General features: G+C 36.9%; 1 protein-coding gene, 1 non-coding gene and 1 pseudogene across 3 annotated transcripts; 1 reads left to right on the forward strand and 2 right to left on the reverse strand.

Annotated features, from left to right (window-relative positions):
• Nucleotides 1-14,864: 14,864 nt before the first annotated feature.
• On the forward strand, nucleotides 14,865-18,444 carry LOC107832288 (GDSL esterase/lipase At4g10955-like; annotated as a pseudogene).
• Nucleotides 18,445-18,751: 307 nt separating this feature from the next.
• On the reverse strand, nucleotides 18,752-18,824 carry TRNAR-ACG (transfer RNA arginine (anticodon ACG)). The gene has a single exon. It is a non-coding gene; the product is annotated as a tRNA-Arg (tRNA).
• A 5,272-nt stretch (nucleotides 18,825-24,096) lies between these two features.
• Nucleotides 24,097-45,402, reverse strand: LOC107832287 (callose synthase 7). 2 transcript variants are annotated; one of them, XM_016660101.2, is made up of 42 exons: nucleotides 44,798-45,402; nucleotides 43,161-43,261; nucleotides 42,485-42,597; nucleotides 42,309-42,396; nucleotides 42,107-42,217; nucleotides 41,861-41,983; nucleotides 40,520-40,618; nucleotides 40,287-40,378; nucleotides 39,765-39,888; nucleotides 39,081-39,215; nucleotides 38,927-39,003; nucleotides 38,763-38,850; nucleotides 37,266-37,388; nucleotides 36,078-36,195; nucleotides 35,589-35,920; nucleotides 35,463-35,515; nucleotides 35,191-35,251; nucleotides 34,335-34,416; nucleotides 34,206-34,255; nucleotides 34,045-34,131; nucleotides 33,831-33,935; nucleotides 33,623-33,717; nucleotides 33,432-33,513; nucleotides 33,185-33,348; nucleotides 32,917-33,040; nucleotides 32,673-32,776; nucleotides 32,456-32,549; nucleotides 32,198-32,349; nucleotides 30,262-30,371; nucleotides 30,048-30,167; nucleotides 29,875-29,943; nucleotides 29,587-29,776; nucleotides 29,402-29,513; nucleotides 29,124-29,243; nucleotides 28,937-29,052; nucleotides 28,775-28,858; nucleotides 28,364-28,476; nucleotides 28,064-28,293; nucleotides 26,045-26,842; nucleotides 25,902-25,952; nucleotides 25,168-25,353; nucleotides 24,097-24,576 (listed from the first exon to the last, which is right to left on the reverse strand). In XM_016660101.2, exons 1-42 carry the CDS (start codon nucleotides 45,012-45,014, stop codon nucleotides 24,343-24,345), a joined length of 5,727 nt encoding a protein of 1,908 aa, XP_016515587.1. In that variant the 5' UTR covers nucleotides 45,015-45,402; the 3' UTR covers nucleotides 24,097-24,342. The 2 variants fall into 2 exon arrangements, with proteins under 2 accessions (XP_016515587.1, XP_016515588.1); XM_016660102.2 differs by lacking the exon at nucleotides 44,798-45,402 and adding an exon at nucleotides 43,465-43,742.
• Between the last annotated feature and the right edge of the window lie 26,687 nt (nucleotides 45,403-72,089).

Consider the following 72,089-nt stretch of genomic DNA (forward strand, 5'->3'; position numbering starts at 1 on the left):
ATATTTTTTTTGGAATTTTATTTTGAATTTTCTTGGCAAGACAAATACTCTTTGCAACAAATAAAGATATATATATATCTTTTGGAAATAAAAAAAAACTTTTTGGATTTATATATATATATATATATATATATATATATATATATTTGCAACAAATAATAAAACCACTTTCAACGCGACTCTTTTTATTTTATTATTTTTATTTTTATTTTCATAAACCAATAAATAAATAAAAAAACAATTTTAAAAACAAGACTCTTTTTCATTTTCATTTTTATGGCAAGACAAACTATTTTTTTTTCTATTTTTTTTTATTTTTTTGAAAAACAAGACAGAACAACGCTTTTTTTTTCTATTTTTCCTTGGTTTTAATAAAACAAACTAATAAAACATTTTTTTTTCATTTTCTCAAAATTTCGGCAGAGTTTTGACAGTATTGGGGCATTGGTTTTTTTTTCAAAAATAAACAGTCAATTCCCTAACCGCTATTTCTTTTTTTTCAATTTTTAAAATATTATTCATGATATTCAAAAGTCAGTCAACACACAAATCCGGATCAAATAAATGCGCAAGTAGCAGCAAGTAAGATGCATCAGGATGGTCATTTTTTTTGGTACACCTGTCCTAGACAGACCCAACCCCTGTGTTGAGTCTCCAAAGTCAAATGCACGTGATGCAAACAATCGCTCCTACTAGGGATCCGGCATGAAGCTGAGTTATTCTAAGTGAAAAAACCTGAGGCATATTGATCTAGCCCTGGCTTACCCAAACGGACAGTTTGAGCCGAAGCGAGGCAACGTACCGGGAGCACGAAAGTCTACCCGGCCTAGTTACTTGTCCCAACTTCGTCTTATTTGGTATGACTTTAACAGAAAGGTGGGCCACGCGCACGTGTGCACCATAAATTTAGAAGACTCAGAAAGAAGGGGGTTTCGTAGCAGTTGTATATATTCATAATTCAAATAATATTAAAGCGGTAAAAGTGTCATTTAGCACATTGGGCATATATCATGTAAAAAAATCAGATAATAAATAAAGCCAACTATAACAATTATTTTAAGCTCGAATTCTCGAACCCTGAACCAGTGGTTCTGGGTTTAAATCCCCAGCAGAGTCGCCAGAGCTGTCGCACCTCCTTTTTCCGCGCCCGCGGGGCGCGTGGGGAGTTTTCTCCAATTAAAGGACAGTCGAAACGGGATTTGTTTGTTTGTTTTAGAGTCGCCACCTGAGAATTTTAAGGCGTCCCAAGTCACCGGTTTTAATCCCTGAATCGAGGAAAATATGACTCTGTCTATTTAACAGTCTGCGCACCAGAAATCCGGATAAGGAATGCTGTTAACCCGGGAGAAGGTGTTAGGCATTTCTCGAGTTCCGTGGTTCTAGCACGGTCGCTCAACTATTATATTCGGCTTGATTATTTTGATTTGTAAAATACATTTTTTATTGCATGATTTTATTGTTACCGCTTCTATTTAAATTGTTTATAATTAAAGACTCTTCTTCGAATCGAATCACGCGTACGTGTATTTGTTTTATATATTAATATTTTTTAACGTGAAAATCGTGTCACGCGTACGTATACACAATATAATAATTATTGTTTATTTATTTATTTTTCGAAATTTTTTATTATATATAAAAAAAACTTAAGTTCGAAATTGTGCTAAAATAAAATTATGAACGTTCGTCGCTCTTGTATAATTAAATATTGAACCGCACATCTCGAGTTATATGAAATTAATATTGATATTCTCCGAAGAGCCCCCTTTTTATTAAATGTTCTTTCGAAGTTGCGCGAACGCATAATCCGAATTGCTTTTAGAAATATAATCAGGTTACGCGAACGCATCCCTAATCACGCAAAAGATTCTTAATAGCAGTATAGATTTTCCATAAATGTTTATTGCATCTATCTATTTTTAAATGTAAGAATCGTGGAGAATTACCGATTGGGATGCCACCAAATTTCTTGACAAAGAATTCAAAATTTATTAGGCGTTGCTACAAGTCTTATTTTACGCGTATGAATTATATACCTCAAAACTATTCAAATTTTAAAGAATTAATGATATGAAAAAGAAACAAACAACATGTAACTAAAAATACTACCATTTTTATCGTGGATACAACATTAACATATCCAAAAATTGAATCGCATATAAAACTGGAAAAAGAATTAATTTGATAAACAAATTAATAGTTTCTGCAGAACTTTTATTGTTACATTTAATGCGAATTCTATTTCTACATATCCTTGACATAAAATGTTGCAATTCGTGCTTGTTAATCCCATATCCTTCTCATATACTTGTTTTTAGTCTTAAGTTATAATTGTTTGGTTAATTTGTTTACAAAGATTGAGTTTGAGAAAAATAAACCAATTCTTATTCTCTGCCTATGCGACTATTTGCAAACTTAACTCTATATTTTGTAAAAAAAAATCATTGACATTATTTCATATATTAAAAGAAATGAGTTGATCGCGTTCCTAAAATAACTAAGCCATTAGTTATTAAGAAAGAGAACTAATCTACTAATTGATTTAATACTATATTAACCAACTAAAACAAAACTGAAATTTAAACTAATAAAATCTAAATGAGTAGAAGACATCCTTATGATTCCAAACTTCATTTACTTGCCATGTTGAAGCTTTTCATGACATGAATTTTTAGATATATACCTGATATTGGAAGCAAAAGAAAATGATGATGAGAATCAGCAGCAATAATAACAGTACAATAGCAACAACTGCTCAGCAACAGTAACAACCCAGTAACAGACCGGTGGAGTAGTAATCCCAAAAAACAAAAGCTTTAAGCTTTAAATGTAACAACAACCATTAATACTAATTTCAAACAAAGAAAGAAAGCAATATATTTTTTAGCTTTTATTTTTATTTTGAAAGCTTAAATATTTTTCGGAATTTTTCTCTCTTCTATTCTCTGTCCGTTTTTTTTCTCTCTATCTGTATTCTTGTTCTCCCCCCATTTGTCTTCAAGACTTCCCATATATATAATCTCATCCCATAAATCTTTTAATCAATTAAATCAATACTTTTTCTCTACCCAACCCATTATCTTTCCACTCATCCCCATTACATTAAATAAACATATCACACCACCCCATTATATTTTGTCCCCCATGCTTTATTTAAAATAATGCAAGATTCCCCTTTAATTTAAATCTTGTCCCCCCTTTATATTAAATAATCATATCACAACCCACCCCATTTCATTTTGTCCCCCATGCTTCAAATAAACAATTTCAAAATGTACAATTCCTAAACTACCCCTTCCGACCTTACTGAAATTACCAAACTACCCCTGAACGTACTACAAATTTACCAAACTACCCATCAGCTATAACACATCAATTAATCAAACTTAACCAAAATATAGACAATATGATCAATTTCTAACAATGTTCAAACAACAATATGAACATGGATGAACATCATAACAACAATATCACATGAACACGATTTTAACAACATTTCAACAACAAATCACATGAACACGAATTGAACAACAAAGAACAACTAAAACTTGATTAAACAATATTTTAGCAACAAACAATCCTATTTTCGGATTCAACAACAACAACAAACAAAGTATGAAGATTTCTAAATTCAATCATATTGAACTTAAAATCAACTCTAACAACATTACAACAAACAATTCTTATATTAAACTTTAAACAAGATTATGAGAACAATTCAAGCAATAATCATAAATGGTAAACAAGAAATCAAACTATACAAAATTCGGATTCAAGATCATCCAAACAAAGTATGAACATGAATGAATCTATTTTAAGACAACAAACATGACGGATTAAACGATTAAAACAATATATTCCTTTAATACAACTAAATTCTTTAAACAAATAACAAGATCGACGAAGAAACAATTATGAACTTAAACTTGAACTTAACAATATTAACAATTTCTAACTATACATAAACACATGAAACAAATTGAAGAAATAGTTGATTAAATTTCAATTTGAATCTAACAAACATCAAACTAACAAATATTCACTTAAACAATAATACAAAACATGACATGAATATGAAAACAACTAATTAAACTTCCATTTTAAAATCTGAAAATTAATTTAACAAATAACACATGAACATAAACTAAAAATTAATTCAAACGATAAACAAAACAAACAAGAATCAAATACTTATCGGCTTTTACTTCGAAAAATATAAAAACGAAATAGACTCAAAACCAAACTAACCGGTTTAAAACAACTATGAAGCACGAAGAAGATGAAGGAACAGCAGAAATGGCAATGTGCGCAGCAATCTAGTTGTGTCCATGGCAATGAAAGAACCGAAACATGGCCATGGAAGTCGTTGAAATAGTAGACAAGGCAGTAACGGACGGGCTGGCAGCGTTGTGGCAACGGAGGAGCTTTTTCAACGTACTTTGGTGAAGCAGTAGCAGTTGATCGATGCCGAACAGCAACAGCAGCGGAGGCCATGGCAGCAGCAGTCGCGAGGCAGCTGGAAGGAGGGAGGGAAACCGCAGCGATGGGGTTCCTCCTTCGTTGGTCGAGGGTTTTTTCCGGCGTGACTGGGGTTACCTCGGGTGGAAGACGAGGCTGGTTATTCGACGAAGAGGATGAAAAGGACTGTGAGGAAGCATCCATGAACGAGCTTGATCTTGGGGTCATTCATGCCGCGATGAAGAAAGCTTGGGGTCGTTCATGGTGCGATGGTGGAGTTGTTGGTGTTCAAAAGAAGAAGAAGCAGCCATGGGACTGCTCGTTCATGGTGCGATGAAGAAGATGAGGACGAGGCTGCCATGGGAGCTTGAGGGGGAAGCCATGGATGAGCTTTGGAGAAATTTGGAGAAGAAGAAGATAGGGGAGGGGGTGGCGGATTGTTTAGAATTTTTTTTTTAGGGTTTTTTGTCTTCTTGTTTTGTTTTGTTTTTGTAAAATGTAAGACAAAAGGGTTTGGGTCTTTTGGGTTATGGACTGGGTCGACCCAGTTCGAAATGGACTGGGTCGTAGGGAAGATTGGGCCATTTTTTGGGCCTATGGCTTGAAATCGAAGAAGAGACCCAATTCCGACTTTCTTTATATTTTCGCTCTTTTTTCTTCTTTTATTTTTTCTAAAACTAAATTATAAAAATACTTAAACTATTATTAAGAACTAAATTAAGTTATAAAAGCGCAGATTAACTCCCAATAACAATTAACGCACAAATAAGTATTAATTAAGCATAAAATTGTATATTTGGACATTAAATGCTAAAAATGCAAACGATGCCTATTTTTGTAATTTTTAATTTTTGTAAAACAAATTTAATTACTAACAATTGTAGAATTGAATCCTATATGCAAAATGCGACATATTTTTGTATTTTTTATTAATTTAGCAAATAAACATGCACAGATAAATACAAATAATTATTCAAAAATATCACAAAAACAACCAAAATTGCACATCAAGAAAAATCATTATTGCATTTTTTGGGAGTATTTCTCATATTGGGCAAAAATCACGTGCTTACAAGGTCTTCTAGCCGGCCTTCCAGATGACGTTTCCCCTTTGTACCAAGCCTGATACCCGGGCGAAACTTCCCTTTTTGCCCGATTCAATACACAAGTGTTTGCTTCTAAGTATTGACATTGGCTCCAAACTTGGCGAACCCTTGCTTCAGGAAACTAGCCATCGGGACTGATCTCAATCACCTGGGTGCTTAGATCGTCGTCTTTCGGCACTATTTGACACCTCCCAAGCTGCCTTAAAACCCGATGCGGCGCATATGGTTGAATGCTCTTAAGTCCCATTAAGAGAAAATGGGGTCTGGCTGCTGGCATGTATATGACTTCGTCGATCGGTAACCATCCCAGCGTCCACTGTATTTGACTGGCGTTGAGGGCACGGAAATATGAGGTCCATGACGAGACTCCTTCAGGTAGGTAGGCCTCATTAACTCTTGTATAGAACTCCTCTATGCAGGTCTTTTCAGCGGATCCATGGCTCAGAAACTGGGCTCGGTGACATAGGTGTTCAGTCATCCACATTTGCAACAACAAGTTGCAACCTTCGAAAAAGTTTCCTCCGGCCTTGCAGGACGTGAGAGCCCGGAACATATCAGATACAATCATGGGCGCCAGCGTGCTATCTTTCTGTGTGAGCAAAGTACTGACGACCACCGCTATCTTTATGTCGATGTTCCCGTCTTTTCTTGGGAACACTAAGAGCCCTAAGAAAGTTATCATGAAAGCAACCCGTCTATGTTCATCCCACTTTCGACGGTTACTTTTGCTGCACAACTGGTTTTCTAGCTTGTCGAATCCTCCTATGTGACCATATCTTTGGTATATGAAACTCATAGTGCAAAAACCTTTTGCCAAGTCAGGGTTATGAATTGTTCTGACTATCTTTAATGAGTCCAGAAACCGGTGTACTGCCACAGCTCTTGGAGTAACCAAGTATTTATGCCTCAATGGAGCCTCAGCACTGCCGATATACCCTGCTATTTCTTGTAAAGTTGGGGTAAGTTCAAAGTCCGAGAAGTGGAAGACATTGTGCGCAGGGTCCCAGTGAGGGACTAGTGGCCTTATGATATCTCCCCGTGGCCTGATATCCAACAAACTCGTGAGGTCTTTCAGATATTTCTTGATTTCGTCATGCCCTTCTTTGCCTAAATCATTCCACCAAAGCCGCAATTGGAGGGGAATTTTATTCATGATTGAAAAGGGTTCATTTGGAGTCGTGCTCATTCTGCACATTTATTGATAAGATTTTAACAAACGAAACTTATTTTGATAAAAACAACAAAAAAACATATGCTCACTTTCCTCAAAAGGATTTCTGAACACGACCTCTCAGCACTTCATGAACGAAGATTTTTAAGGTTGTGTGATAATAAAAAAAACAACAAGAGGTGGCCGTTTGTACAAAGGTAGCCTTCCGGAGTTCCTTTTGGGAACATTTGGCTATTTTTGATATAAACGGCGTCACCCGACCCTATGACAGAAAAATATACTTTGGCGTTTTTGCTACTTTATCAATTTTCAAAAAATGGGAGGTTGGACCCGACGGGGGTTGCCTACGTATCTCACACCCTATGAGAATCAAACCGGCGTAGTTCGCCAATACAAACTAAACTTTCTACGCCTTTTTTTTTCTTTTTCCCTAAAAAAAACTACAACAGATTCATTTTTCTCAGATTTCGGCAGAGTTTGGATACTATTCGGACACTGGTTTTATTTTCCAAAAGTAGTTATCTCCCTACACTGCTATTTTTCCCCTCTTTATTCTCAGAAATTCTTGATTCCAAAAATCGGTCAGCATGCAAGTCTAAAACAGACAAATGCGTACAACATGCAGGATGCAGCAGGATGGTCCTTTTTCCCATTTCAGGTTGCTAGTCCTAGACGAACTCAACCCCTGTGTTGAGTCCCCTAAGTCAAATACAACATGATGTAAATAAGCGTTCCTACTAGGGATCCGGCATGAAGTTACGTTATTCTATGTTCAATACCTGGGTCTTTGTTCTAGACAGTGTACCCGAGCGGACAACTCGAGCTGAGGAAGGAGCTCCTTTCCGGGAACCAAAAGGCCAGCCGGCTTAGAAACTTTCCGAGCCTCTTTTATTTTAAGGTATGACACTAACAAAATAGGGAGTCTCAACCAGTAAGCACATCCCCGGAGGTAAGAAGAGAAAGGTTTCGGCACAGTTTATATACAGTTCAAATAATATCAAAGCGGTAAGAGCAACATTTTGCACATTTTAGGCTAAAACATATAATAAAATCAGATAATAAATAAAGCCAAATAATAACAATTATTCTAAGCTCAAATTCTTAACCCTGAACCAGTGGTTCTGGGTTATACGGGATCCCCAGCAGAGTCGCCAGAGCTGTCACACCTCCTTTTTACATACCAGAGAGGTACAAGGGAGTTTTTTCCAATTAAAGGACAATCGAAACGGGATTTGTTTATTTATTTCAGAGTCGCCACTTGGGAGGTTTTAAGGTGTCCCAAGTCACCAATTTTAATCCTGAATCGAGGAAAAGAATGACTCTATATTACAGTCTGCGTACCAAAATCCGGATAAGGAATTCTGTTAACCCGGGAGAAGGTGTTAGGCATTCCCGAGTTCCGTGGTTCTAGCACGGTCGCTCAACTGTTATATTCGGCTTGATTAATCTGATTTTATACAAATATGAACTGATGTGCAAATTTTAACTTTTTACTGCTTTCATAATTATTATTATTTTTTATAAGACTTGCAAAGTTGTGAAAACATATCTCGAACCACGTTACATCAATGCACCCGTGGTTATTGACATATCTCGACTCGGTTGAGATTTGGAATTAGGTCACATAAATGTGCACCCGAGTTAAGGAAAATAAATTATTAAAGGCGTGCCTAAAGCAACTAGAGTATTGTTATTTTGGGGAAGGCCGTAAAATTCGCTAAACGGTCTGTCCCGAATTCTAAGTATTTTAACATATATACATTTAGAGGGCCCCGCAGCTTGTGCATTTTTTGTTCGTCGAAGCTCATCTCTTTCATTATTTAAAGGAATTTGCAACGTCATAGAAATGCATCTCAGACCACGTCACAATCAATGTACCCGTGATTAGAGACACATTTCGATTTCGTTGAGATTTGGATTTGGGTCACATAAATGTGCACCCGAGTTTATGGAGATAACATTATTAAATAGGCGCCTAAAGTGACTAGCATATCATTATTTTGGGAAGGCCGTGGAATTTTGCTAAACAGTCCATCCCGAAGTCTAAGCAATTTTGAAACAAATATTTACTGAGGGCCCCGCGATTTTGTATTTTTCGGCGAGGCTCATCTCATTTTTACTTTTAAGGATAAACCTACAACAACTACATTTTTTCTATTAAGTTTGTCTCTAAAAACAAAAGAAAATACCTCAATTAATTACATGCTGAAAAGGTGTAACTTATCAGTTATTAGTTTACGGCTGACATAAATGAGAAATTGCAACAGAGTTTGTACAAAGAGGGATTGCTTTCGTTCTATATTCTATTATTTAACAAAACTGAAACATCAGATTGACGCACAATAATATTGAAACAGATTATTTTTAGATGAAGAAATTAGACGTATGCAACCTTATTTATTGACGGGCATGCACATGAGGTTCAGTTAATGATTCCTTACATACTTGACACTAAAAAAGAATGAAACAACTGAAACCGAACCTATCTAACTTAGTGTGATATTGCCATATGTTTGACTACACGATTTTTCCTTTTTGCTATAACCCAGATTGCCTAGTACGCCTTCGAAATATACATTATCTACTGATGAGTTAAGGTGAAGCAAATGTGATTACTACATTCATTTCAACAGACCCTATGTGAAACCATTGTTGGCCGAGTATCATTACTATCCAGCTAGCTTCTTTCTGACTAACATACAACGATAGATTACCAGACCAAACTCCTTATGGACTGAAAACTGTTTTATTACATAGTTTGAAAACCAAACTTTACATGTTAAACACACAAATATTCTAAACTACAAACAGCAGAATAATGGTAACTATGCTAATGTTTGGACTGCAATACTTCTTATGCTCTTATTCAGCTCCAAACTCATCATTACATCAGTGAATTTAGAGTGTGTACCTGGATGTTTGGACAATAAGAAGGAGAAGAAGAAAAGTATCAGCAGCAGGCAACCAAATAGCAATAACAACCAGCAACAATGTCACCAATAATCCACAAACAAACAACAGCAGTTTCAACAACGAGGAAACCCACAGGTGGTCGAGCACCAAGCAAACAATCCCAGAAACAGAGTAGTAAAACAGCCGAGAAAAACCAGAATATTCAATGCAATAGCAACAGCAGTTCAATAGTCACAAAAGCTCGGCAAATAACCAACAACAACCTCAAATGGCACTAAGACCAGAACCAGCTAACAGCATATAGAAGTCCAGAATAGTAGTAATCCCGCAAAGCAAATCAGAATATCCTAATGGAGTGGTAGCAGTCCAATTAGAGTAACTGACTTGGCCAAGACAGCCTGACCAACTTAATTTCTTATGCAGTTTCAGACACTGTTTAGTTACAGTATTCTGAAATTTCTTTCTGTTTTTCCTCTGAAGACTAAAAAATGTCCAGCCCCTTCTTAGCTAAAAATAGCTCTATTTATAATCTGAAAGAGAACCCCTAAGGTCTGCCTAGAATTTCACAGCCCCCAGGTCTGCCCATACCCTTCACTTCCCATGCCTAAACATCTTCTTGATGCAAGTTATTTGGTTCCCCATGCTTGGCCTATTGCTCTAATCAAGAGTCATGGGTTTTAAGTATTCATTTTAAACTCCCATGCTCCTATGTTTTATCCCCACTAATACTAGATTAATAGTATTTCTGATTAAACAATTGATAGCCCATTAATCCTGAACATTTAATCAGTTTTTCCCCAACCAAAGTTACCTAACAGACCCTTGATCATTGCTGTTTTGCCCCACCCTTTCATTCTATTGAATATGCCAGTTATGACCCTTTTAGAACTAGTTCGAACCCCCCCCCCCCCCACACACACACAGCTAACAAACAAACCTATAATCAGCCCAATACAACCATTCAACAAAATCAGCCAGTAAGAGTTAGGTCGTTTGTTTTTTTTAATACTGCGAAACAAACGACAACATGTGTCGAGTCGACTTTGCGAGTTATAGCGTATACTAATTAGTCGCTAATCAACTAAACTAAAAAAACAGGACAATTGAGTGATTCAGGCATTTTCCGGACAACAAAGGAACTTACGAACCTTAATTATTTGACGATGTCACTCAAATCGACTATACGAACTATTATACGTAACAATTAATCGACCAACCACATAGACTAAACAGGGCACCAATTTATTTCAAGACTCGGGGCATTTATCATAGAGTTTATGAAACTTAACTAGTCGACAACATCAATCGAAGCGAATAGACATCTTATAACACTCAATTAACACTTAAGAAAAGAAATCGACCAAACAAAAGGGTCTTTGAAGATGGGGGGGGGGGAATTGACAGAAAAATAATCAAAAATTCAGAACAAATCTACGAACATGCACAACACAAAAGGAAAGAAAAGAAGATTACACCGGAAACTTACCTCAACACGAACCAGGTTTGGTTTTTAGGGTTCTTGAACTCAGATTTGGTGTTCGAAGAGTTCTGCTTATATTTGACCGGAACCAAAGCTGATTAGGGTATGAGGGATGTCAGGGGAGTGAATAGGGTGAATTTGGGACTCATCCGGTGACTTAGGGTTTCGGCTCGAACCTTCGAATGATTATTCGAGACGTTCCAGGAAGATTCGAGCCAAACCATTACCAGATCGGGGTTGAGGGTGGTCTTGTGTCTTAAGGGTGTTAGTCTGGTGGTCATTGGCGTTGTTGCCGCCGGGTTCAGGTGAAAGGGAAGCTATGGCGGTTGCTAGGGTTTGGGGGTATTTTGAGGTTCCGTTCTGAGAGACGGAGGAACAGGGTGGGGGCTTGGATAGGGGGCATGGGGTGCGATGGAAGGTTTATATACGGAAGGGGAAAATAGATCAGGGCCGTCAGATCAAGTGAAATCGAGGGTTAAGATCCCTTCACATAAAGGGAACGGTGTCGTTCCATCTGAAGGAGGTCGGGCTGGTCTGGGGTTAAAATGGGTCGGGTTTGGAAACGGGTCGCGGAAACGGGTCTAGGGCCGTTGGATTGGATTGGTTGGAACGGCTGAGATGAACCGTCCCTGAAACGACGTAGTTTTGGTGTTGAACTACGTCGTTTTGATGGCCTGGGGATGGGTTGCTTGGGCTGGCTGATGTGGGTTTCTTTTGGGCCTATTTTTGTTTCATTTCTTGGCCCAAACCAATTTTCATCACTCTTTTCTTTTGTTTTCTAATTTTAAAACAAAAAAAATGAAATTAAAACAACCATTAATTCAACACTTAACACAATGATCACACACATATTAAAATATTTAAATGGTTAAATCACATCCTAGAATAAAGGATGCATATTTTTTGTGAATTTTCTTTTAATGACCGAATTATGGCTTAATTACACATGACATACATATTTTGTATTTTGTTTGATAAGATTAAATGAACAATGGACAGAACCACAAATGACTACCCACACATGTCACGTAAAATCGAAAAAATTGTACAGCGAGGCCATTTGCCATTATTTTTTATTTCTTTTGGAATGATTGTCCGTGAAGCAAAAATCACGTGCTTACAACCCTCATTGAACAACCGAGCTACCTCCTCTCTTAGCTACCTGCAATCATCGATTTTATGACCATGTGTTCCATAATACTTGCACATCAAGTTTGGGTTCCTTTGAGAAGGATCGGTTTGTATTGGCCTGGGCCACCTTGTGTCTTTGATCCTTCTAATAACTGACACGATCCCCAATGCATCTATGCTAAAGTTATACTTTAACAATCAAGGTGCCTCCGGGGGGTCGGTATGCTTATCAAACCCGCTCTTACTCATGATTCCTCAAGAACTTTGGCCTCGATCGTTTCTCCGATCATTTCCAGGGGCGTTATGGCTCGAGCCCTTGTTTCTCCGATCGACGTATGGTTGATACCTTTCCTTGATCGATCTTGATTCCCTGTCTGCATCCCTCGGGGCCTTGGCTACGAATCTGTTAGGATGAACTGAACACGAGGGGGCTCCCAATTGGTCGTCCTCGACCCTGATTTTTTATTGATAACGATTGTGCACATCTGACTACGTCACAACTGGATACTCGATCAGATTCTACTTTAACTGTCAAGATGCAATCGAGCTCCTTCCATTAAAGCCCTTTAGAAAAGCTTGTACTGCCCAGTCATCTGAGACCGGTGGTAATTCCATTCGTTCCATCTAAAACCTAGACACGAACTCCCTCAACATCTCGTCGTTCCTTTATTTTATATTGAAGACGTCCGATTTCTTCTTAGCCACCTTTATGGCCATGGCGTGTGCTTTCACGAAGGCGTCTACTAACATAGCAAACGAATCAATAGAGTTAGGAGACAAGTTATGGTACCAAATCATGGCTCCTTTCGACAATGTTTCCCCAAACTTTTTCAATAATACTGATTCGATCTCGGCGTCATTCAAGTCATTTCCTTTGATCCCACAAGTATATGAAGTAATATGCTCGTTAGGGTCGGTTATCCCATTATATTTGGGTATATAGGGCATGCAAAATTTTTTGGGAATGGGCATCGGAGCCGCGCTCTGAGGGAATGGTTTTTGTATGAACTTTTTTCTATCTAAACCTTTCAAAATTGGAGGTGCCCCCAGTATTTGGTCAACACGGGAGTTATAAATTTCCGCCTTTTTATCATTGTCCTCAATCTTCTTTTCCCTAGTTTTGATCCTCTTGGTGAGCTCTTCGAGCATCCTCATAATGGTGAGGTCAGTCCCCGAGCCGTTCTCTTTGATCTTCCTGGTACCGGCTCAGTACGTCGAGTGTTTCTTGGTTCGACTATACTTGGAGTTTTATTCTGACTCTAAAGTTGAGCAATGGGAATCTGTTGAGCTTGTAGCATCTCGAATATCACTTGGAGGCTGATTCCTCCATCTCTCATTCCTTGTGTTCCTTGGACACCAGAACGGGCTTCCCTACGTACATTCCCTCCGGGGTATGTGCCTAATCCTCGTTTAGAGCAATGTGTGAACTAACATCAACTGATTCTATATTTGGCACTTCCCCTAGGTTTATCGGTGGTACACCGACCCCTGCATTGCTATTTTCTCCAAGACCTTCGTTGTCATGAACATGTGCATTTTGTGAGTTAGACATGTTTTAGCCTGAGAATCAAAAAATCTTGACAAGAAAAAGTGTAAAAACAACGTGTGTAATGAGAATCGGTAAAGAAATAATCACTATTATCTTTAGCTTTACGGTCGGCGCCAAACTGTTTACCTCGAAAATACGAGTAACCATTAAATTTGATTAGTGGTTTTAAAGATACGTGATTTAGTTCAATACCAATTAATAATCAAGAAATATGAAGTAGAAATGAAAGAAATAAGTGAATCAAACCAATGTTACTCAGCAGTGGTGGCCTCAGATGAATTAAGTGCAATAAAGTAAGAACAATAAATGTAAAGGACAATTCTGATGAACAGTAAGAGAGAAACGTAGGGTAGTATATTCTTGCCAATGATTAGATGGTGTTACAAATGATTGGGGTCCCCTTTATATAATAGGGGATCCCTAAATAAGGTACATTTCTATTTACAGTAAGGAATATTATTGGTACAGCTGTCTAACAGCCTAGTACGGAATAGTACAATCTTATTCCGGGATTTTGCGCCATGATCTTAGGAGCGTGGCAGGAATCTTTCTCATTCTGTTACAAGTCCATAACAGTACTATTTCGGGGTCGAGCATACTCGGTCTCGGTATGCATCATGCTTCAATCTTCGGACATTGCACTCTGTCTTCGAACTTGGATCTGGTCCCTCGAGCTCGAACTCGACCTTACCTAAACTCAGGCTTTAGACGACCTCTTGAGCCCATAGATTGAAGGCATACGATCTCGACGGTATACAACCTAATAGTTATGAAATCACAAATTCGAATTCTAATTCATAGTATCACAAGTTCCAATCTCATAAGTAACAAGTTGCCCAATTACTTTTTCCTCTGCCCGTTGACTATGTGAAAAAAGAAAAGAAAAGAAAAAAAGAGGAATGAGAGAAGTATTGCCAAAAGTAACCTCCATAACAAGATAGGTTTTGTTGCGTGCACCTGGATAAAGTTAAGGGCTTTCTTGCCAATTACTCATCAGGGGTGACGGGCAGTTGAGAAAGGTAGCAAATCCAGGTAGGAAAAAAGAAATATGACCGTTAGAGACACCAACATTTCGAAATAAGCGATTTACTCCTAGATTATTATAATCCAACAACTTGAATTCCCTCATTAATTCCTTCGAATCCAATACCGTGAAAAAGCCTCGACAACACCCAAAAAAGGCAAGCCCACACCACTTCCGTCTCTGAAGATCCCCCATTTTCTGTGCTGGGGTCACACATGTTCAGGTGATTAACAAGAATAAGAAGAGAAGCGAGGTAGGGTTTGCATAGATGGCCAAAATTAGTGCAGAGGAGATGAGAAATGAGGTGGGGACTGAAGGAGAAATAGTGAAGGAGAGTGCCACTGAGTCTCATCCCTATGCATTCCATGTATCTGGACCTCGCAATGTTTCTTCTCCTAATTGGAGAGACCTTATTAATTCCAGTTGGTTAGTTTCCTATTATTCTTATTTTCCTCTTTCTAAATTTGGACACCTTTTCAGCTTTTATTTGGTTCATTTAGTGGTTTATACGAAGCTGATTGTTAATTTAAGTGCCTTGAATTATGGTTCTTTTTTCATCTTTTTTTTTTTTGGTTGGATATGTCGGTCCTGATTATCTGACTATAAATGTTATGCTGGTGATGTGTTCTTTATCAGTTGGTAATGGTATAATTTAATTTTCTCAGAAGGTGTGACTAAAATTTATCACAATATCCATTAATGTAGTGGCAGTTCCTTGGGTTCTAGATCCTTTTTTCTTAATTAATGAAAGCATTTGCAATAAAAATAAATGTGTGGAGAAGACAAGCATAAAAAAATGAGCAAGATGTGATGAAGTTGAATTTGTTGATGTCGTTTGGGTGTATCAAGAAAATGTTGAGGACATTAAAGGATCTAACTCTAAATAATTTATCATTTCGGGACTGATTTTTGTTAGAAACATAGAAATGGCAAACCTATAAACATCAGAACTGGATTAAAGGAGTCAAGCAATGAGGTAAAAGTTTCCTCAGAGGAAGTCCTTTTACTTTATTTTCGCCCCTTGCTGCTTCCTGTCTTTCTGGATTTTGTGTTCCTCAAAATTAGCTCAGAACTTTTCACACAATTCCTCCTCTTATTTTCCAAAATGTTTTCTCCAACATCCAGCCGAGAAAAGTTTTCCCATAGAAATGCTCAATCCTAGGCTTTAGTCATGACATTGAGCACGAAATTTTAGTTTTAGACATTTGCTCATCCCACATTGACAGGGTGTATATCCCCCTTGGTGTTCAAGAAAGCTCAAGTCTTTCTCAAAAACATTAATTGGGCGATCAAGAAGGCCCATGGCCTAAATTGGTAACCTCCATTGCACTTTGGAGGGGCGCCCGCCTAAGGTCGGCCAAAGTCTTTCTCAAAAAGAAATAAAAAAAAATATCCCCTGTGGTGTTCGAATGGTTTTGGGAAGTGCTTCATGTGAGTAGGAACACGACAAATTAATTGCAATAGTGAAGAATTCAATCACCTGTCTCTTTGCTTATACCACTGGATGTCCTTCTGTTTTGCTTCTTTTTTTTAATTCTTTTCCTTTTTTTGGATGGTGGTGGTAAGGGAATATTTAGGGCTTTTGCTATTTGATTTGAAGTGATAATTAATAGAAAGTTTAAATAGCCATTCTAATATAAAGAAGGAGAATCTTCTTTTCTGAATAAAGGCCAGAGTCACGTAAGCTTCCTACGAATATCCTATCACCGGGCACTAGAAGAGATTTGACTTCTCTGAATTCTTATTAATAAGTGTTTTCCCAACTATTCTCTTTAGCCTAAGGCAATGGAAGTTGACTTTGAATATGATTCTCTTTCTGCTAGTTATGTTTTTCGATAAGGTTCTTTTTTCCTGCTAATTATTTTGTATAATTGAATGTTCCACTTGCTAATAAAGGTTCTTGTGGTTCTGGGGATAACATAACTTCAATTCATTTCTGGATATGAAAAGCACTGGCTTTATCTTACTGAGTCCCTAAAGGTTAACGGTTCTTGGAAATCTTTACTCGTTTCATGCAATTTTTATGATCACTATTTTCTTCTTTATTAGTAATATTTGTACTTTCTGGGAAATGGCTACAAGGCTTGTGGTGCGATCTTAGTGTAGACTTTTTCTTTCTTTCAATTATTTAACGTGTATGTTAATTGCACGTGTCTAGCTCTGGAGCCAAATCCGTATCTAGTCTAAATAATTCGGAACTGCAACTAATCTTTTTTATGAACTTTAAGTGGTCTTCCTGCATGATAAAGTTTGTATCGTCCTCTTTCTTCTATACCTGAATATGCAACTAATTGTGATGGGTTACTAGATCTCATAATGCTTCTCTGATCACTTTTCCGTGGAAATACTAGACTTTTGACTCTGACACCAATCAGTAATTCACTTCGACAGGAAGGATGCTAACTACAGAAGAACAGTAATGGCCTGCTTTATCCAAGCAGTTTACCTTATTGAGCTTGACAGACAAGAAAATAGGACAGAACAAAATGCACCTTGCTCCAAAGTGGTGGATACCCTTCAAGTACAAGTTGGTTGAGACCCTAAAAGACGAAAGAGATGGATCCATATTTGGTGCAATATTGGAGTGGGATCGATCTGCAGCTTTAGCTGATTTTATAGTCATCAGACCCAGTGGTGCACCTAGAGCTGTTTTGGCGTTAAGGGGAACACTTCTGAAAAGCCCAACAATGAGAAGGGATATCGAGGATGATCTCCGCTTCTTAGCGTGGGAAAGTTTGAAAGGATCCGTGAGATTTAATGGAGCCCTGAAGGCGTTAAAAGCACTTGCCAACAAGTATGGAAGCAATAATGTATGTATTGCTGGTCATTCCCTTGGAGCTGGCTTTGCTCTTCAAGTGGGAAAATCATTAGCCAAAGAAGGAATATATGTAGAGGCACATTTGTTCAATCCTCCTTCAGTTTCACTTGCTATGAGTTTTAGAAACATTGGAGAAAAAGCTGGCTTTGCCTGGAAAAGGCTCAAAGCAATGCTTCCATCAAAGTCTGATTCTCAGATCAGCTACGAGGAAGGTGCAACGACATCTATTCGGGTAGGCCTAAAGCAATGGGTGCCACACTTGTATATTAACAACAGTGATTACATATGCTGCTCTTATACTGATCCAGACGGAGCACAAAACGACCAAGCTGCTGACAAGGAGAATGCAAAACCAATAAATGGCCAAGCTGCAGCAAAACTTTTCTTGTCATCGAAAGGAAAGCAGAAGTTTCTTGAGGCGCATGGATTGGAACAATGGTGGTCTGATAACTTGGAATTGCAAATGGCTATTAGTAACAGCAAGCTCATTAGCCAGCAGCTGAAATCCTTGTACACTTTGCCAGCTTCTCAACTAACGCCAGGCAAGTGATGACAGATGAAAGTGGCTTCGCTCCCTTTGCTAAATAACTCATTTTCAACGCCAATAGTTGTTCCTATGTCATCATGTTGGTATTCATTTCAATTGTTCTCACAATTTATTTTTTTTTTATTTTTTTTGAAAAAGAAGAAGTGTTCTTGTGATTCTCTTTCCCCTCTTGTATCGAACAATATATAGCTTCGAAAATGCTCTGAAGGTGGAGCCAAATAATCTCAAATGTGGAACCCATATTTTCTTATTCGTATAGTCGTATGGTTCACCAAACATTTAACCCAAGATACAGTCCAAACATAACGATGTCGATCATGCATTGATTCACTTATCAGAAAGAAGGGTTGGTTTTTTTTCGAATAATTGTGTTGGTTTACCAAAACATTAACCCAAATACAGCCCAGACATAACAATAGGGATCTTGCCATGACCACTTGTCAGAAAGAGGGGTGAATATTAAGGGAAAAGGAAAGAAGAAAATGAAGAATTAACACAAATAGCCGTCTACCGTAAAGAAATTTTTTTAAAAAAAATTTTAAAAAAAGGTACATCGACTCTGCTGGGGATCGAACCCAGAATCTCTGGTTCCGTAGACCAGCGCCTTATCCATTGGGCCACAGAGTCTTGTTGTTTAGTAGCTGAGAAACATATCTATAAGTTTTCAATTAGTTTATTTTATGATTAAATAATTAAGAACCTCCCGTCGGTTTGAGATAGTTGTACTTTCTTTTTGAGTTCGTTCCATCTTCCAAAGTAACTTTAATACACACCATATCATAAAAAGTTATGTAGGCCTTTCTTTTTACTCTTCCTAGCAGGCTAGCACTAAATTCTCTCTAGCTAGTTAGTAATATTCTAGAACACAAAACTCAACATATTACTCCACATGTTCCTCTAATGAATACTCACGCTTCAAACTTTTTTTAGAAAAAATTGTGACAAATAAAAGTTGAACTATTATAATGGTAGAGAGGGAATAAACTTTATTGTGTTCTTAATTTGAGTTATTTTTCGCCAAACACCTAATCTGTAGTACATGATAAGTTTTCAGCCAATTAAGATATATGCTACTTTCTTCACTATCAAAATTCTCATATTGATTTTTAATTTTATAAAGAAAAGACTCCATCTCATAATCAATAGATGAATGGTAATACTTTAATTTCTAACTTTAAAAGGTTAAAATGGGTAATTACAATTTACTCAAACAAAAATGAAGAAGGTATCGTATTCGACATAAATATCATATTTGGGCAAGATGATTGGAGAAAACTGCATATATAATTCCATGGAAAAGAAAACTTAAGATTGCTAGTTGCTTTGATATATATGGCATCAAGAAAGAGCAACGTCTCATGCAACACTATTTACGTTGTTTCATACGAGCGTATAAACGGCTCTCTCTTATTGCAAATCTTGTGATATATATGATATATATTCATATAAAAATGAACATCGTCGAGCAAGAATCCCATACTTTTCAGAAATTGATTAAAGTTTACTAAGCTATTAAAGTTAATTAAAACCTCCATTAGACCACACACTCCATTACATCCTAAAGGAGAAAGAGGATCCAAGAAGAAGAGGAAGGAGGAGAAAAAAGGTTGATACATGATTGATGATGTATATAACTTAAATTCATGACAAGGAATAAGAAGAACTATCTATAAAACTTGGATTACACATAAAAGAGATCCAACCTGAAACACTAGAATATAACTTGTCCAGCGGCATAAAACTACCATACAAAGTTTGAAATGTATCAAAATTTAGACATTTCTAATTAAGAATTTGCTGCTGAAACTATATATATAGACATAATTCATATATATGAACAAGACCTATGCACATACTACAATATTCAGTCAACTGATACTGATCACTCCACACTCACTAATTATTAAATTAACAACGTAACCTATATATCTCTCCACATCGAGATCTAGAAAAGAAGAAGAAATTGATATGAAAACAACATATATATACAACCATTTACAGTAATTTCATATACATAGCTAGATATGAACAGTACGTAAGTAGTCTAGATAATCATGCACACACGATACTTATTAGCTAATTAAGTCTCACAAAAGACTGGAATAATCATCAACAGAAACCTGTTCTTGAATAAACGGAAAGTGTCCTTCATACTGATGATGATAGCTAGTATATGAATCCATCTCCAATAGCCATATCTCTATATTTCTATATTCTTCAGAAAAATCCACTTGATCTTGGCTTCCCATATTGGAATAATTATTACTATCCAACAAACTGAAAGATGGTTCTTGGTCAAATGTATTAAAGGATGATGGAATACTTCCTTTTGATGAATCTATGGATAATTCCTGGCTATATTCTTGATATTGGTGATCATTAATGAATTGCAACCGTGGATCGTGATCGTGATGATGATCAGGAGGAGGTGGGGATGAGATCATAGGACTTGATGATCCATTGCCAGTGAGTTGTTGGACAAGATTCTTGAAGTTTGAAGAGTTTGTGATATAAACTTTGGGTTTCAAGAATTTGATCAAGTTGTTGAGACGTTGTTTCTTGTTGTCATGAATATGGTTATTATTCTTGGAGATGATCTTATGTGATTTTGAAGCTTGACCACCAGCTGTGACTTTCTTCCCCATATTTTCTTGCTTAGAGAACTAGGAAAAGTCTTAGAATTCACCGAAGCTTTTCTTGCTTTCTCTCTTTGCTCTTAACGATCGATGGGATATCCCTTAGAGCTAGATGGATGGATATATTAATATGAGAAGGATTATTGGATGGTGTTGAAGTGGTTTTAGTGGAGATTTGGGAGAGAAAATTATGGGTATTTACACAAGACATTCGGAAGATTTTACAACATGCTGAAATGATATGTTTATTAATTCTACACTAAGGTATGAAAATTGGAGTCCAATATTCTCTCCTTTTCTTTTTATTATTGTCGCGATCAATTTATATATACGTCGACTGTTCTACTGGATATCTATACCTTCTATAAATATTAGGTAACTCTAGAACATGAATCATAATTCCCATGATGTAGACTCACTTCATTGACTCTTAAAGAACGTTTAGTAAAGTTATCAAAAACTGTTTATTTTGAAAAGTGCTTTTAATTTGTTGCAAAATATAAGTTTATTTGACCAATTTATTTAAGTAGTGCTTTTTGCTAGTACATTATGTTTGGCCAATCTTTTTAAAAATTACTTTTAAGTATCAAGTTCCGAAAAAGGACAGTAAAGGTTCGGTTTGCAATTAGTAATATACTTAAAAAGAGAAATAAATGTAAATATTTATTGTAAAGGAATTCAATTAAAATATAAAACATAAAGTAAAAATATAAATTAAAGATTCTAATCAATATAAAATATAGTTATTCAAAAAAATATTGTGTATCTGTTATTACTTATTATTTACATGATGATTTAGATATATCAAAATGCGTCATCAATATATAAATTAAAAATCTACTCTTATGAGATTATTCCAAAGAGCAATAAGAGAAAGAGAATAAAAATATAATTGAAATAAAGAAAAAAAGAAAAAAGTTATGGTAGAAATAAAAAGAAAAAGGAAAAGAAAAAGGTTAAATTAATTAGAGATAATTTAAAAAATATAAATTTATTGTAAAGTTATTTTAGTTTCGAATAAATTAATTATCTGTTTCTGCGTCTTGGAAGAAACTAGAATTTGTAATATTCTTCTCAAAAAAAAATGTTTTTGATGCCATCTTGGCCAAATGCCTCAAATTTTTCAAAAAGTGCTTTTTGATAACAACAAAAACAGTACTTTTACCCTCTTAGAAGCTCAGCTAAACAAGCTCTTAATTACTTCCATGGTGCTAGATGTCTAATATTATGCCCTTCGACAGACAAAGAATGATTAATTAGTTGATTAACACCCTTTACTGGAAATTTATATATACAACAACATACCTAATGTAATTTTAAAAGTGAAGCCTGATCTAGGAGAATAATATATACGGACATTACCCCTACCTTATGAAGGTAAAGAAGTTATTTATGATAGAACTTCGAGTTAAAGTATTTCAAAGTAGTTTTGAAAAAGAAAACCGGTAGTAAAGAAGCCACACAAAAATAATAAGAGAAGCATTTCAAAGCATTTGAAAAAAGGAAAAGTAACAATGCTGATGCTAGAAGAGCTATTCCCGCCGCCCACCCGAAAAAGACGAAGAAGACTAACCGTCATCCTTCTCGAACCTTTGCTGCCTGAGTTATATAGCTGACTAATAAGATATCCAAAACACAAGAAACAAAATATAGTAATACAAACAATACGAGCATAGTACTAAAACTATTGGTATGAAAGGAGAAATAGATAATGAGCAAAAAATTTATATAATGTATTATAAATCATATATATAATATATTAAATTTTAAACACTTTCAACAAATATTGTTGGATTTGTAATTGATTAATTATATCCTATTGGGCCCCTCCACTCATTGCTCTCCTTCGCCATCTACCTATCAATTGTGATATCTATCCATGTGTCACCTCAAGGTGTAGACTTAGGACAATATATATATATACCAAGAATTGTAATTACATGGATTTTTTGTGTATTGTTAGGCAGTTAAATGTAAACGTTAGTCAATTTCTATAGGATTGACAGGAAATTGTATTGGCGAAACGAATCAATAAAATAAAATGTATGTATCACACAGAAGAACAGTAAAGGCACGCAACAACCGTTCAGCTACTTTGTAATTTGTATTATTATACTTTTACTTACATCCAAAGTTAGAGAAAATAAAATATACAATACTAAATTTGGTTCATCTTTATGGTTCTAAAATAATACAGTCAATCTTGTTTCCGATATATGAAATATATTTCAAGCCACAAAGCTCAACTTTCTATCTTTTTATTAATGTATAAAAATTTACTGTATTTTCTAATTTTTTACTCAAATTAAAATGTTATTTTATTGTTAGAGAAGACGTTCCTTACACATCTTGCAAATATAATGTTTAATTGTACAATCTTGAACCATATCGTCAGATATATACAAGTTAGATAGAAGTAATGCAATTATTTGGACAGATGGAGCAATTATCTGCAAGTATATATTTCTCCTCTAATTGGGACAGATATGTATGTATATTATAATTAGAATGAAAAAGAGACATTTAGCATCAGATGATAAACATCCTTATTGCAGCTTGAAGTGCTTTTTATTAATTAAAATCACATCAGAATCTGGAATTTTGGCTGGTGGCTGTCTTGCATCTTGATTGCGATGCCAGAAAGAAGACAGACAAGGAAAAATAAATAAATAAATAAATAAATAAATAAATAAATAAATAAATAAAGAATAAGCCACAAATATCTGTGCCGACTAGGAATCATTTTGTAATCTTCTAATCGTTCCAAATTTGAGCAGCATTAGGCAAATACGTGTAACCATAGTAAGTACCACGTTCTTGACTTATTACTTTTCATAAATTCATTTTATGATTTGTACTTTTGGTTTCTGATATTCAGACGCTTAATTCACCAAATGGTAAAGGAGCTATTAGAACCTAGTGGAAGTAAAGACAAATTATTTAGTACTGAAATAAAATAGGTAAAAATTAATCGCACAGGATATTTACATCAAATTATATTAATTTACCATGAATAATAAGTAATAAAATAAGTGAGAAGTTAGTACACATCCTATGATATTGACCAGGAAGTAAAAGTAGGAGCATCTGAAATTTTTTAAGATGGTCGAAAATCTCAATACAACATTCTTTAATTTTGACCATTTTCCTGAAAAAGGCTTTGCATATCAACTGAAGCCTTGACTGATACCATTATCGCTTTGAGTCTTTGCATTTTCAGGATAATAATATTAGTGAGAATTTATGAAGGCTACAAATAATTGTAAGTAAAAGCCTAAAGATTCGTGTCCAAGTATACACACAGAGCATGACCAACAGAAAAACAGTCAATTGTAATGTATCTTCTACACGAGTATGTAATATTTTCAAGACTTCCACTTTGCTACAAAATGTTTTTACACCCTAATTGAAACATATGATAGAATAAAAGATTTCTTTGTGCATTCAGTATTAATGCCTAGTTAAAAAAGATTTACTGTAAACTGTGCTAAACAATAGCCAGAAAAACTTCAAGAATTTGATGCTTTCTTCCCTGCAAGGATCATTGAAATCTGGAGACCTCTACTGAAAGCCTGGTTGAAGAGCAACCGTGTCTGGAACTCTGATACAAATGGGAACCAAGACAAAACAACAATTGGCGCGAATATGAACAGTCCCATAATGCATTCGTATGCCCTTGCCAATTCCATTACTGAATCCCAAACTCCGAGCCCCTTAAAACATGGTCTGCATGCCTGACCAATCTTTGAACATGAAGAAAGAGATTAAGTCACAAAGGAATATATCACAGTCAGATGCTCTTACAAAAAATTTACTATCTTTGAAAAATGTTAATTTCAGCTTCTTCTGGTGACAGCTTTAAAACATGCTAGTCCATTAGCTGTATGACTTGACAATAGAATTTTCACTTCATTCTAGTAGCTTATTGGAGAAAGAGATTCCATGAATTGGAAAACAATATTAAGAGGGACATTGGATAGTAGATGAGTTAAAGTCGACTTACATTTCAAAGTAAACCAAATTGAAAGAATATAAGATGGGGGATTGTTAGAAGGGGATCCAGGATTTAAGCTCTAGGGTTCAACCTTTAAGATTTTTAGTATTGAACTCATTGTATTTTTAAGGTTAAGGGTTCAGACCTACTATTTGTTACAATTTTACTACAATTTTGTTATTGACCGCATCAGATGAACCCGGCGGCATAACACTCCATCCGCCCTGGAGATTGTAAATTTAAATTTTGCTATTTCACCACAGCCCGAGAACGTACCATATTAGCAAGTAAATAGAACAGTAATGATGATCCAAATGATATGCAAAAGAAATGAACTTACAAGAAGAATGCCCCAGCCTGTCGGTACAAAGGCAAGAATGGCAGCAAATAGATCAGTTATGGTGAGGCCACAAACAACAAATAACACGGTCATGACAGATACAAAACCAAGGAATAGAAGTGCTTTCAGAATTCTGAACATGAGCTGAAAATCAGTCCCAAATCTTCGTCTGCCCATTGATACCATCTATAGCAAGCAAGATAACAAGAAGCAGCATCAGAGAAACACATTTAGGCCAACATAAGCATATGCATAGTTGTTTTCATAATATTTCGCACATCGAGTTCAAGCATATAGAAAGGTGGAATATGAATTACTCTGATAGATACTGTCGATGAAGCAGATATTTTGCAATTGAAAAAAAACTAGATATTCTGTAAATAGACATAACTAGGAAAGATATAACTTTGCAATCTGGCTTAACCAAGACCCTGTATCTAGCTGGGAACAACTTTTGGAAGGTGTCTGCTCCTTAGTTACATATATAATTTTTGTATCTGAGCAGTCACCATTTTACTCTATTGTAATTTTTGTCTGCATCTACTTGATGCCTTTTAATGAAAGCTCTATTACTTCATCAAAAAAAAAAAGGAAAGATAAAACTTTGCAATCTGTTGAAACAGCATTTCACTCCCATTAACAGTAAGACTATGGTAAATGTGATTCCTTCGGCCACTTCCTATATATTAGTTTAGTTAAGTTGTAATGTGTCAAGCACGTTAAGAGGTAAATACCTTTAAGACGAGAAGAGCGGTTAGCATAACAAACCAAGAAAGTCCATACACCTGTATGAGATGATTTAATGGAAACCATAAGACTCTTCTCCAAAAAGGAGAAACAAAAGTTAAAAGGAAAGAATGACAAGTAAAGCTCTTACCAGTAAACTTCTGCTGCCATGAGCTATATCAAGATGATAGACAATTCCATATTGGTAAATAAAAAAGCGGAAGGAAAGGATTATGTCAATCACTCTACCCCTAAAATTTGTGTGTTTTAGATGTTCCTGCTCTCCATTCCACCAAGATTCCCAACTTTTATCCGGCGATATCCCAATACCTCCACGATTTCCCATCCACCTCTTCCAATCTGTCCAATCATCTACCGTCTTTTGCCAGTCGAAACCAGATGGATTGAAGACAAAAGGAGCAAACAACCAGGAAGCTACCAAGAACCACATTGAAATAGTAACAAACCAATACAACTGTGAATCGCGATATGATTCCCCATAAACTTCATAGACAATTAACAGCATAAACAGCTCAAGCCCCTTGACAAAGTGACTGCGAGAATACATCCTGTAGTTATCTGCGTACTTTGCATGAAAAACAACAAAGCCACGACCAGTAGCTCGATATTTAGAACCTCCATGCAAGATTGTTCTACCGTAATAATGTGCTTTTGTTCCGAGTTGGAATGTAAAAAATACAGAAGCAAGCTGCAGCTGCATAATTATAAAATCACCCAGGGCTGTGCGAAATCCTCTCTCCAACCCAATTTCCATTACCATAGGGAGTACAAGCAATAATCCCAGCTGAAATACAGACGACGTAGCCATAGCCTCTTCAAGAGCTTTGGATTGACGAACTGTAGGATCCTCCAAAATTCGCTTTTCCAACCCACTCAAGACCATATATAAGCGTCCATAGAGAAAGACATAGACAGTAAGCACAGTAACCTGGAAAATTTAGACTCCAGAATAAAACTCCGGTTGCAGCAGAAATAAATGGCAACAACAAGCTTGAAACTGAAGGAGACAGAAGCTCAATTTTTTTCGAGGACTGGATAACTACTACTAGTTTAGAAACAAGAGAAAATAAAAGTATCTGGACTTCCTTGAAGATAACTAAAGGCAAGGAAACCAGCAGTAGGAGTAAGTACAACATAGTCTGCATAGAGAGCTCAATTCATTCACATGAATGAAATACTTGACACATGAAGTCCAGTTTTCACCATTTAACCAAGTTTATGATTTTCTATACAGCTGAAGGAATTAGGTTAGCTTTTTAATCAAAATTAATCTTTCATATAGTACAGTAGTAGAGCTGCAAGTCACAAGCAATAAATGCAGGGACAAGCCCAGGACTTATTTTCTTTATCCTATTTTGTATTCCAAATACTAGAACTATGATCTGATGGTTAAATAATTTGTTACTCAGAATTGTGTCCTAAATTTGTTTATTGCATACTCATGAACAGATACAAAACGTTCAGAAACAAAATGTGCAAGGAGCATGAGGCTTCATGTCTGTACTAAATCATGAGCCCCAGTACATAGTTTCATGGGTCCTAATTTCTGATTTTCCCCCTTCTGTTTTAGGAATGCCGGAAGATAGGGTATTAACAAAAGAGAGAGAGAGAGAGTGAGAGAGAGGATGATATGTCTGAAATGGGGAACCACTCTCTGGGGCTGTTTGGATAGCACAAACACACAAACTGCTTGAAGCAGTTCTAAACATTCATCTCTATCAAGATAAACAGATTGAAGTTGAAATAATGTGCTTTAAAAATTGGCCTCTTAAATGTTTAAGCAAAGTTCACTACATAATCATCAGCGCTTTATCAAGCCTCCAAAAAAAAATAAAGAGACGCTGCACGAATCTATAAGTATGCGCTTTTCTGTTACATTTTGTTTTTTATTCATCAACTTCTTTCATATGTGCGTTCCAAAAATTTTATTTCTCATTACTTTTCTTTGGTAATATTTCAGCTATATAGATAATGTCATGCATCAGTTATGCTATATCAGCTAGCATTGTTTACTCGTGCAAAATATTGTTGTTGACTTAGTTTTTTACCACAACAGCTAGCCAGAAACCCTGCCTGATTCCATCAGTCAGATAGTCAAAAGATTTCATGTAATGAAGTGTATGCATAGAACTAAGAGCAGTTTGCATACCATGCTACTGAAGTAGAAACCAACTGTGGTGAAGTAGAATGACAACATCCTGTAGAAGTCAAATCGACGCCCAAGCCTATAGACATCACGGCTCAGTGTCTGTTCTCCGTTTCCATTTGCCACCTTTGCCTCAAATTGAGAGATCTGATTCATCCCCACATCACGACCCTTCCCCACTTGGATGTATTCATGATGTGTTACGAATCCTCCTCGTAAAGTTGAATTATAACCTGAAGATGCACCCCAGTTAAGTACCCAAAAATGCCGTAGCACTGTCACCGTTAAAGAATACTATCTCACCTGAAAAAATATCTTCACTTAGGTTAATTGTTTTAGAAGCTTTACTAACACCACCCCTTGTTACATGAAAGATTCTGTCAAAAATATCAGGATGACCATAATGAAATCTTACCCTGTGAAATTTAAAAAGAGTAAAAACAAAAGTTATGAGTCAATCTTTGAAAAGAGAGAAAATCATAACAATAAAGTAGCACGAGTTAATTGCAATTAAAATAATGTAGTAACCATTTCACCACAATTGGAATAAAAGGTATGCTCGCAGACAGTTGGAAAGGCAAGAGGCCACAGGAAGAAGCATCAAATAAAGCTTCTAATTAATGATCTATATGTAACGAACATTAGCAGCTTCTGGTAACCTACTCTGTATCAGTGGAGAACCTACTTCATTTGAAGGTCAGTAAGAAGACTCACCTTAATGGGTTTGCCAAAACTCTTTGTCCAATGGTTACAAAACTGGTCTCCTGATTGGACATGAACCAAGCAAGCGAAGAGACACTACAACACAAAGGACACAGTAAGCACTTCTATAACAATGTGAGCAATCAAGGACTTGTAACATCAAATATTGCAAACCTTCCGGTAAAAATATGCTCCCTTAAACCTAGTATTGTCGGTTTTCGCTGCCTATGAGGCTTCAAGAATTCCTCCAATACATTCCTCATCTTGAAAGCTTCTTCAAAATAATTATCCTAGAAGTAAAAGGAGTAAGACTCCTTGTACATTATATTATAATGAAGAAGCAGAAAAAATTGAAACTTACTTGATTCATATCTATGGTTTGTAATGCCTCTCCACGAGTAAAAATGATGGCATGATTTTGATTTTCAGGTTTCCCTTCCCCAATTTTAGGAGGACCAGGAAGCTTGATACGGTATATTTCCTAGAATGGTAGCACAAGAAAACACTGCTTATTCCAGTTATATGAAGACAGAAAGATCTTACTTCAGTAAGGAAAACTTTTGCGCAAATAACAAATCATTGAGAAAAAAGCATTTGTTAAAAAAAATTCTTTGTTTTCCTTCGCAGACACACTCATACCTCATCCAATTTATCACCTCCTTTCACCAGTACGGAGTAGTAAACTTTCTCGGACTTCCCATTAACAGTTTCATCACGCTCATCTATGTAAGCAACACGCAAAGATGGATACCTGAAAGGTTGAGAATAGAATTAACAATACCCCCTATTTCCAACTAGTGGAGTACTCAGATATTCCAACTTACGTCAACATGAGATTCAGAATATTGACATAACAACTACGGTCTCGCTGTTCACTGGATTTCTTCTGAGCACCATAGATTTGACAAGACACAACATAGGTGAACTTCAGATCTGCCAATGCCTGTGCACGCTCCTTCAGTGCTCTGTAATCTGTTTGATTCATATCAATGATTCGATAACCTCCAAAAATTGCTGCAAAGTAAAGAGTAGATAGTTAGCACCAACCACATCCAACTCACAGTCTCACGTATGTATCAGTACACAATGAAACAAAAAGATTCAAGTAGCACCTTTGTCCTCTGCAAAATCTAGAAAGTACTGAAGCTCAAGAGCCTCCCTGTAGTACATCATTCCTCTCACTGGAATTTCACGAGCACAATAGAAGAAGAGAGCATAGTTGAGTGAAAACAAAATATACTGTCAGAAGTTGCATGAAATATCAAATATGTTATTGCTATTTCACCTGTCCTTGCAAGTGTCTGTCCTCTGTAAGATACCCAGTAACGAATCAATTCATTCCTGTCTTTATTTAAGCATCCCATCTTAGGATCATTGATGCGGTCCTCAAAATTTTTCCATTGATCTATTTCATGGCCAAATAAAAACAACTAAATTTAGTGCTTTATCTGTGTTGCAATGCGATACAGCAATTAACAAGCCACAGATTACACACTCACCTGGATATATCTTCTGAAGGTAAAACAGAGTGGTAATACCATCCTCATTTTCCTTGTTAAGTTCCTCATCAGAATAGAGAACATCTTCATTATAGTAAGGAGTTAAGACACTGGACATTAAACAAAAATATTAAAATCAGTTCTGCATTTGCAGCACACCAAGCAGACACGTCGTTGCAACATGAGAAAATAGTATAAAACATGAATATCAAGCAATATAAGATATTTAGAGGAAGAATTTAAAAGTAACAAGCATGGTAAGTAGAGAATTGGTGTTTTCAGAACCAATCAAGTGAACAAACGAAAGAAGAAGTTTCTCAAGTGCCTGTTGTCATTCATTTAATATATGAAAGTGAGTCCCCATATTTTCTACAAAAATTTCTTTTCTATTGTCGTTTTTTCCCCTCAAAATCCTCGTACCACAGCTGTCAAATATCTGTACGGTGTCTGTGTGTCCATAACAGAGGACAAGCATCTGCTGATAACTGCTTTTCTAAACCTATTAATAAGGGAGTGTACTCCCTTTATCCCCAAAACTTGATCTGCTCTTCTTTTTAGTCATTCGTAAGGAACTCGCATTTTATCATTATAGAAATAATTTCTCTGTCCAATGTTCAATGTATTATAATCATACAGTACTCTATATCATGCCATACTTGATATCACAATTTCAACTAACTACTCAGACTTCAAACTATGGTTTTAAGTACTACAAACTCAAAATATCATCTGTACAAACAGTTTACTCTTAGTTTCATTTTTAATTGGAACAGTGAGTTGAAAAATGAAAGAGTGAGCACTTTCCTCTACAATTAAAGATCCATTCAAGCTGTATATGGAGCATAATAGTGGACAAGCATCTTCTAATTTACTGTTCACTTAAAACTGTAAGTTGGAAGATGCTGAATCAGCATTCAGCCCATCAGTAACAAATTCTATAAAGGTTTGCTTTGTCACTACAAGATTCATTTGTCAAACTACCACTTTAGCAGTGTGGCAGACCAACATAACTTTAGTTCCTGATATATAGCTTTAGGGATGGCAATGGCAATGGCAATGGCGCGGGGCGGGGCGGGTTTGAAGCTTATGCGGGGCGGGGCGGGGGAACTCTGATGTGGACGTGAGTTGGAAAATAAAAAATGTTAAGCGCGGCGGGTCAAAGATTTCAATCTTTTTTGGTATTCAGGAGCCCGCTGGTTTTTCGTATCTAATGAAGCCAGCCATATATTATCACCATTAAACTGATTTTATCTCTAGTTCCTTACAGTTTGTATAATATAATATTGTCACATAATCTATTGATCATAATCACCCTTAATGAAATCTGTACTCCCAGTCTACACAACGAATACGAGAGAAAATTGCTTTGGTTTATTAACTCTAAGGAATCAATCATGTACAGGACTGGAATATGTTGTCCTATTTTTCTATTAGTTTGTTTTCTTAGTTTTCAGTTTAATTGTTGGCGTCTTTATTGGTTTTAATTGGTTGTTTCAAATTATAATTTTCTCTGCAATATGTAAAAATTATTATATTCTTGTAAATTAAATGTTATCTTAAAGAATTTACTTGATAAGTCTAAAGGAGTTGGACAAGAAGTTTTTAGGAATGATAAATATTAACTTCATAGATACTTCATTTTTTTAAAACTTAAAACAGAAAAATCCAACCGAGATGTTAAAATTTGAATTTGATAAATAACAAAGTGAGAAAGAAAAGAAAACTTAAGCGGGGCGGGTTTATCTGGGGCGGGGAGGTTTAAAAACTGAAAAATACTATGTTTTGGAGGGGGGGGGGGTTAAGCTCAACCCGCCCCGCGCCATTGCCACTCCTATATAGCTTCAGCAATGCTGCATAAAGAACAACATCTGGGGAATGCTTCATAAAATTCACCAGCAAAGCAATAAAGGTCCTTTAATTCTAGCTCAGAACTAACCTGAAAGAAAGCATATTACGAACTTTTGGAGCATCTGGCATTTTCATAAAAAGGGAGTTTGCGAAAAAGGTCATTCGACGACGAGCATCCAAATTCGTTGGCACATTAATTGCAGATTCTTTCACAGTCAACAATAAATTAAGCCTGATAACCTATAGAACAAATGTGGTACAGAAGAGCCAGATAAAAAGCATTAGTAAGATATAAGAGCGTGATTTAAAGAATTAACAAAGAAACAAAGCTCAGATTTCAAAATACCTTTTCCCTCCAAGATCTGTTATGAGTAAGATAGATATTTATCCTTTCAAATATCTGCTCCTTTCTGTCAACCTGGTGAGCTCTCTCCAGAATTCTAAGGGAAAAAAGAAAAGAAAATACAAATTGTACATCAAAATTGAAGATGCTCGTTACAATGCAGACTTGATTGCCTAAATCTCGTGTCCTCTGAGAAAACTACTTTCTGTCAAGAACTTACTCATGGCCATCAACCATAACATCTTGAATGATAATTTCCATGATATCTTGGATAAGGTTAATCATAGGGGATCTTTTCGCCTCTTCATCTTCATAATCAGTCACCTGTAAGTACCATATTAAACACACAGAACGTACTAGCAGACAACTCAACGTCCAAAATTTCTTCAAAAAGCAGAAAAATACAGAAGGAAGCAGTTAGAACTAGTTAGTTGTGTTTGTACAAATACATGTATTGCACTAACCAGCAGATTCAAGAATCTCTCCAATTTATCATTCAGTAAGGGCAACCCACTCATCCGAAATTTCCTTAAGAACCTTCTTTCTTTTATGCTGTCATCTACTTCTTTGCGTATCTGCTCCACAACCCTATAAAAGAGACCAAATTCCAAGTGGTCATATGGCTTCTTCGCGACAAATTACGGGAAAACTGTATGACAAGTATGGACCTGAACCTTCAGCATTAGATAGTCCGAAAAATAAACAAGAAAATAGTACTTGAAAATGCCTTACATCTTGTCATCTTTGTTTTCCAGAATGCCGACCAGCAAATATCTGAGTGTCTCATAGCATTCAATCACTGCAGAGCGCATAAAATCATCACTTTTAATCTTCCGGAACAGGTCAGCATCTTCTTTTCCCCTGAAATCTTTTGCCATATCCAGTGCTATCGGAATCTAATAAGAATCAGGTGAAAAAACTGAGCCAAAAAAGGAATTTCGCAATGATCTTAAAATAAACAACAGGAATCAAGTATCACCTTACTAGCGAGCAAGAAAGGAGGCCACTGAATAACAGAGACTTCACTTGATGAATAGGGTACAAGAAGCAGATCTCTTTCCCTGGAAGTTCACAGCAACAAAGGAATCACCAACTTAATTTTAAAGTGCATAACTACCAAAATCTATTCACTAAGTTCGGAGCATAATGAACTTCAGGCATAGTCCCCACTTATGGTTGATGAGATCCTCCATCCGCAAGGAAAGTATGAACTCATTCCACATCTGAGAGAACTTCGCAATGTTCTTCCTTTCCAAAGAATCATCCTACCACAGTAACACAAAGTTCAGCAGAACTAAAAATAGTTAAAGAAGGACAAAGGATTTGTGATGATGCAAGAATGTGGGAGCATCAATTTGCATATATAAGTAAGTGCTACCTGATGTCTATGTTTTCTTTCAGCTTTTGACGATGGCACAAGACGTTCACTAAAAGCTGAAGGAATTGACTCAAACCGTGATCGTAACATCCCTAGAGTCCTTATCTGAAAAACAAAAAAGTAGAAATAGGTAACAGTGTGACAATTTTTTTCAAGAGGAACCAGAATAATTCAGTCCAAGAAATAATTCATCGCTTCAATAGAATTAACCAACCTCGCCGAGGTGGCTGAATGCACCATAGATCCCTCCAACAATTGTAGAGAATATAGCATACCAAATTTGTGTGTCCATGAAATAGACCTACAGGCAATCCACATCTCTTAGAACTCAACATCAGATTGTCATTCTCAAGTGGTTTTTCTTCCATAACTTACCAGAAGAATTGGCGCCCATATGACAATCACTACTCCAATGTTATGTGGCACTGAATAATATTCAAATTCGAAATGATTAAGCACATTTTGGCAACAAAGCAAGGTCAAAGATTTCGGACAAAGACTTACTATGTGGAAAGAACTCATGCCAGTCAAAGCTTGTGACTCTTATATCCATAATTGTCTTGGTAGGCTGCACTAATGGCAATATCTGTAGGGAAAGGCAAAAAGAGACACGGAGGAAACAAGAACAATCCAATTAAGAACCATCACGTACTGAAAGGACAGAGAGATCTGAGGAAAATTGAAGTTTCAGCTTGACTTTCATTCATTTTCTTCTTCTTGAAGAAGGAAACGGAGTGGATGCTTTTGTCAATTGAAGTTGCAAATAACACCGTTAGTCTTAAGTAATGCTTCTGAAGCAGTACATATTAGTCTATTGAGATAGAAATTGGTCTAAAAAATAATTCAGAATTGACATTAAAGTGCAACATCAAAAAAACTGATCCCTAACCTTGTAGTGCAAGCCAACCATGCACCATAGTTTCTAAGAACATCTTAGTTTGAACAGCTAGAACCAAATAACCAATACTCCTAAAGGGACAAAAGGTGTCGCAGATAGAGTTGAATAATGTGTGGAAGTCCTTTCAGAAAAGCCACGTTGAAAGAACATAACATGACGGTTATGCGGAGGTAGAATGCAACGTGGACAAGTCTATTCACAACAGTCTAATGATGTGGCAATCCATGTCGACAGTATCATTAAGACAACCTTTTGATGACATAGCAGTTACGTCAGAATCACGTGGATTGCATGTTATGTAGGAACCCACGACAGTTATACAAGTTTTCGTTTACATATTTTTTTAAATTTATTTTTTCTCACATGTGGAATAAGGTAGTCATAAAGATAACCACTCCTCAGACATGCTAAAATGGATTTACAAGGAGAAAAGGAATAATAGAGCTTAAGGAAAAACATTACCTCAACATAGTAGCTGAATGCGAGCTTGCTAATGATGAGCATGATCCAGAAGAGAGTGTACCTGAGCAAATAAAATGAAGGAATGAAATGTTAGATCAGTTCGCTGCACCAAACATGATTACGAGTATTCACTAATCACTACAACCCATTAACCTTGCCCCACATCCACACACAGAATACGAAAAACGAATACGAAAGGAACAGAAGAATAGAAATGCTATCCAACAAGACTTGTTTATATGTGTAAAGATATAAGACAAATGAGTTCTTACTTTAAAAGGGAGAACATGTCTTCGTGCATGCCTCTTCCAACATAAAGCTTAGGCTGGAAACACTATAGCTATTAGACAAATGTGACAGAACTGTCCATAAAAGTACCAAAGCATAAATATGCTGACCTGAGCCCACCACATAAGGAGGGTGATGATTCGCCAATTTGAACGCTCCATGGATTTCCGCAAGAAAGGGAAGAAAAATAGAAAGACAGCCAATATCTCTGGTATCAAGTAAATAGCAACACAGTAGTAATACAGTGACTCATTTTGAATATAACCTCCCAAATTACTCAAGATTCTCAAAACTCCCCCTGGATCCTGAACAGACTTTGAATAAGCAACAGGCATGACAACAACCCAGAATGCGGCAAATGTAAATTTCAGAAGGTAGCGAAGAATCTGGGTAAACTTTAAGCTCCTCCAAGCTCTCAAACTAAGAATTATGTCCAAAGTAGCTGCAGAAAGCACATATCGATGGACCAACGCTCAGCTTCCAAATGAAATACAGTCACTATCAAAAGTGGTAAAATCTAGATGCACTCCTTACACTTTCAATAAAAGAGTTCCCGGTGGGCGATAAAGAAAGGAAATTAAATAAGGTAATGCAAGTACCTCTCAACGCATTAAGAATAGCAGCAGTTATGAAAATGCTCAAGACGCTTTTGAAAACATCCGCGTCAAAAATCACGGACAAAGATCCTGACTGATTCCACGCAATGATAACCATTGCCTGAGAGGGAGTGAAATGAGATCATTACAAATATTTTATAAAGATGACATGAGCTACAACGGAACTTCAATATATTTGCAAGTATAATTTTTTATATTGTAAAAACCCAAGCACCCAACTCAAAATAATGGCAACGCATGTTTGGCCCTTAATATTTATTAACCACCTCAATATCTTCAATAAAAATATTCTTATTCTTAACAACACCAGAACAAGAACTCATAACACTCTAAGTGATCAGGTAACTGTCAATTGGAGGACTTACTGTGGACATGCAAGGTAAATATATGGCATACCATGTGTCAAGTTAACGAATCTGAACTCTTCAGTCCAGTATCCGTTAAATTCAATGCCAACCCAGAAAAACAAACCCCAAGAATTCAGCAATAGTTACACCAATAAATTTCGACTCTAATCATCTAAAATACATCAAAAAGATTTAAAGAAAGCTATAACATTCGCCTATGTGAGCTTTGCTAAGCAGTGACAGACTTAAAGGAGGAGGCCGCATATGATAAATTTCTAAGAGTCTGAATAAAGCGGAATGAACTCAGATGATTCATCCAAACAATCCCCACTAGTTCAGAATCCAGGGCTCAGTCGATCGATGCCTTTTTCGTTAATGACCGCGCTTTAGTTGTGTTTTGCCCTTCCCAACAGACTTTAGCCTCTTTTTTGCACTTTTTGCCTTTGATAACACTGCTCTTCAACCGCAAAATAGCCAAGGGTGGATATTTGAATAACTATACATTTCAGTGGCATCTATATTGAGATTTAAATTCTTAGTACGCTTGGTTTTCTAAGTACTGCAGAAGAATAACGGATTATATCCAATAAAATACTAGAACTATCTTGAAGCACCAGATCCCTTAACATTTACTGGGGAATGTGTAGCACTCAGACCTGCTGAGTAGTTCCATTTCCAAAGAGTGCTTGTACTAACTTATAATGGTTGTGTGGCCTTACTATATCTGTTTTCTCCCATCCCTTGTAAATATGTTCCCACACAGTTTATACTACGAAGACAAGGAAAGAAGAGCGTGCAGATTTTCAAATAAAACATAGCATACCTGAAGTGCCAATATAAAAAATATCCACATCCGGTCAAAACTCCTATAAAGGTGCCAAAAAGTTCGAATTTCAACAAAATTTGTCTTAGGCTTCCTCCCTCCAGTAGCACCATTATTATGTCCCTGATAATCAAGCTATGTTAGTCCAATTATAGAGAAACATGAGAGAATACTGTGTCTAAAACAAAGAAAATGTGAGGACAAAGTAAAGCCAAATTCTACAAGTTTAACAATTTCAGGTATTCTGAACGTCTTAGTTAACTTGCCAAGGAATGTTAGAATATTCACTTCGGAAGTCAAGATACCGACCTGCCAGACTTTCAGAGAAGAACAATTACGTACCTTCTTTTCTCCCGGAGTCAAGGATCATGTGTTCTTTTAATATTTTATTTTCCAGTTTTTATCTTTTGGCGTATTGGTACAGTAGAAAAAGTTCATTCTCCTTTTCCGCAGCTCCAAAAAACAAAGTTTGTCTAATAAGTTTAACATGGAAGTTATGAGTGAACACTTCAAAGCTAAGCATGGTTTATAAGAGAATGAATATCCAAAACAAAACAATCCTCAACAAGTGGAGCGCCTTATATTTTTAATCGCATTTAAAGAGCAACAAAATTCTCTTAGTTTTACACCTGCTATGTGGAAGTTGGAACTAACTCAAGCTAAGCACTCTTAGTGCTCAAACTTACTCGGGCAAAGAACTCAAAAAGAATGTACAGTATACAGTGGTTCACATGCTAAAGGTTTGATGACTATTTTTATTCTTAATGCGATTCAAAAGTGATGCAAATTGTTGAGTTCCCACATTGGTGGGTTAAGGGTGATTTGGTCTCTTTATATGGTCTAGGGAAATCCTCCCCTGTTGAGCTAGCTTTTGGGGTTGATTTAGGACCAAGGTCCAATTTTTTATCACAAAAAACCTACTCAAACTTACTTGCGTAAACAAATTTCTTATTCAAAGAACTTCACTTCCTATTTACATGCAATGCGTGAGTCTAAATATCTCATGTGAATGGGTTGAATTCTGGTTCAGGCTCAGGATGCAACATCATGTTAAAGAATCAAATCACCCAATAGAAAACCAATTGGCAGTAAGTGGCAGCCAAGATCTTGCCAAAGTAACTTGCGCTCTTCTATTTAACCAGATATATTCTTTCATTTTTAAATATATATAAGTACAAACGAATATAACATTCTTGAAGTATAATTAATTTTTCTGTTGAGGTAAGGCAGCAAGAGTTGATCTAGAGACAACATTTTATGATGGGATCTTGCAAACCAATATCATAACCTTATTTAAGGAAGCATAATTCAATACAATGGAATAATCTAGTGAATAAATTTGATGCCATGGAGAGTTTCGTGCTTCCATTAGTATACAGGAACCTCGGGAAGTTAATAGGACTTAAATATAGCTACCCAAGGTCGTCAAAACTACTAAATAATATCTCTTACACTATCTCTACAGACATGGTAATATATCTGATAAGAGACACATACCACATTTGCTTTAATTATTTTTTCTGAGTGCACGAAGAAATCAGCTTTTTTGTCCATTGGCCAACCTAGCTTAAAACATTTATCGGACCTGCAAAGGAAGAGTATAAGTCTCTTCTTCCTTAGCCAGCAAAAACAAAATTATAACGTGTTATACAATTGATTACCAAAAGTATTCATTCAGATCATCATAATTTCTCCATGCTGAATGGCTTGCTGTCCCACTCTGGTTTCTCCTAGCTTCCTTTTTCAGCAAAAATAATTCATATAAGGTGATAAACAACAATACTCTGAAGCAAATAGCACAAATATAGGAGTTACCTTACGAATGACTTCATAAATAGGGGTTACAACATCCCGCAGGAAAGACTCCTCGCCATGGGACACTGGTTGATATGCACCTCCACTGACAGGAAGTACATTTCCAAATAGTATTCCATGCATCTCATGTGCCATCTGATTTTTAGAAGTACAAAAAGCACACACACCAATCGAGGGTTACTTCTTATACAAATAATGTAGCGCTATTTCTGAAAAAGAACATGGAGAACAATCTCTACAATCCATCTGAAATACTTGTGTGCAATGTGTATAGAACTCTTGCATTACATGTGTGCAATGTGTATAACACGACTGGACAGTTCACTATGGAGAAATGATCGCATCAATCAAGCATCGCAAAACTGGTCACATTCCATGAAGAGGTCACACGGTAACATTTTACATGTTGTCACACTGTTCCTCTACGTCCACTTCACCCTTCCAAAAAAAAAAAACTAAGTGTCCCTTAAGACGTATTTATCTTGGTATTACCGTATTAGTATCATGTCAGTTCTTCAGTGTGTGAGAATAGTGCACATGAAATGGTCCACAAGAGACAACACAAGCAGTGATTGATGTAAACTGACCAGCAGATTCTATGTACTGAAGATATAGATAGATATCCAAGCAATCCAATATAATAATAGAGAAGCATTATCTCATCTGATAAGAAAGCAAACCTACATTATGGAAGATATAGCAAAGGCATTCTGGCATAAATCGTATATTTGAAGCTTCCCCCCATATAAGAAGATATAGGCCAATATAAAGAAGCTCCAACTGTAGCTTGTCACAACCCTGAGGAAACCTGAAACACAAGACGTTAAGGCCAAGCAAGAGAAAAATCGCTTCCTGTCCCATTTCTATAATACAATACTACTACCTGAGAATCAAATATATTTTTTACTTCGAGTATGACTTTTCAAACATCTTCTAAATATGTTTTAATTATAAAAATTGTGACTTATAGTACGTTTAATACAATTTTTAAGTATGTAAATTTAACGTAAGGAGTAAAGAACTGAGCTTCATATTTACGGCAGCAATGAGCAGGTTTGGAATCTGTACGCTGAGCTGATTCATTCACTTTAGGATGAAAGGAATAATGTATACATATTTTTTTTTGGAAAAATGAAAAAGAAGCAAATCAATTCATCGTATTCTAGGAGGTTGTGCTTGTAATTTCATAATCGCTACTCGGCTCACCTGAGGTTTGAAGGACAGTGCAAATATTTGCCCCATGATTCATAGTTTTTGAATATCTTATCCTTCAGCTGCTGAACTGTATACACGTCCAACTGCAAAAATGTTCTCTTGGACTCAACTTTCAAGAGAAAAGTGCCAAAAAGGTTGTCTGCTAAGCAGACAAAATAAGTAGAGACCTATATGCATATTTAATCAAACTGGCATAATTATTAAATGAGCAGATACACAGTTACCTGATTATAATTTGCATCTTCCTCCACACTCTTGTTTCTTATATCCATGTTTGCGAGTAGCAATATTAAGTGCTCCCTTTGATTTGCCACATTTGCTTTCTTGATTCCACATAAATCAGCAGCAAGATACAGTCAGATGAAGTTAGGAAATCTCAACTATCAGCATGTTGAAGGAAATAGTACTAGAAGCAATTGAAAACTGCTAAATGCCACATCTTTGTTCTAAGGCATCACAAAGAGTATCGAATGCAATTAACAGAACCAAGGCGAACTCAAGGAGGTAGCTTCCTGTAAGGTGGTATACATATTCCTGATATACTAAGGTATGCCATAACATATCTCACAGCACCCCCAAGTGCGATGCAATAGAAATTAAAAGAAATCACAGACTAGCAGGTGGTTCGATTTCAACAAGAGAGACTTGCAAAATGTAGGATTTCATCGAGGAAGAGTTTAAAGTACCTCTGAAGTTCAAACAGAAACTCATGAATTCATGTAAGCATTTTGGTTTCACATGTATTTGGTAAACACTTTTTTTTTTTGATAAGGTAATGTATTTGGTAAACACTCATTTAGTTAGTTGTTTTCTGGAGTGTTTTTTTTTATGTATTCGGTAAACACTTCAGAAAACAACTAACTAAATGAGGTCAGATAAGCTTTACATGTTTGAGATTTTTCTTTTCACTAGTAAATTCTGCTCATTTCAAACTGGACGTGACACATGTTTCATACAATTTGTTGATGATAGAAAGAAGAATTTATCCTGGTTTGAATGCACTGTTATCATCAGACAGCCAAGGGAAGATCCAGGCAGCTATGCTTATTAACTGAAGATATCTTCCGCAGCATTCTGTGGGAATTGGGTTCCAAACAAGTTCTACTCATAAGTCATAGTAATAAAAATGTCGGGAGGTGGTGGGTTTCAGAAAGGAGGTGGTTAAGATACAAACATGTTTCAATGAAACAGATTTCAGATACATGATTTTCTAGGTGGAATGAGTTGAAACAGTATGGAATGAACTTTCAGATCCAAACTCAACTTTAACCTTCAACTCCCGAAATGGTGACACCAACATCTCATTAACCTGACTCTGCTGTCTAAAACAATATAGCTTCAAAATGAAAATTTACACTGGCGAAGAGCTGAAATGAACATTAACTATTCATCCAGTGTCACCTTTTGTACGAGAGATTGTCACCGTTCAGAACTTGAGATTTTTTTGGTGTGAATGAAATTTTTGCAATACAAAGAAATGCAACAGCTAATGGCCACTTAAGCACGTTGAGACAATTAGTTTTTGAACGCCTGCCTAGAGAGTCATGGTCAGTACTATATTTTACCTGGAAGCCAAAGGCTGAAGCAAGCCATTCGAGTATATCATTGACTGACTTATCCTTGTCATCAGGCATTCTGAGAACAGGAAGATTATTCATATTTCTTATAGCTCGAAGAGCAGCCTTAATCTGATCAAGAAAGACAATTACATCAACCTTTCTATAATAATAATGATACAGAAGTACTCTTTAATCACACAAAAGGAGCATGCCAGCAAATGAAACTGAGATTAAAGCAAACTTCCATAAAACCTCAGGAAGTTCCATTATTGCCGGTTTGACCCCAACAGCATAAATAGGAAGAATGTTGTAGTGCTCATAGTATTCTCTTTTCTCTTCGACATCTTTGGCATATCTATGTGTCTGTGAAGAAAAAGACACTAGAGCTTCAAGTTTTCATAAGAGGGATAAGTACTGGAAAAGTCAAAGGACTACATACGAACACAGATCAAACCTCATCATCCACTTTTGAAGAGGGTACCACTGTCCTCAGCACATCATATAGCACACTTGCAATTTGATAGATCTTAGCCATCTCTTCTCTAATAAAGCAACCAAGGTCAATCCGTAATTAAATGAACAGCGGCTAAGAATTCCAAAAAGGTCATGAAATTTAGGTTGAAGTCTCACGGTTTCTTTGTTTGATGGCCATCTCTGATATTTTTCTCATAGAAATTCTGGTAGAATTTTTGAATTTCTCTAGGATCATTTCTTGCAAGTTGAGGTTGAGTTTCTTCTTCTTCCTACAATCAACAAAAACAGTACAAATTTTGCGTCCTGCTAATCATTGAGAGGATTTCAAAGCTTTTAACACTAAAGATATAGAACATGAACAAATTAAAAGATGAAAATGAACTACTTATTTACGGAAATAACAAATACGGGTACTGTCAAACAAACATGTCAAATGCAAAATATTTGTCACAACCACACAGTTTCAACACGTAAACAAGAAAATGGCAGGAACAGGCTTTAACCCCGAGGTTGAAGTAGTATGCACTCCAGACAATGAACACCACTAAAAGGAAAGAACTTGTTATTTTGGAACACATTGAGGCCATATCCCACCATAATGGGATATCAGTTGAATTGTGCAGATACTGGCTAAATGTGAAATAATGCCATGAATAGGTTTCAGGGGGAGCCTATTGTAAAACCCATCTGCTTAAGTCACTCCTCCATGTCAACTTGCGGAAGGTCGTTCCGTCCATATGGCTATACCAAACAACATGCGGGAGACTACACTTAAGAAGGGAGCTTTTTATGATGAAACCACAAAGCTTTAACTTGCATATGATGCCCCTACCCTTTCAAGTCTATGTAACAGGTATGTCTTGAATTGACGAACGCCACGCCCACTTGATGTTGGATCCATCCTATGAGCCTTTTCGAAAGCATGGAAGCGACCTAATTTAAAAATATATAAAAAGGAGGAATTGATGAGAAAGCGTAAATCGAATATCAGTGAAGACAATTACTAGCACCAAGTAAAGATAAGAGAGCATAATATAACATTGACCTCTCCTCAACATAACAACAACAACAACATAATACCCGGTGTATTCCCACATTATGAGGTCTGGGGAGAGTAAAGTGTACGCAGACCTTACCTCTACCGTGTGGAGGTAGAGTGGCAGTTTCCAAAAGACCCTCAGCTCCTGCTATATGACTAATCATGACACTGCATTGTTTCAAAACATAACCTAGTATCTCCAGTACTAACGGTCCACATATGATTTTTGCGCATCCAATCTCAGTTAAATGAAACCAAAAAAAGCATTCACGCCCCCCACCAAAAGTCTCCAACATAAACAGTAGGTGCTCTGGTTGTTAAGCATAGGAGGCATGGACAGTACACCGATTTAATTAGAGTCTCTCAAGTAATACATAAACATCATCTTGTGAATCCTAATGTATCTCGCATTATTGAGCAACTTTGAGGTGATCTTCATACAGACTACAAGAGAAGCCCGCTAGAGATTTTGTCAAGGCCACAATGCGAGATTGTTTTGCTGTGTTTCCCTCCCTCATAAGCCACAACTTTTGGGTGCCTCATAATGATTTTTTACTTGGGGAAAACACCAGCTGGAGTTTTCTTCAGCTCCTTCCAAGGCATAAAAGTAGAAATGCTCTCGGCAGCTTTATGCATTGTTAGTCAAACTAAGTTAAAGTAGCTTCAATATGACTGCAATTCAATAAATTTAGCATTCTAACTATTAGAACCAAACCTGATCAGCCCACAAGTCAAAACACTGATGTACATTTTCAGAATTCCACATCATGTGAAGTTGCCAAAAATCCTTGCCATGCCTACCACACGCCTTTATAACTAAATAGATAAAGGAACCGCATGGATGTTCTTTGTAATAAGTGTGCCTCGAATTACCAATTACTCATCCTATAAATTTTATGAGGTCCCATATGCACTAGTTGATTTCAGATATAACTTGAAAGATTTTCTATGTTTATATTTAACTTGACCGCTATAAAGATCCAAAGTAACCTGTTGTTGGTCATATAACTACAAAAACTAAGGGCTTGAATCTTTATTTTAAATTAAACATTAGGTGACTTCTTCTCATTTGCCTACGCTTTGGTGGGCAAGTCACTCGATACTTGTGCTGGTGGGAAGTAGCAGGTGCCAGTGGAATATAAAGGGGAGTGCAAGCTAGGCTGGACACCACCAGCATTAGAAAAAAGAAATCTTTATCTCAAATTTAAACTTTAAAATAAGAACTACGGACTTGAAATTAAACACACCCTACGAGAATTTTATTTTAGTTTATTATACCTATTGACTCCAAATGTAAGCTAAATCCTTAAGTGAATTTCCATGTTAATCATAAGGTACAAAAATTCCAATCAGTAGAACTAAATTATCAAATTAAAGCAGTCAGACATCAGAGAAGAAAAAAAAATTAAAAATCTATCAAATTTGCTTACAGAGATAAGCAACTCTAGGATTTTCTTTTTCGACTTCATTAGCAACACGAAGAATAGGAGCAATGGAGGCTAAGGAGGAAGGCACAAGTTCACTATCCAATGAATTTTGATCTTCACCGGCGGCAGGGTCTACCATAGTGGGGGCCTTGGAAACCCGTCTAGATGCCGTTCTAGGCGGTGGGCCCCCTTCCACCTTCGTTCCACTCGTACTCGCCATAATTTTCCCAAATTCTCTGGTTCTTTCGCCAGAGTAGTAGTAAAGAAAGACATAATTTGTGTATATATTACTTAGTGTTATGGAGATACTTTGGATGGAAAGTGGGGGCAAATAGGGAGGGAGGGGGGCTTTAGCTTTTGATTTCTCTATGAGCAAGAAAAGAATGTGACTGTGATAGAGTAGTAGAAAGATTTCAAACTTCTTTTTCTTTCTTTTTGTTGGAAATCTTGTTTGTATGCGGGTTTTTGGATTTGCTTTATAGCTTTAATGGTGTGATTGATGAGAGAGATATTGTTAAAGAAAGGGGAGAGAAGAGGGCGCACTTTGCTTTGCTTCGACCAAGCACTTTGATACAGACGACCAAAAAAAAGAAAAGAAAGCAAGAGATAGGACCCCGAGCCGCGCCGCTGAGGATAAAAGAGGAAAGTTGAACGGAGTTCCGTACGTTAATCATTTCCGCGCTTTATTATGCATTTTCATGTTACTAATATATCGTTTCCTCTTGCTTTTTTGAGCCGATGGTTTCCTGAAAATAGTCTCTCTATCCTTCGGGGTAGGGGTAATATTTGCGTACATATTACCCTCCCAGACCCCGCTTGTGGGATTATACTGAGTTGTTGTTATTGTTGTTGTTGTTACACATCACCTGAACCGTTAATTATTTATTGGGTTATCGGTTTTGGGTTATTGGGTTAACAATTCGGTAACGGGTTAAAAAAATTATTGGGGTTATCGGTTCGGGCTCGGTTTGGCAATTCTGTTATTGGGTAAAACCGATAACCCAATAAGGATTAACTAATTTACTAGTTTACCCTTAAGTATATACATACTAGGATTTCATAATTCATAGTTCACTCTTTAATTCCCCTATTCTTTCTCAGTTTCTCCGCCTCACGCCCTCACCAGTCAGCCCGTCAAGACTCAGGCCGGCGTCAGTCGCATTTCTCAACTTCTTTCTTTCACTCTTCAGTCGCATCTTCACTTCATTTCTCAGATCCATCAGATTCTTCAGTCGCATCTTCGCTTCACTCTTCAGTCGCATTTCTCAGCCGCATTCTTCAGCTTCATCTTGATTCTTCGTGTAAGTTTTTAGTTGCTTCATCTTCATCTTTTTCTTAGTTTGTTTCAAAGCATTCTGGTTCTGGATTTTTCTTAGTTTGTTTGAAAGTTGAAGTGAGATTTGCCGTGTGCTTTAATTGTTGAGCTGTTACAAAGTTATCTTGTGTCAGTTGTTATAAAATTTGTATTTCATAACTAATAAACTTTTTAATCTATATACATAATTCTGAACTAGAGTAAAAAAATAGATATAAATGTATAAAGAGTTACTGTTAGTCGTTTGAACAAAGAAGATCTTAAGAATACTGATTTTACCGAAACTGTTGCATACATTGCAAATCTTATAAAGTTGTTTTAGCAAAACAGTTTATACCGAAATTGTTTTATACATTGCGAAACTGTTTTAATTGTTTTATCTTATTGGGTAAACCGATAATGATCGATAACCGATAACCAATATCTTATCGGTTTGGTTATCGGGTTATGATTAGGCAAAATCGATAATATTCATAACCGAATCGAACCAACCGATGCCCACCCCTAATCAGTTGCAGCTACTTGAGTAGAGGCATTTTTATGTATACCCACTTTTGGGCCTACCATTGAAGTTATACGAAAATTGTATAAAATTTTGCAAAGTTTGAAGTATTTCAATCTATTGAAGGCTACTTCATAATTAAATTTGAAGTTCTTTTATCTTTTAAATGCAACTTTAGAAATTCACATTTTAAATAGTACAACCTATTGAATGCAACTTCACATTTTGAATCTTAAGTTCTGAAACATAAACTTGTTCTTCGAATTTCAACAATTTAATATATAATTCAATGCCTAAATCTATCCAAATGAGCTCAAGTTTGAAACAAAACTTTCAAATATCAAAGAAATTTCAATCATCAAATTGTCAAAACAGCAATAAATTTAACAAACCCATTTTATAACTAAGAAGAAGAAGAGGAAAAAAACTAAGAAAAAGAAAACGCCAATAAAGAAGAAAAGAAAAGTGTATGTGTCTAAAATTATCCAAAAATTAAGTTTTAGTAAAACTTTTTCTTAAAATGGGTACAAATTTAATGGGTGACGCAAAATTGAGCGCCACTGAAAAATTTTACTGTTGGGGAATACAAGCTAAGAATTTTAAATTTGTGAAATGTGAGTATCATGATGCGTTTACCTCTTTATTCGTTGTGACAATTAATTAGTCCAGACTTATAGTGTGAGTGTATACACGCACACAAAAAATATTGATTGCGTATACATAAAGTTCGACCCAAGGTATAATGCAGTTGCATTTTTTTCTTGATTGACACCTAGACCGTAAATAGTATTTTAAAATAAAAGCATAATACTAATAGATGAGGAAATCACTTTTACAATCAATAAAACAATTTCATTTGATATTTGAGTTGAAGTGCCCAAATCCATCATGCATGCATCCTCTCTTCTATTTTTATTTTCCCAAAATAAACCAAAAAAAAATAAGAGTTTGTGACTTTTGTTTGTTATTGTAAAGTTGAATTCGCTGCAATCTTATTTATGAGTTTAACCACTTAGACACACATCAAACTTTTTAATTATTTGTACTTTACGTGTTGGGTTATTCCTCCTTATGAGTCAAATTACATAAAATTTCTATTCAAAACATCTAGTACCATATTTAATTATAACCATATCATTTAAAACTTAATTAAACGAAGACATTTAGCGACGAATTGAAAATGATGAAGCTCCCAATTTATGCCTCTGGGTTTGATCCAATGGGGTGGTCATGTCCATAGATTTGCTTGAAATCAAACCCATGTGCAGCTTAAAATCTGACCTTCTTACACCTTAGTAGAGTAGTACTGTTTTCTAAGGCTGAGGAACGTGTGGTTTTATATAGAGCCAAAATGAACTTTTCATGGGAAAACCTGTTGAGTTGAAGTAGCTAGGAAGCTTAGTTTGGAAGGAAAGGTGTTAGGCTGTTCTATCTTATAATCATGGTATTGTGATTCCACGGTAGACCTTCGAAATGTTGAATATCTCATCTGATCTGATCTCATCTGCTCCATTAGTTGAATTTTAGGTCCATCTTGTGATGACATATTGACGTAGACGTACGCCTAAACTATTTTTCGGGAGAAGTACACAATCAATCATTCTTTAGAGGACTGTTATTTAGTCATTGTTGTTAGTACTTATTTTGTCCTCAAAATTTAAAGTAAATACAAGATAATTTCAGTACATTTTTCCTTGCATAATGTACATAGGACTAGGTACATATTGGGTAAAACCGATAGACCGAAACCAAAAAAAAAAAACTAATTGGGTTATTGGCATAAGGTTATTGGGTTAATAGTTTGGTAACGATTTTGTGTTATTTGATTATTGGGTTATCAGCTTGGGTCTCGGTTTGCTCAATTTTATTAACAATTTAACCAATAACCCAATAAGTTTTGTCAAAATAATAATTTTACTCTTAGGTATATAAAGTCACCTTGGAGCTTCATTCTCTATTAGTACTATGTTTGGACTTCTTAATTTTTAAGGTGTAATTGCTATTATTTTGTGTTGTTTAATTTCTATCGTGTTTGGACAAGTGGACTTGAGCAAATCTCTTAATTACTGATATGAAAGCAGCTTTTGTAATTATGGTCCTCTAATATTCCCAATATTCAGTATATTTTGCTAATTGATCCTCCCGATAGATCCTTCGGAATAGCCTGCAGTACGTGTGCCACCTTTCCAGGATATGTTATTGCTCTTGCTACAATTGCTGGATAAGTGCATTTTACGGTATCAGTATATCTGATATTTCGCTCTTAAACAATAAAACATTGTTGCTTTAGATTAAAAAAAATAATGAGTTCTTTAGTCATTGTCTTGGTAGGCATGGGCGGATTTATAGCTTATTTTATGGGGCACATGAACCCATAGTCTCTCTGTCAAACTAGGTATTTTATGTACACATTTGCTAGAATTGATCTAATATTATCTGTTGGCACACATGCTCTAAAAAGAATAAATGGTGCACTTGGTTGAATGCTTAGTTATTTACTTAGAGGAGCAGAGATCAATTCTCATTTAATGCTTTCTTTTTTTCTCATTTTTTTATAGTGCACCCATGTTGTAAAAATTCTAAATCCGCCTATGTTGGTTGGATGCAAGTTAATATAGTAAAGACATCCTCTTTCAGCTCATAATGTCATTGATGCCTATTCGTTTGTGAATGTATGAAATATTGTAACGACCCGACCGGTCGTTTTGAGCTCTAACGCATCGTTCGGTGGTTTGAGTCCATGAACAGTTTCACTTCAGGTGTTATGACTTGTACACGTGGTCGGAATTGAATTTCGGGAAGTTTGAAATTGATTTGGGAAGAAAATTCTCATTTTGGAAGTTTTAAGTTGAAAGAATTAAGTAAGGTTTGATTTATGAGTAAATGACCTCGGAATCGGGATTTGAAGGTTCCAACAGGTTTGTATGATGATATTGGACTTGGACGTATGTCCGGATCGGGTTTGGATGACCCGAGAGCATTTCGACGTCTATTGTGGAAGTTAACATTTTTGGAAGAATTTCATAAATATGGGTTGAAGTTCATTTCAGTGTTATCGATGTTCGTTTGGGATTCCGAGTTTGGGAATAGCTCTGTATGGTGATTCTAGTGTTGGAAGCGCGATCGGAAGTGGATTCGGAGGTCCGTAGGTAATTTTGGAGTCGTTTGGCTAAGGTTAGAAATTTGAAAGTTTTTGAGAAGTTTGACCGGAAGTGGACTTTTTGATATTGTTGGATTCCGATTCCGAAAGTTGGAGTAGGTCTGTAATGTCGAATATGACTTGTGTGCAAAATTTGAGGTCAATCGCATGTGATTTGATAGGTTTCGACATCAAACGAAGAAATTCGAAGTTCTAAAGTTCATCAAGTTCGAAATGGAGTGTGATTCATAGTTTTAGCGTTGTTTGATGTGATTTGAGGCCTCGAGCAGGTCCGCATTATGTTATGTGACTGGTTGGTATGATTGGACGGGGTCCCGGGGGCTTAGGGTAGATTCCGGGTGGTTAACGGATCGAATTGGAGTTGGGAGGAAGAGCTGAAGCCTGATGTCATCTGGTGTAACCACACCTGCGAGTTCATGGCCGCAGGTGCGGAGCCGTAGAAGCGGCCAAAGGAGCGTAGATGCAGTTGAGAAGGGAGAAGGTTGGGACCGCAGATGTGGTCATCTTGCCGCAGAAGTGGGACCGCACCTGCGGAAGGAGAAGCGTAGAAACGAAGCGAGGGGGCCTGGTGAAGGAGCGCAGATGCGGTAGTGGGGCCACACCTGCAGAACCGCATAAGCGGTCAAGTGACCGCAGGTGCGGAAAGGCTGGAGGCAGTGTGTTCTTTTAAAAAGGGGATTTGACCCATTTTCTTTCATTTTCTCTTGGTTTGGGTAATTCTTGGTGGGTTTCAAGAGGGGGTTTTCATCATCAATGGAAAGGTAAGCCATCCCTATTTATTATGAGTTAAATACAATGATTATGTATATATTTTAACATGGAAATTAGTAGAAACTTGGGGTTTGAAGGAAAAACCTAGAAAACTAGTATTCTTGGATTTTGACCGCAATTTTGGACATGAAATTGAGAGTAAATTATATATTTGAGTTCGTCAGGTTGTGGGCAAATTTTATTTTCGAAAAATTTCGAAATTTGGGCACGTGGGCCCGAGGACGATTTTGTCAACTTTTTGATCGGGGTTTGAAATTATTATAAATTGAATTATTATGAGTAATTGAACATATCTTAATGGGTTTACATAATTATTAGCTAGTTTTGGAGCGTTGTGCGTCGATTTGAGTCTTCGATACGGCGTGGAATGCCGATTATGGAACTTCGGAGCAAGGTGAGTCTCCTTTCTAACCTTGTAAGAGGGAATTGTCCCCATAGGTGAATTAATTTGATATGTGCTTCTATTTGTGGGGGCTATGTACGCACGAGGTAATGAGAGTCCGTGCGTAGCTACTATTATGCTTAAGTCCGGGTAGCCTAGGACCCAAAAGAATGCTTTACTTGCAATATTTGCAATCTTGTTGTCAATTTAAAATGCTTAAAACATATCGAACGTGTAAATGAATTTCTAAAAGACTAGACATTGTTTCTTGATTTTTAAAAGAGAAATTGCCTTTTTGGATAATTGCTCCTTGATGAATTTTTGATTGACTGTTTGAATGTGTTTATCTATTGTGGAAAACGCCTCAATAGACTAAATAGATGCATCTATGGTTGGCGACATTCGACTCTCTGGCAGTGCACAGTTTAAATATTGTTGGATCGGGTCGTACGACCTCGGCATGATTTGTGCATGCTTGTATTGCTTGACTTATAAACTTATAAATGATAATATTGTCTCCCTGGCCTGAGATAAATGAATAAACGATGAAAAGAAATTTGGAAATTCTCTATTAATAAAAGAATTATTTACTTGTTTCATGCTATTGAGTTACAGCCATTTGTATAAAAATCCTTGATTTACTATGTTATTGGTGTCGAAGTCGACCTCTCATTTCTACTTCTTCAAGATTAGACGGGATACTTACTGGGTATCGTTGTGTCACGACCCGAAATTTTCACCCTCAAGAGTCGTGATGGCACCTACTCGTAGAAGCTAGGCAAGCCACGAACTTATAAATCTTTAGCTTTTCTGTGTTAATCTTTTTTTTACAACTCATTTTAACAAGTGATAAACACCTACATGACAACGGAATATGAGATTTAAGCGGAAGTCTTAAATAAAAATAAAACCAAAATGTTTTGAAAGTCAACACATGCCTCTACCCAGAAGCTGGTGTCACAATATCCACGGACTATTAGGAGTACTACATACAATAGTTTGAGGGAAAATAACAATGTTTGTCTCGGATACATGAGATAACAGAACATAATAAAAGATAGAGGAGACGCTGGGCCTGCGGACGCCTACAAGGCTACCTCGGTGTCTCGATGGACTGAAGGCTGGCTCCCCTACTGCTACTGATCAAGTGCCGCTCCAGTATCTGCACAGAGTGCAGAGTGTAGTATCAGCACAACCGACCACATGTGCTGGTAAGTGTCTGGCCTAACCCTGGCGATGTAGTGACGAGGCTAGGACTACACTCCAGATAAACCTATGTAGTTATATAATATACAACAGACGTATAAACAGGTAATAATAGTTTTAAAGGGGGGGGACATGCTTCGGGGAAACATATCAATTCTATTAGAAACTTAATAAAGTACAAAAGAACACTCGATGTCTACAATCAATACAATAACAATACTGTTGCGGCGCGCAACCCGATCCCTTATCATTTAACAATGTTGCGGCGTAAAACCCGATCCACATATATAAATGTTGCGGCGTGCAACCCGATCCACATATATAACTGTTGCGGCGTGCAACCCGATCCAATATAATATCTGTTGCGGCGTGCAATCCATTCCAAATATACAATCAACAATAATCATAATTAACCGTCCCAGTAAGGGATCAACAATAGACTACACTATCTTGGCAAGGGAACTCCACAGTACAAGTATATACATCCCAACAAGGGAGAAACAACCATAACCAAACTTGTTCCAACACCTAACTATCTTAACTATAACTCAACTAGTTTCAACATCTAACTACCTCAGCTATAACTACACTTGTTACAATACCTAACTACCCAGATATAACCAAACTTGTTACAACACCTAACACGAAGAATCATCAACCTGAGCGTCCGTAATATCAATTAAGAACACAATGTAAGGGAACCTCAACTCAACAATAGCCCGGCAAGGGGCAACATAATAATCTCTTCTCTTTCTCACTTTTATTTCACAATTCACTTCACAACTCGAGTCAATGCTCTAGAGTTTCGATTATCACTTATACTTTCACAATTTGTTATACAACTAGAGCCAACGCTCCTCAATATTCATAGGTTACAATTCTTTCCACAACTTTACACTACAAATAGAAATCTTTACCAAAGCATAAATAATACAACGAGATCATGAAAATTACAATATAAGACTCACGGTCATGCTTGATACCAATGCATAGATACTCGTCACCATGCCTATACGTCGTACTCAACAAGGAACAAATAGCAAATAGGACACAACTCCTAATCCTTCAAGCTAAGGTTAGACCAAACACTTACCTCGATGCCTCGAACACAACTCAAGCTTCAATTATAGCTTTACCCCTTGATTCCTCTGCCAATTTTCTCGTATCTAGCCACAAGTTACTTAATTATATCAATAAACACTAAATGAATCAATTTGAATGCATGAAAAATGAGTTCTCCAAAGTTTTACCCAAAAAGTCAAAATCGCCCCCGGGCCCACGTGATCGAAACCCGAGGTTCGAACCTGAACTCGATTACTCTTCCCCCACGAACTCAAATATATAATTTGTTTTGAAATCGGACCACAAATCGAGGTCCAAATCCCCAATTTTTGAAAAACCTAGGTTCTACCCAAAATACCCAATTTCCCCCATGAAAATAATTGATTTGAAGTTGAAATCATGTTAAAAGATGTTAATGATTGAAGAAAACTAGTTAAAAACGACTTACAATTGATTTGGAGAAGAAAGGTTATTTGAAAAATCGTCTCTTATGTTTTTGGGGTTTTGAAAAATGAAAAATGACTGAAAATCCCGTCTATTTATACCCCCATCAGACCCCCTGTGCGGACCGCACAAAGTCGACTGCAGCAGCACAGCAGGGCCCTGTGCGGACCTCACAAAGTCGACCATGGCCGCACAGTAACGCCCTGTGTGGACCGCACAAAGTTGACCGCGGCCGCATAGCCTTCACCGCGCTTCGCACAAGGTCGACCGCGGACCGCACTGGTGGGGTTCAGAGACATGCAATTTTAGGTTTTAAACCTAAAACATCCCGAAACCTACCCAAAACTCACCCGAGCCCTCGGAACTCCAAACCAAGTGCACACAAAACCTCAAGAACATCCTACGGACTTATTCGTGCAATCAAATCATCAAAATAACATCATGAACATCAAATTAAATCTCAAGATCAATGAAATCTTCTCAAAACTTCTTTAAACATCAACTTTGCAATTTAAGTCTAAATCACATCATATGACATCCATTTTTTACCAAGTTCCACAGAAATGTCTTAAATCATATATAAGACCTGTACCGGGCGCCGGAACCAAAATACGGGCCTGATACCATCATGTTCTAATCAAATTTCATTTCAAATTTCTTTAAACAATTTCAGAAAATAATTTTCTTTGAAAATTCATTTCTCGAGCTCGGGACCTTGGAATTCGATTCCGGGCATATGCCCAAGTCCCATATTTTCCTACAGACCCTCCGGGACCGTCAAATCACGGGTCCGAATCTGTTTACCCAAAATGTTGACCGAAGTCAAATTAGCTCATTCTATAATCAAAACTTATCGTTTTTCACAGATTATCATATTTAATATTTCCGGCTACACGCCCAGACTGTGCATGCAAATTGAGGTGACTCTAAATGATACTTTCAAGGCCTTAGAACACGGAGTTTCATTTTAAAACAAGTGATGATCTTTTGGGTCATCACACGTTGTTTCGTACTCATGCTATACTTGCTGCACATTTTTGTTGCACAGACACATGTATGTCCAGTAGCCTAGTTTGGTGCAGCGGCATGGTTGATATGGGGACTTAGATGAGTTGCACTTCTCTAGACGACCCGCAGCCAGCAGAGTCTCCTTCAGAGTATTGTATTGTATTGTATTGTATTTTCTCTACTTTCCAACTTATATCCCGGATGGTTGTTGTATTACATTGTTTCCTAGAAGTTGCTCATCCATTTGTGATACCGGGTTCTGGGTTGATTATGGGATTATTAAACATTAAGCTTGTTAAAGACATCATTACTTATTCAGTGAATTTCATTATTTATTGTTTAATGTATAAAAGAAATAATTTCATAAATACTAAAATGGAAATTTAATTAACTTTTTGGTGTTGGCTTGCTTGACAGTGGTGTCCGGTGCCATCACGGCCCTTAGTGTATTTTGGGTCATGACAATATGGTATCAGAGCGCTAGGTTCCCTTAGGTATCACGAGTCATGAGCAAGTCTAGTAGAGTTATGTGGATCGGTACAAAGACATTTGTACTTATCTTCGAGAGGCTACAGGGTTGTTAGGAGCACTTCCCTTCTTGATTCCTCATCGTGCGATTTGATTTCTTTGAGGCTTATGCCTTTGTTTCCTTCCTACTCGATCTTATGCAACGCGAAACGCTTATTATAAATCAGGAATTGAGGAATTTTAATGGTACTACAGATGTGGTGCGGGATGTCTCTCATGTGTGGTTGTTTGGGATATTGTCGTTGCCTTGCGGAAGGATAGTGTGTCATTTTAGTTCCGTAGTTGTACTTTTGAAAGCTTTGAGGCTGTGCACAGGTTGCTATGATGCCCATGAATGGTTATAGCACGGTATTGATGTTATGGTAGGATGTTTGTCCATGCGTGGAAATAGTGTATGACTTGGAAGGAGGTTTTCTCAGTGCATGATTCAGAGATTTGGTATTGTATTTCCGACGAAGGAAAGTCAATCGGACTATGAATGATCAGATTTGGGTTGATAAAGTAATGAGATTTGGTGTTTTCAAGTGTGGTAGAATTTTTATCTACGACGCGGTGTCGTCGTCCTTGATTGTATATGTTAAGTTCGTCAGTGTCATGATATTCTACAAATCGCCTGTGGGGCAGGATATTGTGAGATAGTATTGAAGAAGCAGTTGTTAGAGATCGGGGGATGCAGTGGTTCGGGATTGAATCGATATTTCTAATGCCGATGGCTCGAGAAAAGATGATCTTCGGAAAGGGTTAAAATTAGTAGTGGCCTATTGGTTCAAGTGCTAATAAGATAGAATTTTGATCTAAGGCATCAACTGAGCAGCAATTGAGGAGGAAGAACATGTGGGAAGTGTCATGCGATGGTTAAAATTTGAGAAGACCAGGTGTAAGAAGCGGAAGTCGAGTAGTTTATTAAAGAAGTGAGTTTGCCCAAAGTGGGAGAGTGGCAGAGTAGCATATGGGTTTAGTGGAAGGATAGTTGTACACCTTAAGGAAAGTTTGGAATGATTTGGGAATTTTAGTGGATGATGATTGGGTCTACGGGCTTAATTTGAATTAATGGCTATTATACGGCGGGAGATTGGATGCAACAGTAATAAGTTGCTTGATAAGAGGAAGGATGCCATATAACTTTGAATTGGAAGATATTGCCGTGTATTTAGTTGATGTCCACGAGGAATGAACGGACTTGTGCAGCTAGTGAATGAGCATGGGCTTAGGATGGGTTACTGATTTCGTAGTAATTGTGCATTGCAGTGGTGTTGGGAGATGTCAGCATGTAATTTCCACATGTGGGTTATCTCCTGTGAGTAGGTCAGCGTTCGCGTGGTTGGCAAAGCTTCTGCGAAGAATTCTACTGATTATCCAGTAAGAGGTTGAAACTGTGAATGTTGCTAGAGATACAGAGTGTTCAAGAAATGCTAACAGAAGGATTTCGAGGAATTTGGTGATTTGATTGCGCAAGGTTATGTTAATAAAGAGATAAAGAATCTTGGTGGATTCCAGAGTTATGTAATAGGTGTCTTCCAGCCTACTATTGGGTTGCATGGTTACCTACTTGTAAGGTTTCTGGCTATCGGCATAATGGTGAGTTATTTCACCTAAGGGAAAAGAATATAGGTGATAATTCGAGCAAATAATTTGAGAGATGTGTGCCATAAATGCCTTTATCAATTCTTGTTTGGGCATTGGGAAGACTCGGGATTTGTGTTTCTTGCGGAGATGGTTTACAAGGAAGTGATTCTATCGGGTGCTCTATGGAGAGGGTGTTCATGTGCCAGCAGAGCCTTAGAGTTGATTATATTCGGGACCAAGCTAGAGTGGGTGACTCTCAATAACGGTCCAAGTGGATTCAAAGGTTAAGACATGGTGCCTAAGGATTTCGAGTCCATAAGTATGGGTAAGAATCGAGCTTTTGCAGCAGATTATGAAAAAAGGCTCGGAAGGTTCTATGATATCTTTGGCTTATGGTGTAGCATTTGGGGGAATGAAAGAGAATGACTTCGGATTTGCAAAGGAATTATCGAAATGGTTGTATCAGTTGAGGATGCAAATATGTGCCCAAGGAAGGTATGAGATGGTTCGTGGGATTTGAGACAGCACGGTCTCGTGATACAAGGCCACTCGGGATGAGTGTGGATTGAGTGTGTGATATGTTGAATAGAGTTATTATTATTTCTAAGGCAATCAAGGATAAATGGAAAGAAGTTAGATCGGTTAGCTATAGTGGAATGGGCAAATTGATGGTAGTGATCAGTTCCTTCAGCGTGATAAAGTTATGTATATGATTTGTGACGGTGCGTGCGAGGTTTGACGGCTGCCGTAATTGATTTTATTTGGGAGTATTCAAGTCTTATGGCCTGTTATGTGTAGACAGATCCCGGAAAGGGTTATGGTGGTTCAGACCACTACTTGAGGATCAAAATGTCCTACGGCTATGAGAAGTTACTCGCATATTGCTATGGTTCTTTTGGAATGAGTTAAGTAAAAAGTTTCTAGGTGATGAAGTGTATACCCTATTAGTGGTTCAGGAGTTATGATGAAATTCTGGCGCTATCGCATATTGGCATGTTAGGTGTAGTGAGCGGTAGGAAATTTGGAAGTGAGGATCAAGGTTGTAGTTCGGTGTTGGCGAGGGTGTCACGAGCTCGGGCGAGCAGGTAAAAAGATTTGGATGTTTAGAGTAAGCTGGTATTGTCTTCAGCGTCACCTGAGATCAGTGCTTGCGTCGGAAGCTTTGCATCCTGGTTGCAAATTCTTGATCTGCTTTACAACATTAGTGTGGCCGGTGGTATGGATGTGCAGACTTGTTACTTGGTATGGAAGGTCGTAGGAGCGTAGCTCACGGGAAGATATTATAAGTATGACAGGGAGTCACTTGATTGATCGAAGATTTAAACCAAGTTTGAAGGTGGTGGTAATATTACTAATTTGAGAATTTATGCCTGGAGGGCACTCGGTTTATTGGGCTATGGACGGTGGAGGTTTGCTCCAGTTATGATGGTTGTTCTTGTGAGTGATAGGAAAAAGGGTAATTATGGAACCTTGAAAGGTTATTTTCGTAGTATGGCGCGATCTAAATCGGCCTATGGTCTGTGAGTGGATTTAAATATGAATGTGGGCTCTATATCAGGCCAGATATGTTCACTTCAGTATAGTGCTCCTTATGGAGGAGTATTCGGACGTTGGATGCTATTTCACCGTCGGCTATTTCATGTGATGCTATATTGGGCCGTGTGAGTTGTGAAACGGCTTGATAAATTTCTTATGTGTTGAGATTCCGCGTAGCGATGGTGTTATATGAGTAGGATGGCTCTTGAGATTCTTATCATATATCGCACCTCCGTTGTGCTTGAGTTTTGTAGCTTATGGCTCTATATGTCTCCCTAGGGATGGTATTATGCACTTAGCGTGCTTGTGGCCGATATTCGATATTTTGTAGTAATGAGCAATTTAGCTCGGTAAGTATCTCCTTATGTGAATTTTATGTTTGGATCGGGTGGTACGCTGCCACGGGTATGTTGTTTGGATCGGGATGCACTCCACAACAGTATGATGTCGAGTATAGTTTTCTATATTCTAATTTTTGTGTGTTTTGTTTTCCATTTTCTGAGGAAAGTCCATATTAGCTGCGTGAGTTGAGTAGTCCCTTCCAGATTTCGTTTTCCTTATGTATCACATTCGAGTTGGTAGCCTATTGGCACATTGTGGCATCATATAAGACTTTTGGTCATGTCAGGGGTGGCTTGTTGCCTGAGCAGTTCGTACTGGGTGAGACAAGATCATTGGATCTAGGATTAGTGCGATCGGATTATATGAAGTATATTACAGAGCAAATACCATTAGGTGGTTCAGAATGAGGTAATAGTTCTTGTCAGGAGTATAGCCTCAATGATTTGTTGACTCGACAGTTGGTTATGAATTTTTATGCATCTCTTCCGTCGTGGCGGCATTGCGAGAGTTGGATTAGGACTTATATATGTCATGGGGTGCATTATGAGCATCGGATTCAGGAAATATCGGCTATTATGATTAGATAGTGTTATTATGGTCTTGTGAATGATGTGGTGCATGGTGTGAATTCAGCAAGGGTGTGCAGTCATATTCTGATACAGCGTGTGGTGATGGATACGACATTCATATGTTGGAAGCAGGCGTGGCAGAGAATTCTGGATGTTTGAACTGGGCTCTAAGTCTCATTTGCCTAAATAAAAGAAGATATCTTCAGATTGATCGAGATAATATGCTCAACTGAGTTATGGTAGCACAGGTAGGTGCACGAGGTATTAAACAATGATTTCGGACAACTCCAATGCAGGTCTGAGCACGTTCGAGGATGAACATATGTTTAAGTGGGAGAGAATGTAACGACCCGACCGGTCGTTTTGAGCTCTAACGCGTCGTTCAGCAGTTTGAGGCCATTAGCAGCTTCACTTCAGGTATTATGATTTGTACGCGTGGTCGGAATTGAATTTCGAGAAGTTTGGAATTGATTTGGAAAGAAAATTCCCATTTCAGAAGCTTTAAGTTGAAAGAATTGAGTAAGGTTTGATTTATGAGCAAATGATCTCGGAATAGGGATTTTAAGGTTCCAACAAGTTTGTATGATGATATTGGACTTGGACGTATATCCCGATCGGGTTTTGGATGACCCGGGAGCATTTCGACACCTATTGTGGAAGTTAACATTTTTGGAAGAATTTCATAAATCTGGGTTGAAGCACATTTCAGTGATATCAATGTCCGTTTGGGACTCCGAGTCTGGGATAGCTCCGTATGGTAATTCTGGTATTGGAAGCGCGATCGGAAGTGGATTCAGAGGTTCATAGGTAATTTTGGAGTCGTTTGGCTAAGGTTAGAAATTTGAAAGCTTTTGAGAAGTTTGATCGGAAGTGGACTTTTTGATATTGTCGGATTCCAATTTTGGAAGCTGGAGTAGGTCCGTAATGTCGATGACTTGTGTGCAAATATTTGAGGTTAATCGCATGTGATTTGATAGGTTTCGGTATCGAATGAAGAAATTCGAAGTTCTAAAGTTCATAAAGTTCGAAATGGAGTGTGATTCATGGTTTTAGCGTTGTTTGATGTGATTTGAGGCCTCAAGCAGGTCCGCGTTATGTTATGGGACTGGTTGGTGTGATTAGACGGGGTCTCGGGGGCTTCGAGTGGATTTCGGATGGTTAACAGATCGAATTGGAGTTGGGAGGAAGAGCTGAAGCCTGCTGTCATCTGGTGTAACTGCACCTGCGAGGTCATGGCCGCTGTTGCGGAGCTGCAGAAGCGGCCAAACGAGCGTAGATGCAGTTGAGAAGGGAGAAGGCTGGGACCGCAGATGTAGTCATCTTGCCGCAGAAGCGGGACCGCACCTGCGGAAGGAGAAGCACAAAAGCGGAGTAAGTGGGGCCTGGTGAAGGAGCGCAGATGCAGTAGTGGGGCCGCACCTACGGAACCGCAGAAGCGGTCAAGCGACCGCAGGTGCGGAAAGGCTGGAGGCAGTGTGTTCTTTTAAAAAGGGGATTTGGCCTATTTTCCTTCGTTTTCTCTTGGTTTGGGCGATCCTTGAAGGGTTTCAAGAGGGGATTTTCATCATCAATGGAAAGATAAGCCATCCCCACCTATTATGAGTTAAATACATTGATTATGTATATATTTTAACATGGAAATTAGTAGAAACTTGGGGTTTGAGGGAAAAACCTAGAAAATTAGTATTCTTGGATTTTGACCACAATTTGGACATGAAATTGAGAGTAAATTATATATTTGAGTTCGTTAGGTTGTGGGCAAACTTTATCTTCGAAAAATTTCGGAATCCGGACACGTGGGCCTAAGGGCGATTTTTTCAACTTTTCGATCGGGGTTTGAAATTGTTATGAATTGGATTATTATGAGTAATTAATATATCTTAATGGGTTTACAGAATTATTGTCTAGTTTTGGAGCGTTGTGCGTCGATTTGAGTCTTCGGCAGGGCGTGGAATGCCGGTTATGGAACTTCGGAGCGAGGTGTGTCTTCTTTCCCCATAGATGAATTAATTGGATATGTGCTTCTATTTGTGGGGGGCTATGTACGCACGAGGTGACGAGAGTCCATGCGTAGCTACTATTATGCTTAAGTCCGGGTATCCTAGGACCCAAAATCATGCTTTACTTGCAATATTTGCAATCTTATTGTCAATTTTAAATGCTTAAAACATATCGAATGTGTAAATGAATTTCTAAAAGACTAGACATTGTTTCTTTATTTTTAAAAGAGAAATTGCCTTTTCTTGGATAATTGCTCCTTGATGAATTCTTGATTGACTGTTTGAATGTGTTTATCTATTGTGGAACTGGCCAAATGCCTTAGTAGATTAAATAGATGCATCTATGGTTCGCGCCATTCGTCCCTCTGGCAGTGCACAGTTTAAATATTATTAGATCGGACCGCACGACCTCGGCATGATTTGCACATGCTTGTATTGCTTGAGTTGTAAACTTATAAATGACAATATTGCATCCCTGGCCTTAAATAAATGAATAAATGATGAAAATAAATTTGGAAATTTCCTATTAATAAAAGAATTGTTTACTTACTTTATGCTATTGAGTTACATCCATTTATATAAAAATTCTTGATTTACTATGTTATTGGTATATTATTATGGACCACTAGTAAGTGTCCAAGTCGACCTCTCGTCTCTACTTCTTCGAGATTAGACGAGATACTTACTGGGTACATGTTGTTTCGTACTCATGCTACACTTGTTGTGCATTTTTATTGCACATACACATATATGTCTAGTGGCCTAGTTTTGTCATGACCCGAATTTCCCACCTTCGGGACTGTGATGGCGCCTAACATTGTACTAGCGAACGTTACAGAATATTACATATTTTTCCTTTATCCTTTTATAATTAAAATTTAACAAAACTAAATTAGCGGAAAATGAATGCGAAAGTACATAGTTCAACTATTTCCTATTATACTATTAACGAAAACATAAGTCAATACCATCCAGAAACTGGTGTCACAACTCACGAACTTTCTACAGATTGCTACAAATACTGGTCTAAAAGAAAAGATTACATTTGTCTTGAAAGTAAATAAAACGGAAATGAAGTAAGATAGAAGGGGACGTCAGGGCCTACGGACGCCTGCAAGACTACTTTGGGTCTCTGGAATGCAGTAACAGCAACCAACCTCTCGATCAACCACTAGTTACGAAATCTTCACAAGAAGTGCAGAGTGCAGTATCAGTACAACCGATCCCATGTACTGGTAAGTGCTGAGCCTAACCTCGATGAGGTAGGTACGAGGCTACGACGGGGCATAACAACATACATATACCTGCAATAGTTGATACTAACAGAAAGGAAATACAAAATGAAATATAACAGTAACTTCTGTTATTTAGATACGGAACTTAGTCTTCTACTGGTACTCAGCTATATTCAATCCTTAAAAGAATTTCAACACTACAATAATGAATTTCAGCAGAAAAGAATACATAATTAACATTTGATGCGGCGCGCAACCCGATCCCACCATATAATCAATAACCGTATAACATTTACCCTTATTACTCCTTGTTGCGGCGTGCAACCCGATCCCACCAGCCCACCCTTATTACTCCTCAACACATATCACCCTTATTCATCCTGTTGCGGCGTGCAACTCGATCCCACATATCCACCCTTATTACTCCTTGTTGCGGCGTGCAACCCGATCCCTCCAGACAATCACATTCACCCTTATTCCTCATGTTGCGCCGTGCAACCCGATCCAATATATATATATATCATCACCAATCACAAAAATAAAAATAAGTGTTTCACAAGTTAACTCAAATGCTCCACAACACTTATACCTCAATCCACATAATGGAATATCACTACGATTATGAGACTTCACCAGTTAAAACTACACAACGAGATCAACCAAAGTGTACCATGAAGCACCAATAAACCAATATAAGCCAACAGGATAATAAAACGAAACCATGAAACAATAAATACTTCAATAAGGAAAACAATAGTTAATATGAAGCAATTAGACATGGAGACATTTATGAGCAAGTAGCAATTAATACAGGAGAGCAATATATAGGAAAACGGGGAAGGGAACAACCAAAAATGATAATTTGGTGGCGCATAGGTACTCGTCACCACACCTATACGCCACACACACATGGAATTTCACATAGCAATTAAGTCGGAAATTCCTAATCCCTCAAGTCAAGGTTAGACCAAACACTTACCTCAAGCCAACAGGTATTTCAAAGCTCAATCACCACTTTACCTCTCGATTCCACCACCAATTCACTCGTGTCTAGTCATAATTAACTTAATAACATCAATAAATGCTAGATAACTTAATTTTGATGCATAATTATATGTTTTCTAATATTTTTCCAAAAAAGTCAAAACCTGACCTAGGGCCCGCTTGGTCCTAACTCGAAATTCGAACCAAAATCCGGTTATCCATTCACCCCCGAGCCCGGACATACAATTGGTTTTCGAATTCGACCTCAATTTGAGGTCTAAATCCCCAAATTTCGAAATTCCTAAATTCTACCCAAAAACACCCAATTCCACCATGAAAAACCCTAGATTCTAGAATGAAATCTTGTCAAAAGATGAAATATATTGGAAGAAATAAGTTAAGAATCATTTACCTATGATTTGGGGAAGAACTTGCTCTAGGAAAATTGCCTCTTGGAGTTTAGGTTTTGAAAAATGAGAGAATGAATGAAAAATTCTGTCCAAGACCCTTTTACTCAGCTGCAGATGTCGCATTTACGACCTGAGTTTCGCATTTGTGAAGCTCGCAAATGCGAGGAAAGTATCGCAAATGCGAACCCCTCACATTTTTGTTGTCTTCGCAAAAGCAAAGGAATGTTCGCAAATGCGAACATGATCCTCCGCAAATGCGACTAAATGATCGCATTTGCGACCAATACCTCTCCCAGCTTTACTTCGCAAATGCGAAGGTTTCTTCGCAATTGCGAAGACTGTTGGCCCAGCTACTCTTCACATTTGTGATGAGTGAATTGCAATTTCAACACTGTCAGGCTTCGCAAATGTGAAGTCTGTTCTCGCAATTGCGAGATCAGAGGCCAACACCATAACTGGAATACCTGTAACATTTTTCCAAGTCCAAAACACTCCAAAGCTTATCCAAAACTCACCCGAGCCCTTGAGGATCCAAACCAAACATGCACATAAGTCCTAAAACATTATATGAACTTGCTCGCGCGATTAAATTGCTAAAATAACATCTAGAACTATAAATTCAACACCATTGGCCAAATCACCTCAAATTACTTCCGTTTTCACCAAATTTTACAGATAAGGTTAAAATTTTATAACGGACCTGCACCGGACTCCGGAACCAAAAATACGGGTCCGATACCAATAAGTTCAAACATTATTCCATTTCTAAAAACTATTATATTTTCAGTTTAACAATTTTCTTCAAAAACTCATTTCTTGGGCTAGGGACCTCAGAATTCTATTCCGGGCATACGTCCAGGTCCCATATTTTATTACATACCCTCCGAGACCATCGGAATATGGGTCCGGGTTTGTTTACCCCAATCGTTGAACGAAGTCAACAAAATTCATCTTTTAAGCCAAAAATCATGTTTTCTTAAATTTTTCACATAATAGCTTTCCGGATATGCGCCCGGACTACACACGCAAATCGAAGAGAAATAAAATAAGGTTTTCAAGGCCTCAGAATACGGAAACAGATTCTAAAATAAAAGATGACTTTTTGGGTCATCACAAGTTTGGCACAACGACATGGTTGATATGGGGACTTAGGTGAGCTGCACTTCTCGAGACGACCTGCAACCAGCAGAGTCTCCTTTAGAGTATTGTATTGTATTTTATCTACTTTCCAACTTGTATCTCAGACGGTTATTGTATTACATTATTTCCTAGAAGATGCTCATGCACTTGTGACACCACGTTCTGGGATAATTATGGGATTATTAAATATTAAGTTTGTTAAATACAACATTATTTATTCAATGAATTTCATTATTTATTATTTAATGTACAAAAGAAATGATTTCAATAAATACTAAAATAGAAATTTAATTAACTTCTTGGTGTTGGCTTGCCTGACAGTGGTGTCCGGCGCCATCACGACCCTTAGTGGATTTTGGATCGTGACAAATACATTGAGCAAATTATGTTGTATGTAATTGAAAAACTTTTTGATGATGGTAGACATGTATCCATGGAACTTTTGTTCACTCTTTAGAACATAATTAAAAAGGATCAAGGTTATAAGATCAATTAGTAGTATACACTATGTTTTTTCCTCTAAATTAAGTTATTTTATCGGGTAAACCAATAACTGATTAACCGATACCCGCCAATTAATATCTTATCGGTTCAATTGTCGATTTAGCATATTTAAAAACTGATAACCGATATGTTGAACCGATAACATTCACAATCGAACCGAACCGACTGATGCCCACCCTTATAGGACATCTTCAATATGGGCTAATATTGTCATTTGGGTGGGCTTTTTACATGCAATGTTGTTGGTATACAACTTGGTAAGGACAGTACGATAGGAAGAATCGTGATAGCTCGTAAAAATTGCATGGGGCCCCCTATTTGGTCGCCCGTTTTTAACTTATACCCATTTTGTTTTTCCGTTTGCATCCGTATCCACTTTTTTGTTAAAAGTATTTTAAGAAAACAATTTTGCCCTTCTTTAAAAAAAGACTATTGACAAACTACAGGACAAAAACTTAAGCATGTTTTGGGTAAAGTTTTAGCAAATGAACTAAAAAACTTCAGCTTGTTAAGACTAAAGTTTCAGATAAAACTCAGGACAAAACTATAGACTGCGTTACAAAACTTCAGCATGTTTTGGCATGAAGTTTTTGCAAATGAACTAAATAATTTCAGCATGCATTAGCAAAAACTTAAGCATGTTTAGTCTGAAGTTTTAGCAAATGAACTAAAACATTTAAGCATATTTTGTCTGAAGTTTTAGCAAATGAACTAAATAACTTCAGCATGCATTAGCAAAAATTCATTAAAAAATTACATACTGCAAGACAAAAACTTAAACATGTTTAGTCTGAAGTTTTAGTAAATGAACTAAAAAACTTAAGCATGTTTAGTCTGAAGTTTTAGCAAATGAGCTAAATAACTTCAGCATGTTTAGACTAAAGTTTTAGCAAATGAACAATATAACTTCGGCATGTTTAGACTGAAATTTCGAATAAAACTCATGACAAAACTGTAGATTGCAGGATAAATAACTTCAGCATGCATTAACATGAAGTTCTAGCTTCAATGTGAAACAACTTCATGTTACATTAGCATGAAGTTTTAGCTTCAACTTGAAATAACTTCATGCTACAATAGCATGAAGTTTTGGCTTCAACGTGAAACAACTTCATGCAAGTGTGATTCTGAAGATGAATCTAGATAAGTTTCTGGTTTTTTGATAAAGCTATTGAGAGGAGAGGAGGAGATCTTTTTTCACGAATGAGGTTGCAGATCACGTAATTAATGCGTGATGCAGGTTTTATATCTTTTGTCAGGGGTGTAATTGTCATATTGTTATAAAATTTTTATCAGATGGCTACCAAATCAATAACTTTTAAAAATAGAGTACAGGTTAAAAGGTGGTACAAATATAGGGTACAGCTGCAAATCCTCCGATAGCTCAGTTGATCGGTTATTCAAAAATTTACTTTGTTGGTGGAGGTTCGGTTCTCCGCTTTATAATTCCTTTCCCCATTTTTCATTCTTCTCCCCAATGTATAATTATGGGATTATTATTTAAAAAAAAACAAAAAAAAGAAAGAAAGAGGGGAGGGGAGGGGAAATACGACCTAGTAGAGCATGCAAAAAAGAATTGGTAGAAATAGAGCCTATTAGCCACTTTTCGACCTTGTCTTTGAAAAATAGCCATTGCCATTGAGTTTGAATTTTTTTTAAAAAAATCAGTCTATTTTTCACCTATGAAATCCGAAGCTTTGTGACAGTAGCTATTTTTAAATTACAGGAGCTGAAAATGACTATTTGTAAAAAAAAGTTATCCAAAAATTCTCCCATTGGGCTTTAGCTAGACGATTCAGAAGTTTTCGCTGGGATGGACGAGAAGAAGATCAAAATACCAGAATAGCTAGTAAGTCTTCTTTTCGTCGATGTGATGCAAAATACTTCCTTACAAGTGAATTCATAATTTGAAGTTAGAGAAATTGGATAAGTTGCTAGTATTTGATTACCAGGCATCTACATTTTTATATTTGTTTTACTTATATATCATGATCCGATTTAAAACTAGTGACACGAACGCATACATTTTACAAAGACTCAATTAATCAAAAAGTACATCGACCAACCAATCACTAATACCACCACTATTATCCCTCACCATTATAGATTACCAACACTCATTACCATCATCCTCAGCCATAATCACTACCGTTGCCAAACACGAATGTCAGTTGTCACTACCATTAACCATCATTTACAATCATCACCACCAACAAACATTACCACAACAATCACTAATCACCAATAAATATCACACATCATTGTTATCAGTCACCATTCCCATCAACCACCAGTATTAACTATTATTATCATCTATTGTCTATTAATCTTAATTTGTAATGACCCTGCCGGTCGTTTCATGAGTTACCATTCCGTTCCCCCCTATTTCTTCTTCTTATTATCTTGTTTAGCCGTATTATGTGTTATCGGGGTGGTTGGCTCGAGTTCGGAGATGTTTTGGTAAGGTTTGATACATTTAGTCTCTTTTGAGTAAGCTTAAGTTGGAAAAGTCAACTGGATGTTGACCTATGTGATAAAGGGCTCGGATGTGAGTTCCGATGATTTGGATAGCTTCGGGAAGTGATTTGGGACTTAAAAGCATGATCGGAATGTGTTTTGGAGGTATGGAGTAGATTTAGGCTTGAATTGGCGAAATTGAAATTTTGGCATTTTCCGGTTGTTAGGTGAGATTTTGATATAGGGGTCAGAATGGAATTATGGGAGTTGAAGTAGGTCCGTTGTGTCATTTGGGATGTATGTGCAAAATTTCAGGCCATTCGAACGTGGTTTGATAGACTTTTTGATCGAAAATCGGAATTTGGGAGTTTTTGGAATTTTTAGGCTTAAATCCGATGCAAATGTGGTATTTTGATGTTGTTTTGAGCATTTCGAAGGTTGGAACAAGTTTGAATGATGTTATGGGATAGGTTGACATGTTTGGTTGAGGTCCCGAGGGCCTCGGGTGAATTTCGGATGGTTGAACGGATCATTTCAAGTTGAAAAAGATTGCAGAAAATCTGTTGTGAGTGTTGCAGACTGTTGGCCTTCGCGTTCGCGAGTGGGCCCTCTCATTCGCGAAGGGTTAGGACGTGAGGCAGGAGGTTTGGCCTTCGTGTTCGCGATGGGAGTCCCGCGTTCGCGAAGGGTTGGGTCAGTGAGCTCCACGTTTACGAGAGGGAAGCCGCATTCGCGATGGTTTATGAGGCCAAGTCTTCGCGTTCGCGTGAAGGGCTTCGCGTTTCGTGATGAAGGAAAAGTGTTCAACTCAAATTTGTGCTTCGCGAACACGAGGCATTGACCGCGTTCGTGATGAAGGATTTTTAAGTGCTGGGCAAAATATTTTAAAAGACCAATTTCGCAATTTTGGGTCTAAGTTCCTCCATTTTTGGGCGATTTTAGAGCTTTTTAGAGAGGATTGAAGAGGAAATCAAGGGGGAACACTTGGAGGTAAGATTTATGGACTTAATACTCAATACTAAGGTGTTTTATACCTAATTAATCATGTAATTTATAGAATTTAAGCCTAAATATTGAAGAACTAGGGATTGTAATTGGAGATCTAAAATTAGGGATTTGTATGAATGAACTCGGGGAGTGATAAGGAGTCTATTGATGTAATTTTTATCGAATTTCGAGACGTGGGCCTGGGGGTCGGGTTTGACCAATTTCAAAATTTGTGTTGTAATTTGATTACTTTCGAGTGGGCTTTGTTCCTTTAGCATATTTTGAGGATTGTGCACTGATTTTGGTTAGATTTGGAGCATCCGGAGGCCAATTCGAGAGGCAAATGCATCGCGGATTAGAATTTGAACCAGATAGAGGTGAGTAATGATTGTAAATGTTGTCCTGAGGGTATGAAACCCCAGATTTCACATCGTTGTGCTATATTAAGGTGACACATACACTAGATGACGAGCGTGGGGTCGTGCATAATTGGGGGATTGTGACTTAGTCCATCCCGTATGACTGTTTAACTGCGTATTTGATTGAAAACTGTTTGAACCCTTAGGGGATTTTTACTACTATTCCTCACTGTTTTGGCTTTATACTTATACTCAGTTATGCTATATTTTACTATTTTTCATAACTCAGCCATGTTACTCTGTTTTGACATATTAAATGATATTTTGAGCTGAGCATTATATTTTACTGTGCCCAAGTGGCTTTTAGAGATTTCTGAGTGAGTAGGGCCGAGGGCCTGTGTTGTGAGGTTAATATGGGATCGGGCTGTGCCTCGCAACGATATTGTGCTGATTCATGATTATGAGGCCGAGGGCCTGAGTTGTACGCCACGAGGTGGCTTGATATGAGGTCGAGAGCCTGTATGATTATGCCATGAGATGACTTGTTATTGCGCTTGGGACGTAAGGGCCCCCCATAGTGTAGTGTCGAGTCGGCAGCGATCAGTAACCAGTGTGAGATGTGATATAGCCCGAGGGGCTGATGTTGTTCCAGGTTATTGCCCGAGGGGCTGGTTCTGTTGGTATTTTGCCCGAGGGGCTGATTTGTGTTTCTATCTTTTTCTTCATGTTTTCATTTACTAGTTTAAACTATTAAAAGATGTTTTTACTGAACTAAGGTGTTTTATAAGTTTTCACTATTTTATTCCATTGTATTGGCTGTATACTGCCTCTCTGTAGCATGTTGCTGTGTTTTACGCGTTTTCTTATCGTTCAGCTGCCTTTACTTTTATTAATCACTGAGTTGGCGTATTCACATTACTCCTTGTACCCTATGTGCAGATTCAGGAGCCTCGGGTCCTGCTAGCGAGGGTTGATTGCTTCTAGCAGCCTGTCTGGAGTTCACGGGTAGCTGCTCGGCGTTTGCAACCCAATGCTTCTCCTTCCTATCTTTATTTTCATTTGTACTGGATTTGTAGTAGACTATGTAGACTCTTCCTACTTTTAGGCAATTTTTTAGATGCTCATGACTGGTGACACCCCGATGTCGGGCTGTATCTATTCCACACTTGTTCTATTTCACTTAAATTTTAGGATTTATTACTTATTAATGACTTAAATTGAATTATTATAACTGCTTAAATGGATTAGGGATTTGTGTCGGCTGACCTTGTTTCACGGTAGACGCCTTCACGATCGGGTCCACATTTAGGGTCGTGACATAATTACCACTATCAACTAACATCACTACCAAGTCGGCACCCACAATCACCATGGTTAGTCATCCTTACCACCAACCACCATATAATTTTTTTAAAATATTTTATAAATATACTATTAGATTATTTAGTACTATTTGATTGACTTTGTACGTATTAATTTAAATAAAGGCATATTTTGTACATTTAGATGTAAAGAAAACAAACCGTCTTAATTATTCAATAATTAAATCTTAATACAACATCTTTATATTCAAATGAGTATTCAAATCCAGACGTTTTAATCTTAATACATATTTTAGACGTCTTAATCTTAATAAAAATAAATGAGGCCTAAGTGCTTTAAAATATTTTGTGGAAGCTATTTTTTACTCGTGGAATATTATTTATGAGTTTAACCTATATGCATCGTCAATATATTAAAGTTTTATACACTTATTATGTTATTTTACTTGTTATTTCACATGATGATGGTGTTTGCTAAACCCTTTATTTATTCCTTAAAACTTACCATATTTCTTTTTCAAAACTTAATTCCAAAATATGTTCTGATAACCACGTACGAAACCATGATCTTATAATATTATTACTTAACATATTTCTATTTCAAGACTTAATTCTTGTTCTGATAGCACGCACAAATACATGATCTTTAAATATTATTTTCATATAATTCATATCTTTTGCCAAAAAGAATGAAGTCATTTTTAGATACTAATGGTGTTTCATGCTTCAGTCCTGTTTTATGACATTCGGAAAACGAATAATTAAGCCTCCATTTGGTCATAGTTTTTGCCAATTTGTTTTTGGCAAATACCTGTTTGTTTATAAATGTTATCCTTATTTTGGTAAATTTCCAAATCTCAAAATCCAAAACCAGCTTAAGAGCTATTTTTGGACCAAAAATATTATGGTTTGGTTTTTAAAAAAATTCAAAAATTGCCCTAAATTTTTGTATTTTATAAAAAGCCCATTTTTTGTTATTGAGACCCAACTAATTTATATCTACCCATTTTTTCCTCATTAAACTCACGCGACTTTGTGCTTCTCTATAAACAAAAGAAAACCTTCGTCAAAATTGTTGTGCCAATATGTGGCAATCCACTGCAAAGACAAAATTTGAAGGTAATTTGCTAAAATTTGTATAAATTTTCTTTAGATTTATTTCGATTGTTTTGTATGAATTTTTCTCAAATTTGTTTCGCTTGTTTTGTATGAATTTTCTTCATAGTTATTGGATATTTTTGATAAGTTCAAAACTTATGGGTATAAGTCACATTTCATATTTATTTATTTTTTAAAAAAATTAAAATATATTTTGAAAAATTATGTCCAAACAGATTTTCATCTTGAAACCAAACTTCATCCAAATTAGATTTTTTAAAACAAATTTGAGAATCTATGGCTAAACGCTAGCTAAAGGTCAATGTTACTCAAACTTTCTACAAATATTGTCGGATGTTTCGGATTCTTCAATAGTTATGCATTTTGACGAGCGCAAAATACAATGCA

Source organism: Nicotiana tabacum, chromosome 10, assembly GCF_000715075.1.
Source record: "Nicotiana tabacum cultivar K326 chromosome 10, ASM71507v2, whole genome shotgun sequence".
Taxonomy (NCBI): domain Eukaryota; kingdom Viridiplantae; phylum Streptophyta; class Magnoliopsida; order Solanales; family Solanaceae; genus Nicotiana; species Nicotiana tabacum.

Excerpts from the sequence above, each read along its gene's own strand:
- LOC107832287 (XM_016660101.2), bottom strand. The coding sequence starts at position 45,014 with ATGGCGAGTACGAGTGGAACGAAGGTGGAAGGGGGCCCACCGCCTAGA. Across the intron at positions 43,262-44,797 it reads TCCTAGAGTTGCTTATCTCT|GTCGCTTCCATGCTTTCGAA; the intron begins GTAAGCAAATTT and ends TTTTTAAATTAG. Across the intron at positions 33,349-33,431 it reads CTTTCTTGCTCGCTAGTAAG|ATTCCGATAGCACTGGATAT; the intron begins GTGATACTTGAT and ends GATTCTTATTAG.